This window comes from Helicoverpa zea, chromosome 15 (assembly GCF_022581195.2).
Source record: "Helicoverpa zea isolate HzStark_Cry1AcR chromosome 15, ilHelZeax1.1, whole genome shotgun sequence".
Taxonomy (NCBI): Eukaryota; Metazoa; Arthropoda; class Insecta; order Lepidoptera; family Noctuidae; genus Helicoverpa; species Helicoverpa zea.
In genome coordinates, this window is record NC_061466.1 from 11,865,639 (window position 1) to 11,919,060 (window position 53,422).

The following is a 53,422-nucleotide window of genomic DNA, read 5'->3' on the forward strand; positions in this document are numbered from 1 at the left end:
TGAAACTGCTGGTGGAGCTGATCATTGATATTTTTAGAGGCGCGTTATATTAAGATATAAGTTATACCCGATTGCCCAAAAACCCTAACGTTATTTTATTTATAACGGAGTATAATTCATGTCTTTATTGTTCGCTAATAAAAAGCTCGCAATAAGAAACAATGTGACCGCGCTCTCGTGTGTGATACAGGCACATTCATCTTACACTAGCTCACAGCTCAGCTCATCACCTGCGGATAGATAGCGACATGCTGTCTAACAGTTACAGTAGTTGTAGGTCTGTTACTTATTTCAAAAGTCGTGGTGGCCTAGTGGGTAAAGGACCAATCTCTCAAGTATGAGGGCGCGGGTTCGATCCCAGGTCAGGCAAGTACCAACGCAACTTTTCTAAGTCTGTATGTAGTTTCTAAGTATATCTTAGACACCATTGGCTGTGTTTCGGATGGCACGTTAAACTGTAGGTCCCGGCTGTCATTGAACATCCTTGGCAGTCGTTACGGGTAGTCAGAAGCCAGTAAGTCTGACACCAGTCTAACCAAGGGGTATCGGGTTGCCCGGGTAACTGGGTTGAGGAGGTCAGATAGGCAGTCGCTTCTTGTAAAGCACTGGTACTCAGCTGAATCCGGTTAGACTGGAAGCCGACCCCAACATGATTGGGAAAAAGGCTCGGAGGAGGTCTGTTACTTATTTATTTGTTCATACTTTTATTTTTTCTTAGCCCTTATTGTCCCACTGGTGGGCAAAGGCCTCCCCATTTTGTCTCCACACCTCTTGATAGAGTGCTCCCACCAGTCGTGGTTGTAGGCGTCCAGATCGTCACGCCACCTCTTCCGGGGCCTAACCACGTCTGCGGTGGCCATCCTGTGGTATCCACTGAGCAACAACATTGGCCCACCTGTCTGGATGCATTCGGCTGACGTGCCCAGCCCAGTCCCATTTTAATTTTGCTGTTTTTTGTTCATACTTAACAGTTAGAAAAAAATCTGCAGGTTAATGGAAAGTATAAAGAATGGTAAAGTGTTTTTTTTAATCATCATCAAAATTGTTTATAAAGACAGTTAAGTATATTTCTTTTTACCTATATATCAGCGTTCCCAATATCTATCTATTGTTTTGCTCATTAATAGCCAACTACCCGTGACTAACCTAATGCTAAAGATGTACAAATGACAGCCAATAATTTTACATACCTTCCGAAACATGGAACCCCATCATCATCTTTCTGCGCTTATCCCAACTTCATTCACGGCAGGCACAGCATGTTTCTGCTTTTGTACTTTTTCTATCTGCAGTCATCTCACAAGTAACATTCTTTCTTGCCATATCGAACTTCACATAATCCATCCATTGTTTCTTTGGTAATTCCCTTCCACTATATCCATTCATATGGAAACATGGACTATATAAATAGGTAATATGGTAATTTAACTAATAATTTTCCTCCCATTAAAATTATACATAAGTACTTGTATTTTGAAGGTTGTAAATAAAACGGTGTGACCTCCAAATATTAATTTTATATTTCTTGTATAAAACGCTCTGTTAATTTTTGATACACCATATTGTGTAAATTGAGAACATAATTTATTGCGGGTTCCGTGCCGTAAAATGGATATAATAAAAACTAGTCAAGCGTGAGTTGGACGCCGATAGCTAAAGTTCCGTATACACCGTGACTTTTTAGTCGTCTTACAACGGCAGCCCACTTCATGTATCCAATGACTAATAAACGATCATATAAAAAAAATATATTTATGAGATTTGAATGATTTTAAAATAAAAATTAATTCATTATTATGATGCATGGCGTAGATTATAAGAACACCCTGTTGTGAGCGCTGCCCGAATCTTATATCAATGGAGCGCGGCGCGTTGGGAAGGTACCTACTTTCTACCGTTTGATACGTAAACATTTTTTTTTCAGTATTTTTCTTTGCACCTACTATCTTAATTAAGTCATCATCATCCTCCGAGCCTTTTCCCAGCTATGTTGGGGTCGGCTTCCAGTCTAACCGGATTCAGCTGAGTACCAGTGCTTTACAAGAAGCGACTGCCTATCTGACCTCCTCAACCCAGTTACCCAGGCAACCCGATACCCCTTGGTTAGACTGGTGTCAGACTTACTGGCTTCTGACTACCCGTAACGACTGTCAAGGATGTTCAATGACAGCCGGGACCTACAGTTTAACGTGCCATCCGAAACACAGTCATTGGTGTCTAAGATATACTTAGAAGTACATACAAACTTAGAAAAGTTGCATTGGTACTTGCCTGACCTGGGATCGAACCCGCGCCCTCATACTTGAGAGGTTGGTCTTTTACCCACTAGGCCACCACGACTTTTTTAACTAAGTAAGGACTATCTTAATTAAGTAAGGCTATAAAATTAATAATCGTGTCTAGTGGTATTTTATGTCGAATAGATTGAGTGGACCACCTTTGTAAGACGACTAAAAAGTCACGGTGTATATGTATTGGGAAGATGCTTCGAGGCGTGAGAAAGGCGACGCAACAGCTGGAATACAGGTATTTATTTCATGGTATACTTTTAATAAAATTCCGAACTTAATGTTTAAATTTTCTCTGATACCACTGTTTTCATTTCAGTGTTAGATAACCCATTTATTGAGGGAGGCTTTTTTTTTTTTTTTTTTCCGACGTCAAATCATCAAATGACCCCTCCCGCTGTGGGTTAGCAGCGGTGAGGGAGTGTCAGACTCTTACTGACTAAAAACCGTCGTGTTCCGTCATAGGCCTTTTATGTACCAGGGACGCGGTATCTCTTTCGAACAACCCGCAGTATTGAGGGAGGCTTAAACTCAAACTACTTCTTCTTCATTAACTAAAACTACTTCTGGCAGGTCTGGTAGCAGGATAAAAAGGTCCCTATCTATACATAATTATGTTATTCTGGTGAATCCTACTAATATTATAAACGCGAAAGTTTGTATGTATGGATGTTTGTTACTCTTTCACGCAAAAACTACTGAATGGATTTTAATGAAACTTTACAATAATATAGCTTATACATCAGAATAACACCTAGGCTACAATTTGTAAACATATTGTTCGAAATACGTAACCTGCGCAGACGAAGTCGGGGGCACCAGCTAGTAAGTTATATTACTTCCAAGTTTTATCAAAATTCGTTCGTCAGTTTGCGCGTGAAGAAGTAACAAACACAAACACATTATCATCTTCATAATGTAGAGTGAAAATTATAACAAAAAAACTTGTCTAGGACCTGATTATAACGACATCTGTAATTACAGCCATACAGCGCTGTATAGCTAGCTCAAGCGCACATAATGAGACGCCTTCAAAGAGACGAGTCCGCTTTCAACAGCTTTTTCACAAGCGCTTTTTTAGCTAGATGGTTGTTTTTTTGTTAGAACTTCTTTTAATCTTAGTTGACAGAGTTTTTTTGCACTGTCTTATAATGAGAGGTTAAACTGTAGGTCCCAGCTGTCATTCAACATCTCTGACAGTCCTTACAGGTAATGAGAAGCCGGTAAGTCTGACACCAGTCTAACCAAGGAGCATCGGGTTGCCCGGGTTGCCCGGGTAACTGGGTTGAGGAGGTCAGATAGGCGGTCGCTCCTTGTAAAACACTGGTACTCAGCCACATCCGGTTAGACTGGAAACCGACCGCGACATAGTTGGGAAAAGGCTCGGTAGATGATGATGACTCTCCCCGAGTAACATTGGCTATATTTTATCCCGGTACCGGCAGTAATTCCTACACAACGCGGGTGAACCCGCGGAAAAACGGCTACTACTAAATAGTATTAACCTCTAAAAGTAAAGTAATCGACTAATTATAGGCATTGACCTCTCAGGGTTGTTTATTTGCGGTTGCCTAGCAACGCACCCTTAGCAACCGATTGAATACCTCGATGACAAGTTTATTGAGCTCTTGAATAATAAATTAATTGGCTTGAATATTATCTATTGAAGAATAAAGGAAAATGGCTGGAATCACAAGACCTATGAGTCAGATGAGGAAACTTGAAACCGTAAGTCTTTAACATTGAATTATTTAGTTTTCTATAGGTTATCGGGTCATTGACTGTAGCTACTTTGGTAGAAATACTGTTAATTCAATAGAAATTCTACGCGTGTCGACAAACTCGTGTGCTTAATCTTGAACACCATACTTTTGTACCTTTTTAAATTTAAATAATATTCATTAATTTTGAAACTTTACTGCAGTTGAAGGATTGCTCTTTTCTCAACCTTTATCACAGTAATCGCACCAGACTAAAGGTGTTTTAAACGATAACAGTGAATCGGGGAAGGCTAAATTAAGTTTTCACAGTAGGTAAATACTGATTAGACTGATAATTAATTGGTGAGGACATAGCTTGGAATATGTGCTTTAAATCCCGCCGCCCCATCCAGGTATGGGAAGTAGTTTTCTTCAAGACGAGGGTGAAATCGCAGGCAAGCTAGTAAATTTTTACAAATTAAGCTGGCAACCGATTTATACCGAGGAGAAAAAGTCATATATATTTTAATTGTTTCCTCAAAATGCGAATAATATGCGTCAAGCGTCTAGTTTAATAACAAAATGCATAGTTTTTTAAATGAACTGCCTTATTATTCATACTGCATAATAAACACATTGGAACAAATTTCATTACACAAACATGTACTAGTAAAATAGGCCATGGCACGATCTTCGTCCTGGGTCGGGCATCGAAGCCGTGACCCACAGATAGGAAGACAAATGATGCATCCTGGTGCCAACTGGACCATCCAACTTCTATGTGGGTCAAACTTGTGTTATGGGGACGCCCACCTCTTTCTTATGGTTAGATAGAGACATGACATAAGGATAAAGTTTTGTTAGAGTGAGACTTTTATATATAATCTATACTAATATTATAAAGCTGAAGAGTTTGTTTGTTTGAACGCGCTAATCTCAGGAACTACTGGTCCGATTTGAAAATTTCTTTCAGTGTTAGATAGCCCATTTATCGAGGAAGGCTATAGGCTAGTTTTTATCCCGGTACGGGAAGTAGTTCCCACGGGATGCGGGTGAAACCGCTGGCAGAAGCTAGTTTGTTATATAATTATAGTATGTTTAAGTTGTTTATAGATCTAGTATTGTATATATGTGGTGGCCTTATCGTAGACTTGACCACTTCATGAAATGACTCGACCATTTCATGAAATGGTCCCGTTTCATGAAATGTTTCACTGTTTATTGGCCACATCATGATGTGACTTGGGCAAATCAATGATGAGAAATCGTTTCTCGATATGTGCAACTAAAAGCTCGGCTTCTTCATGAAATTATCAAAATTATATAATTGATCACATCGTAAAATAGTTATGTAAATTGCCCCTAGGGGCGCTGCCAGCGCTTTATTTACGTTTGAAGATGGCGGCCGTTGACTGCATTGAAAATTCTCGCAGCGAAAAATTGAATAATTCGTTTGAGGAAGAAAGTGACAAAAGAGTGTACGACGAAAATAATAATAATATTAAATAATTCTACGTTGGTGAATTATAACAACGTTTTTAATTATAAGGTTATAAAACAAATCAAGAACAGTAGGGTGACCACGCCAAAGACGTCCATGGACTATTACTGGCTGTCAAAATATGACGTTATGGAAACTGCAGATGAGGAATATCTTATATTTAATAAAAAATGCGTCGACGATCCTACTATGCGTATAATTCCGATGGAGAAGTATTTTGAAATATTAAAGGAAGTTCATAAAACTGTTGGATAAGGTGGACGACTAAAAATGATTCAATACATTAAAAATAGGTTTATATCCCAAAGAAACCCATTGAGCTATTTATTGACTATTATTGTGTTATTAATAATAATATATATGACAGGAACATACTTTTCTGTTTAATTTGCTTACTCCAAACCCCATGGAATTATTTACCAGCGATGTAACCCTTATAACTTCTTGCGAGTAGTAGCGAGTGTAACATCCACCAGATACAAGAACCCACCGCTCTCAGAACGCATCCCAAACGAGCCAGCTGAGCGCAGACCTAGGTAAGGTGGGGAAACTCGTCTACCCCTATAGTCTGCAACATAGTATGCAACAATAATGTCCTCTTAGCCAATTATCGGCTACGGCGGCTGTTCTCATGTAAGGAGATTAGCCAACTGCGTGAGACATATTATAGTGCACAAGAATTTGCGAGGTGACACACAGACACAGCTGCACTCACTATTCCTTCACTTCCATAGCCCGATGGGACGGCAATCCAACACGATCGGAGAGAGATCAGGCGCAGGACCGACATTTACGTGCTCTCCGATGCACAAATACCAACTTCCAAGCTGCGGGCTGTTTCGTGAAAGTCTCTAAAACCCACAAAGCGATTTCGGCTCGACCCGGGAATCAAGACCTCGTGCTCGACAGCTGCGCTTGCGACAGCTAGACCAACGAGGCAGTGAACCTACAGGTTACGTCATTTAAGATTAAGTGTGTTCTATTTTAAGATTCCTAAAATGTTACTAAAGTTCCTATTTTATTTAAATTATTATGTATGTCGGACTTAAAGGACAGGAACAAGTTCTTACTCTTTATATTTGCAATCGAAGTTATGAAAAAAACCTAAGTGTTTTTGCCTCCTGACAATTTTGAGCTGTGAAAAATTTCACAACTACCAGATTTTATGAAATTAAACTCCAATGGGTCGAATTACCTATGCTACGCGAGTTTCCCCCTTACCCAAAATATTGTGGATTTATATTAAATATTTTATGGATACCCTATTATACCATACGGCCAGACGTGGATGACAAAATCGAGAAATGTTGACGATTTAACGATCTGGTCAAATTAACATGAACATTTCATGAAACGCAACCATTTCATGAAATGCTCAAGCTTTTCATGAAGTGGTCAATTCTACGATATGGCTACGACATATATATATTGATATGGTGATTTTTTATGTATTAGTTTATAAGTATTGTAATGTATATATGTGTATTTGTATTTTTATGGGCCCTAGTTGCCTGAAATAAAAGAATAAATAAATAAATAAATATAGCTTCCGCTCGTGGCTTCGCCCGCGTGGTGTGTTGATAAAAAGTAGCGTATGTGTTAATTCAGGTTTTCACATATCTGCATACCAATAAATTTCAACCAAATCAGTCCAGCCGTTTGTGCGTGAAAGAATAACAAACATACATCCATACATTCTCACAAACTTTCACATTTATAATATTTATTTAAAATATGTATTTTATAATGTACAATATCAGTAGAATATTAGTAGGACTAAGATTAAGTTATGTTGGTATAGTTTAAACCGTTTCACTAGTTTCGGAGCCTTTTCCCAGATATAATATTTTGCTTGCTTGTCAGCGAAAATATTCAATTTAAAAAATATTATTTCTTTTTTGATAACTATAAAGAGACAAAAGTTCCCTACTGATAAAAATTGAAAACAGTAATATCAGGCAATGATTTTTACTTAATTGTTAGGTAAGTTTTATGTTTTATCATTTGAATTGAATATCTAACAAAATCTCAAAAAAAATATTTTATCAATAATAATTCTTTGGATTATTTAAATAACACTCCAAGTCCTACAAATATTTTCAGTTTTTTAGTCAGCCTGTTTAGGCCGACTTTCCAAAAATTCTACACTAGTTACCTTTGCTCCTAAAGGAGATGGCCAAAAAAAAACCCAGAGTCGACAGAAACTTCGTATGTATGGTTGGATTCAGTATAATGTGTAGATTCCAAAAAGTATTTCATATCATCTAAAAACCATGGGGTTCTCTTTTTACAAGGTTTTTTCGATGACGATTTTAGTACATAAAAAGCTTAACTTTTCTGATTGCTGTTCATTAGAAGTTGTGCATAGGGTAAAAACTTTACACTCAGGTGTGTGTCTGTTAGCATTATACAAGAGTGAAGGTTTAGAGCTGACCTGATGATGGAGAAGAGAGAAGGTTAAGGGAACTCGGCAATGGTAAATATCAACTACCTCGTGTTTGGGCTTATATTATTCGTATTGAGACGAACTTTTCACTAATGCGAATAGTGACTAAAAAGCTAAAAATAAAAAGAAAATGTAATTTTTTTTATTTATTTTTTTATTGACCTTTGCCAGTTCAGAATGTTACCTACATATAATAGGGAAACCTCTTCAAGTAGGTAAGGTCGGTACTTAATCGTATCTGGAGTGGTTCATGTGAATAGTGCAATGGGTGGGGGTCAAACTCAAGACCTTTTAATAACCAGGCAAACTCTGTAACTATGTTGATATTACTATTGGCATGTATAATGTTAATATAGTTTATTTTTATGGTCCTTTATGTAAATAATCTCTAAAATCAACATAAATTCAACATAACCTATGTTTGCGAAAATATGATATAGCTCCTATACCCCATGGATTTCAGGCTAGAATTTTTGGCACCATCAAAGGTCTATCATAATGAACCCATTGGTACCCATTTCGTTGCTGTCGATTCTGGGTTTTTTTACTATGAAAATTTGGCCATCTCCTTACCGTCTGTTCTGACAACTAATAACCAGTAAGTTATCCTTTACTTGTGAACGAAACCATAGCGCGATGCAGTTTTGTTCATATTGGTACAGCGCCATCTATCGAGCTCACGAAAAGACTGAGTTGGATTGCAAAATGTGTAATTTTAAATATTCTCGTTGACTTTTTTGGCATTAGAATTATGTGTTTTTAATACATAGGTTAATCTCTACATAGTTAACATTGTCGCTTTTTCTGTCAATATGTCTCTTTTCCCTTAACGCTTAAATCTTCTAAACTTTGCAACTGATTTAAATGCGGTTTTTTAATAGATAGAGTGATTGAAGAGGAAGGTTTATACGTCTAATAACATCCATCAAATTAGACGCGACGTACGCACCCGTGCGAAGCCGGGGCGGGCTAGTATTGTTAAAATGTTAGGTAAACTATTTTACCTACAAGATAACTTTGAATGATAAATGGTGAACTAGGTTCAACCGGCTTTAACAGCCCTTAAGTATTACTTATTATTTAGTTCACGTTCATAAGTAAGGCTGTATATCTTCTTAAATTTGACTATTAGCTAATTTCATATCAAATACTTAAAGTAACAAAATAACACCCCAAGTCCTACAATTTTTTTTTCAATTTTTAGTCAGCCTTTTACCTAGGCCGACTTTTCAAAAATTCTACCAATGTTCCGGTCGGACTTCTTTCCATACTATCCATGTCATGTCCAAATATGTAAATTACATCCAGTAAGTTATCCTTTGCTTGTGAACGAAACCACAGCGCGATGCAGTTTTGTTTACATTTGGTTCAGCGCCATCTATCGAGTAAGCGAGAAGACTGAGTTGATTTAGAAAATGTGTAATTTTAAATATGCTCGTTGACTTTTTTGGATCCCTGCATAGTTAACAAAGTCGCTTTTTCTGTCCCTATGTCCCGTTGTACCTTTGTACGCTTAAATCTTCTAAACTTTGCAACTGATTGTAATGCGGTTTTTTAATAGGTAGAGTGATTAAAGAGGCAGGTTTATATGTATAATAACATACATTAAATAGTGGGGAAATACTGTTGTCCCGTGCGAAGCCGTAGCGGGTCGGTAGTATTGTATATGGTAAACTATTAGGTATACCATATAACTTTGAATAATGATAAATGGTGAACTAGGTTCAACCGGGGCTTCTTAATTACTATATCTTCTTAATTTTGATTATAAGCTAATTCCATAGCAAATACTTAAAGTAACAAAATAACACCCCAAGTCCTACAAAATATTTTATTTTTTTTAGTCAGCCTTTTACCTAGACTGACTTTTCAAAAATTCTACCAATGTTCCGGTCGGACTTTCTTATCTTATCTTTCCATACTATCCGTGTCCATAATATATAAATAACATCCAGTAAGTTATCCTTTGCTTGTGAACGAAACCACAGCGCGATGCAGTTTTAGTTTATATCGAAACAGCGCCATCTATCGAGTAAGCCAGAAGACTGGGTTGGTTTGGAAAATGTGTAACATTAAATATTCTCGTTGACTTTTTTGGCATTAGAATGATGTGTTTTTAATACTATTAATACACTTTTTTGGCATAACCTTCTAATGTTTAAACCTTTGTACTTACTTTTGTTAGCCTAGTAACATGTAAATAAATATAAATATTTCTTTCTTTTCCATTATAGAAAGAGGCACTATTCCGAGCCAGGAAGCGTATCCTCAAGGTCTTGGTGCTGGGCTACTTGAAGCAGGAGGGCTTCTTCCACACAGCCGACACGTTCGCGTCGGAGGCAGCGCTTACTGGGGAGTATGAAGTCTGCGATAATATTGATCTGGATATTATATTGCAGGTAGTGTAGTTTATTTGATGATGATATTTTTGACGTGACAACGTCTTATAAATCGACGGAGCCGGCTGCACGCACGAAAAAACATGACTCATGCGGCGTTAAATCGCTCTGAGGCGTTCCGTTTAAGGCTAAAAGTGCAAGCGAGAGCACGCAACGAGAGACAAAGAGGCACGATCGGCCTCCGCTTTAGGCAGCGTTCGACATCTGACGATCAATTTCTTACATTTGTTCCCAACGAGTAACACCCTCAAATGTCACACTGTTACTCGATGGGAATGTTTTTAAGAAAAAATTCCCAACCAGTCACACTGTTGCCACATGCATATAGGTACAAACATAAGGCTGATTATATTTAGAAAATTCTTCTTTAAAGGTTCAAATTAATATTAGAAATAAGGACTGTTAATTATTGTAAAATGTGATGATTTACTGTGATACATGCATATAGGTACAAACATAAGGCTGATTATATTTAGAAAATTGTTCTTTAAAGTTGAAATTAACATTAGAATTAATAACTGTTAATTGTTGTAAAATGTGATATGACGTTGTCACGTTCGACTATCGTCAGTAAACCGACTTTACAGACAACCGTTTTTTTTTTTTCGACTTCACTTTACGTCGACTTTTACTTCGCGGTTTCACTCGCGTCCTGTTGAAACTACTACCGGGATAAAATATTGTCTATATTAGGTACTCGGGAAGAGTGTAGCTTTACAACCGTAAATGAATTCTTAAAATCGATTCAGTAGTTTCGGAGCCTTTAGAGTAGAAACAAACAAACAAAATAATATTTCCTTTTTGTTTTATTAGTATAGCTTTCAAGATTGTGCGGTACATAGGGCTGTGAGATACAAAATAGAAGTAGTGGATGATAATGATTAAAATGTCTTCCTATAGGTACTTACCTGCTTTGTGTCAAATTGGGTATCAAATGGCATGTTCATCCTGTGTTCAATTCTCCCGGGTCCTTGACAAACCTAACATAGCTACAATGTATATAAAACACAGTTTACTTAGTTACGAGTACATCTTACTTGATTGTGACATCTCAAGGGACTGTATGCAAGTGTAAACCTACTTAGTCGCTGCAACACAGCAATGTAACATTGTCATCAGCCTGTGCGTTTTCTCAGTCCCTTTACTATCTATACAGAGTGTGTCGCTCACAATCACATTAAATCCTATTGCATATACTTTATGATGTTCTAAGGCGAATTGTAAAAAAAATTACTTAATCCATTCAGAGGTTATACACAGGAGTCATTTTTCGTTTTTATAAATTTACTAGCCGTTTTCCCGCGGTTTCACCCGCGTCCCGTGGTAACTACTGCCGGTACCGGGATAAAATATAGCCTATGTTACTCGTGGATAATGTAGCTTTCGAATGGTGAAAGAATTTTTAAAAACTGTCCAGTAGTTTTTGAGCCTATTCATTACAACCAAACAAACAAACAAAGTTTTCCTCTTTATAATATTAGTATAGACAACATCATGTGTAAAGCAGAGATAAAGTTAGGAGTATCGAATGTTTTGATCAATTGACAGCTGTCAGTTTTCAAGGGAAAATTTCAGTTGTTTGTAATGACTGACTTTTATATGGTGTTCTAATTTTCGCACATTTTTATTCTATTGGCTTTGTTTGAAAAAATGACGTTGTGAAAATTGAATTAAATAAAATTTTACCAATCAAATTAAAAATTACACATATCAGATTAATATCGCGTCAATATCCGATGTCATTTTAAATTTTACACCCCAAAGGAGGTATCTGGATAAGAATTTATCTACCACTACGCAAACTCGAGGGTCGCGTGAAATGGAAAACGTGGCCCAGAGCCAAAGTAGCAAATGTGAAAAATTCAACATAAAGTAATTTTACGTAATGCATTTTTACTATCATTGAGCTATTTCCTTTTTTTCCAAATTGTGGTTTCTTTTAAACGTGTCATTATCAAAACTTACCCACGCGTTTGGTCTCATCATCAGCTTTTTGATCGTCCCACAGCTGAACACAGGGTGACACAAGCCTCCTCTCACGCGGAGAAGGATTGGGCGTTAATCACCACGCTTGCTCAATGCGGGTTGGTGATTTCAGACTTTATTGTCCAGTTTTCCTCAAGATGTTTTCCTTCATCTGTTAATCAGTCATTGGTGTCCATGACAGATCTACTCAAACTCAGAAAAGGTGCATTGATTTTTGGTCATGATAGGTACAAACCTACATTCATTGGGTTATGTACACTTCATCCTTTGGCGCAAAAATAAAGGTTGTTTAACGCATCCAAAACAAGTTGTTTGAATGCCTAATAAACTAGAGATCTCTTGGGATCTGCACTTTGGTAACATTGAGCATAGAGTTACGTCCGCGGAGCCGTGCCAACCTCGTTACTGCGAGGAAGTATGACCGCTTATGCGTCTCCAGGGAGTTAGCTGATCCAAGGAAGGCTGTAATTTGTGGTTATTGGTTTTAAGGGATATTTAATGTATAAGTTATCGTCTTTCAACAGAGTCCTTTTATATTTTCATTCTCCATCATTAATATTTCTTTTGCGGATGATGAGTAGACATAAGATGTTTTTGAGTTACAAATTCTTCATATCGTCTTGATTTTTTATTAAATCTGTTTATTTTAGACAATTACTTCCTTTTTTTGCGAGTTTAAAAATCAAAAATCAGTTTTTCTGAAAACAACTAATGTTATAGCTAAAAAGAGTATCAGTTTTTGTAATTATGTTAGCGATTTATTATTTAAAACTAAGATTCCTGCCTGTAACACACTTACCATTGTTCCATGTTATTGACTTCAGTACTGGCTTGTTAACGCGAGGTGACACGTTTCGTCACCCTCACTCACTCACGTTCGTATGTGATGAGGGTGACGGAGCACCTCTCGTGTTAATGACTAGTGGTTACATGCGGATTTACGTCTATTACCTATAGTTTCCTACATATCTTTAAATTAACATAGGCTTGAAAATCCGCACTATAGTTTGCGCCCATAATTTTGACTCCTTGCACATTTGTTTGGATCTATAGATAATGTCAAGAAACTTTGCTTGTCCGAAGTTATATAGTAGTAGTAAATTAAGTAATAATAATCCAAAAAAATATGTACAAAACGCAGTCCAATAGTTTATTCGTTTCGTTCATAAAGAAAATCCTCTTTATACCTAACTATCGAGATAAAATAAATTGGTTATAAAAAGCACATACCTAGCTATAAGAAAAACCTTTCACACCATGAAGTTTAGGAAGATACCCTAAATATAACTACATACAATATGACAAAAGTCCACCACGTGACACGTTTTTAATTAAAGCCTCGTTGCCACTAAAAAAACTTTTTACAAAAAAATAAAACCGACTCCCAAAAACACTGAAAAGCAAAAAAAAACTATTCTTAGGTGCATCGGCCTAGAAGTCGGTGTCTAATGGATGTAACTAAGTTTATAACGCCACCGACTTCTAGGCCGATGCACCTAAGAATAGTTTTTTTTTGCTTTTCAGTGTTTTTGGGAGTCGGTTTTATTTTTTTGTAAAAAGTTTTTTATTTTTAGCTTTTCAGTGACAAGCATAGTTGTCACTATCCGCATGTCATATCCGCAGTGGAAAGTTCTCATCAATACGAACAATATAAGCCCAAGCACGAGGTAGTTTACATATTCAATTGTCGAGTTCCCTCGACCTTCGCTGGTCTCCATCATCAGGTCAGCTCCAAGCCTTCACCATTGCATAGTGTTATCAGACATGCGCCTTAGTGTCAAGTTTTTACCCTACGTATGCCTACGATTTTCGAAAGTTGCCCTCGATTTCTCAGGGTTTCCATCATCAGATCCTGACCTGGTGACTATGGGACCACCTGGGAGGTAAACCCTATCAAACAAAAAAAAAATTTTGCAAATCGGTCGAGGCGTCTCTGAGTAATCGGTGAACATACATAAAAAATAAAAAAAAAAAAAAAAGATCCCGACGAATTGAGAACCTCCTCCTTTTTGGGAAGTCGGTTAATAAAATGAAATTACCTTCCTTCGACATTATCCTGGGTCCTCCCTGCAAAGCTGTCGACATGCTTGCGTGAGAACACGCAGAACTCCACATACCGACGACTCTCGTTACCAACGGATGGCGGCTTAGACTAGTAAGCCGACTGGAGAGGGAAGTACAAATGTCTGTGTAATCATCATCATCATCTGTGTCTGTCTGAGCTGTCTGTGTAAAAAGTCTGCTAATATACTCGTATTATTCCAAGGCTAGGCAGCTTCAAAAGCAGCTGGACGAATCAAAATTTTCATAATGTCTTAACAACACGAACGCCATTTACTTGACATCCTAAACTTCAAAAAAGCTAGATGAATAGATACTCTGGTAAGTTATTGACGACACGGTGTTAATAGTTTTGAAAATTTACATTTGTTCAGCTACTTTTAGAGCTGACTGATATATGCCTAGCCTTGAGAAACTATTTATTTTACAATAGATTTTCGAACACATCGTTACACACGCACGCACCTGTCTAAATTGACAAACAGAAGCATAAACTGTTAAAGTTTCAATTATTACTACTTGTCGGCCTACTGGCCTATTAACCAATTTGAATTTGGAGTACTTAAAAAGAAGCATATATAAAAAGTGGTTGTCTGTGTTGTGTCATGTCATTGTGCTTTCATGAAAATGTATTTATAATTTTCTCCTAAATAAATATTATTGTGGATTCTATTGTGTGTTACTCTCTGGAGTGTGAAAGAAGCTCCCACCACCACATTTAGGAGAAAATTATAAATACATTTTCATGAAAGCACAATGACATGACACAACACAGACAACCACTTTTTATATATGCTTCTTTTTAAGTACTCCAAATTCAAATTGGTTAATAGGCCAGTAGGCCGACAAGTAGTAATAATTGAAACTTTAACACGCCCCCTCAATTTTACTATACTAGCCCCAAGCCTGAAGTACTGTTACGGAGTGGGTCGGAAAATGGTTTTTAAAAAAAACTATTTAATTGGCTAAAATAAAAAATGTATTGAAAAATAATTAGAATCACAAGAAAATAGAAAGAAAGTTACCCGACGGAAGTCCAATCCAAAACTGAAGAAATATTATTATCGCTAATTAAAATAACATCGGTTTCCTATTGCATTGACGTCAATGCAATGGGAAACTCAGCAATTTAATTTTATATTGGTAACAGGGGTTATTTCGATATAACAACCCCCCCGTTAAGATCGATCATCACATCTCAAAGTGATGAGAGATGTCAGGATTGATGTATGCTAAATCGCGTATGCTTAAGTGGATTTACGTCGGACATTACAATAAACAAAAGAAACATATTTAAAACACCAAAAATAACAACTAATTTCAAAAGACATCAATACAACTGTTAAGGATAGAAAAGTTACTAAAAAATAATAATTATTAACTACATTTATCATTATTTAGGATGCAAGGAAATCCAGATTAGAGTTAACAATAAAAGTATTTAAACAATTAAACATTATTGATTAATAAGAGCAATTATTAAAATCTAGATAAATCAAGATGACAATATGAAAAGAAAGAAAATTATTACTTAATTACAAACCATGTGCATTCATTACAAATTAATTATCATGAGTCTTGCCAAACAGAATATTCCTTTTAATAGGGGTTGGCGTCACTCGTAACTCCTCTATAGACTCTGACTCGTCCTTATTGACGGGTGCTATTGTATCACCATGAAATACAGTTTGAGAGGTTGGAACCGAGTTATTTTTTGTGTTATGACATTGGTTAAATATTTGAATGCAACATGGGGCATTAGTACGACAAAGTAACTTACGACTCTTATATAAAATGTAAAATAAGGTTAACATCGAGATGCATAAACTAAAAGACAAATAGTGAGTGCTATACATTTGAAAATGAGATGGATTTTCTATCTTATTGATCTCTTCTTCAAAAGAGTTCAAGTGAATACTGGCTTGCAGCAGAGAATCAAGATTATCTAAGTTATTTAACTTTGAGTAAGGTAATCGTTCTAGAGTTTTATTTAACTTAGATCGCTCACAACAATCATCTTGTAAGATGTTGAAATTTGATATTTTATTGGTTACATTTCCAATAACTGTTTCGCCAACAGCGGCGAATTGCAACGTCTTGTAAAAAGCCTTACAGTTTCTAGGCAAAGACAAGATACCAGTACCAAACAAAATAACGTCAGAACTTATGTCTTTATCATTACAAGTTACATGACACTTGCCAGGTTCAGATTGTACAAAAATCCAACGATTTAAAGTTAACTTATGAAATAGATCAATTGAACCGTGAATGAGTTTTGTAACACAAATGTCAGGAAGTTTGTTAATCACATCACTTAAGAGAATCGTTTCACACGTAGGGTTAGCGATTGCTGAAAACACATTAGTTAACACACACACGTAACACTTATCACTTATTAACTTGCACTTGTCTATGTCTGCGATAAGTGAATAAAACATGCGATCAGCTGTGATTGCTACATATGAGCTAGTTGGCTCGATAAGAACGTAGGTATCTGGTTTCAACATATCGTAGGGAACAGGTAGGGGAATGATCCTATACAGGTCATACACCTGAGGTAATACGAGAGGGATCTTGACAACAATAATTACCTTATTTAAATGGAAAAAGCACACAAGTTGTGAAATGTCAATAAGATTGTGTATATTTTGTAGCGTTAAAGGAACGGGAAGTTCATAATGGCTAGGAAGATTATTCCTATGCTTATCTAACTCACTGTACAATTGGTGTGGACTGAGTACAGTGGGATGCAACACGTTGAGTTTTGCGAATAGAATGGCATTGTTAATATCTTCGATATCAAAAGACAAAGTCATTATAATAGACTCTAATGAATTTAATAAGGAACTTAATTCAGATTTAATTTCTAGCTTGTTGTTACTATTCACAACAGTTTCTAGTATTTTATGGATTGTTTCCATGTTCCTTAAAATGTGGTTTTCGTTTTCGTTGACCTTAGATATCGTGTTATTGAAATATGATATGGTCGACTTAATTACGTGAATGTTATCTTTCATGAGATGAGCGAGACGTTTCTCATCAGTTTGTACTTCGTCTATGGCTTTCGAAAATCTCACCGCGTCTTCAGAATCCAAAGTGCCAAAAATAGTTTTAAGGAGAGAGCCACCGAAGTCCATGAGACCTCTTTTAAAACGCATATGGGGTTTTTCGTCGACCAATAAATAAGATACGGAAGAAAACTTACTAACGTTAAGAATATGACGATTTTTTAGAGCGGACAACGAATTGATACAGTCGGACTGTATCTTAGAAGAAGCTAACGAGTTGCAGAATACATTGAGCTTTTCAAATAAAAATTCAACCTTATCTAAATTAGGTTGTACATGACCTATATCAACATATGCTATAACATTCCAATCACTATTAGTAAACTTAATGTCTAGAAGCTTATCAAAGTAGACGCCAGGACTGCTGACGATAGAAGAAACGTATTCGCATGTGATCGGCGATGACAGCGTCGATCTGAAATAACAATGAAACGCTCATGTATTACGTTACTACTGTTGCGTCACCGGCCGGCTTGATTTCGTCGTAGTGGTGACGTACGTGTTTACGATTAATAAGCAGCGTAACAGAATGGTTGCCATTTAGTTTTATTATTTTGAAAGGGCCTTTCCACACAGGGGATAAGGCCTTATTTTGCTTGTGATGGCAACGGACATATACCATGTCTCCTGTTTTATAGGACAATGGTTTCGTACGAGAATCATAATAAGTTTTTGATTTCTCTTTTGAGGATTGAATATTTTGGAGAGCCTTCTGACGACTGTAGTATAGTCGGTGATTAAGGGCTCGGATGTAATCCGTATAGGTGTTTGTATCAAGAGTATCGATGCTTGAGGGTAAGTAGGGTTTGAACCCGAAAAGCAATTCCAGGGGTGAGTAACCTGTGGTACTATGTATATTTGAATTATATGCTATCATAGCACTAGGAACATAGAGGTCCCAGGTATGTTGGTTCTCACCGATATATGATCTAAGGTATTCCTTTAGAGTAGAATGACTTCGTTCAAGGCTACCACATGTCTGAGGGTGGTAAGGAGATGCGAACACATGTTTGATGCTGAACAACTTCTCAAGTTGTTTGAAGACATCAGAGCAGAAATTGGTGCCTTGATCGGATATTATTAATTTAGGAATCCCCATATGGGATATGAATAGAACTAAAGATTTCGCTGTTTCTTCAGCGGAACAAGATTGCATAGGATAAGCCTGAGAAAATTTAGTCAAGTCATCTTGTAAGGTAAGTAAGAACTTATATTTGTGTTCATGTGTTTCAGGAAGCGGACCGACTAAATCGAGATAAAGTTTTTCGTTAGGCCGAGATGCTGTAGATGTTATAATCATAGGGGCCTTATTCGTTTGTCTTAGAGGTTTATTTATTTGGCAAGAGCGGCAATTTTTCACATAATCTTCGATGTCTTGCCGCATGTTTTTCCACCAGAATTGGGTTTTGATTCTATCAAACATGCGCGATATACCCGGGTGGCCAGCTAGAGGTGAATCATGATTATCTCTAAGAATGCTTTTGACCTCGTCAGGGGTCGGATAACGTATAGAATTACGATAGATGTTTACTTTAATATTAGTGTTATGAAATAGAAATGATAAAATATTATAAAGTTTTGTGTAAGATAATTTTGTGTAAGGATCTGTAAAGTCTGATATAGCGAATTCTTTTTCTTCCATATACCAATACTTTATCATTTCTCTATAATCACGAAGGAGGTTAAATATGTCCTTGTAACTCATTTCATCATAGTGGTTAAGTTTTAGAAATAAATGTGTAAATAAATGATTATCATTAGATGTGGAATAGTAAGTGTTTAATTCGCGTTCTATGTCGCAAATTTTAGGTTCACTAGTGGAGGCGTCCATGATATCCTTGCAGTATGGCACGGATTCATCTAAGTCAATGGACGTCGGATAAGCAATAAGCTTACACTTTGCTTTCATCAATGACTCGTTATGTTCCTGGATGACGGTGTCGAATGACACATCAGGCTGTTTTATAATTTTAAGAAACTGCTCGTAAGTTTCTGATATGGATGGTGAATTACGTGCGTCTTCCTCGTTGTTAGAAGTCGATGCCGGATTGCAGATAACTGAATCGGAGCTTTCGTTATTTTCTAATACATTTACGGGGAAACGAGATAAAGCGTCGGCGTTTGCATTTAATTTACCCTTTTTATAAACGATTTCATAATCGTACTCTTCGAGTTTAAGACGCCATCTAACGAGTCTAGATCCTGGATCTTTGACATTGAAAAGCCACACTAGAGGCTTGTGGTCTGTAATTATCTTAAATTTACGGCCATACAAATAAGGGCGGAATGTTTTCACGCCAAATAAGATTGCTAGGAGCTCCTTTTCGATAGTCGAATAGTTGCCCTCGGCTTTATTAAGGGTGCGCGAAGCGTACGAGACGGGTTTGTCGGACCCGATTGCGCCCTGAGAGAGTACAGCGCCTATCGCATAATTAGAGGCATCGGTTGTTAAAAGAAAGGGTTGTGTAAAATCAGGATACTGAAGCAGAGGCGCTGAAGTTAATTTATCCTTGAGGGTGGTGAACGCTTGTTCTTGGCTGTTCGACCATTGAAATGTGGCATCTTTTTTCAGAAGGGCAGTCAGGGGTTTAGTGATCTTGGAGAAGTTATTAATAAAACGACGATAGTAGCCGACTAGCCCTAGAAACGATTTTATATCCTTCGGATTCTTAGGAGTGGGGAATTGAGAAACGGCCTTGACCTTTTCGGGATTCGGACATACACCTTTGTCGGTGATTATATGCCCAAGATAAGCGACCTCGCGTCGCAAAAACTCACACTTGTCAGGTTGGAGTTTTAAATTGAACTTTCGGATGCGGTCAAAGACTAACCTGATTTTGTCCATATGAGATGTCAAGTTACTACTATAGATTATGACGTCATCAAGATAAACATATGCATGGAGACCTTGGAGACCAGAAAGGACAGTGTTCATTAATTTCTGGAAGGTCGAAGGGGCGTTTTTAAGCCCAAAAGGCATCCGCAAGAATTCGTAATGCCCTGTACTGCTAGAATTAGTGTTTATTGAGAACCCCGTTTTTTGTGCATCTTGGGAGTTCATTCTGATCTGATGAAAGCCACTGGAGAGATCTAATGTGCTGAAATATTTTGAGTGGCCTAACTGATCTAATATATCAGTAATAAGCGGCAAAGGGTAACTCTCAGAGACAGTGACGTCATTCAGACGGCGATAGTCTATTACTATACGCCATTTCTTTTTACCTGAAGCGTCCATCTTCTTGGGAACTACCCAAACAGGGGCGCTCCAAGGTGACGCTGACGGACGTATAATATTTTGATCGAGCATCTTGCGGATTTGTGAGTCCACTTCTTCCTTGTGGCACTCAGGAAAACGGTACGACTTTACGTGAATAGGGGCTGAATCACCCGAATCTATAGAGTGCTCGATCGCGTTCGTAAATGATAGAGGTTCGCCCTCTAAATGGAAAATATCTGTGTACTCAGAACAACATTCTAGCAGTGCCTCCTTTTCTTCGGAGTTTAGATGAGAACAACGTATTAGATTCAATACCTTTTGAGGTCTGTCAGATTCTGAATAGGATAAAGCATTGACGGATTCGTTTATATCTGTGGCAGTATCATATTCAAGAGGCGTTAACTGGACTTTAAAGTCTCGAACTTGGATATCAGAGTTAGTAGTATTTAAAACGGTTACGTTAATCCTTTTATTAGGCTTTATAGTAACAAGACAATTTGCGATATAAATGCCTTCGCTTATAGAATGATCTAATAATAGGCCCTCATTATTTTTATAATGTTCAGGTGAGTAATTAGATACTGCGCATTCGATGACCGCTTCGGAACGTGCGGGAATGACGTAAGTCGGTTGAATATAGTTTATGTCCAGGCTCTGTCCGCATATATGAACTGATTGTGAGGTATAGTCAATATTGGCTTTGAAATGATTTAAAAAGTCGCTGCCAATGATACCGTCATACTCTAGGTTAATGTTATCGTCAACTACATGGAACTTAAACTCGTGGCGATTATTATTCAATGTAAAATATATCTGACACGTGCCTAAAGTTTCTGAATAGGTGCTAACATTATTAAAACCTTTTATCTTAGCTATTTCACGAGATAGCTCAGGCGCTTTAGTTAAACTTGACAGTTTGACCAAAGTAATACTCGCTCCCGTGTCGATAAGAAGGCGCAACGGATGAATGGAAAGGGAAGTACTCACATATACGTGAGGCAATGACACCTTTTTAGAGTATGAAGATACCTCGTAGACAGGAATTTCGGGATTGATTTTAATTTCCTCTTTAGGATAATGCGGCATAGCGGACTCATTATGAGAAGGAAATTTTGGACTCAACGATACAGGGGCTCTAATAGGAGCTTGTTGAGATGAAATGGTATTTTGACTCGACGAAACAGCGGTTCTCTGTGGAATGTGTCGAGATGAGACATAGTTTTGACTCAGCGAAACAGGGACTCCTTTTGGAGCGTGCTGAGATGAATTTGGTTTTAGACTCAACGATTCAGAGGCTCTTGGAAGAGTGTGTTGAGATGAAACAGTGGAACGACTCAGCGAAACAGGGACTCTCTTTGGAGCATGCTGAGATGAAATAGAATTTGGACTCGACGAAACAGGGACTCTCGGAGGAGCGTGTCGAGATGAAATAGTAGAATGACTCAGCGAAACAGGGACTCTCTTTGGAGCATGCTGAGATGAAATACGTTTTTGACTCAACGATTCAGGGACTCTCGAGAGAGCGTGTTGAGATGAGATATCGTTTTTATGCGATTTATTTATAAAGGTACGAGTGCCTAAATTATCCGGATAACGACGGCACATTTTCGTAATCCGTGGTGTTAGTTTAAAGAGTTTTCAGGGTCGTCACCGTTCTCACAAGGAACATAATAAGGTGTCGGTGACGGCGCCGACGATGTCGGCGGCTCGAATGTAACATGATGCATCGCAGCTGGACGGTCGCGATTCTCGGAATTAAACGTATTACGCCGTTCACTATTATATTTTCTTTTGCGGCATTGAGTAATATCGTGACCTCTGTTTTTGCAATATTTGCAGAAAAGTTGAGACCCCGAGTTATAAAATGATGTTGATGGTTGAGGCCCCGAAGGAGTAAATGGTGGACCTGTGCGCTTTTGTTTCTCCCGGCATTCAGCATCCGAGTGCCCGGGTTTACCACAGATCCTACATTTAGGCTTAATAGATGTTTTATACAGGAGGTTTTGTATCTTTTCCTCCTCGAGAGCCACGTTGATAGCATCATTAAGTGATTTTGGGTTCCTACATCTGACATTATTACTCAGTCGTGGATTTAATCCTAAACTAAAAGTAAATAATGCCAAATCTTCGGTCATAGCGATGCGACCGGATATGTCCTTCTTTAGGGATTCAGAATTATAAATTTCTGATTGAAGATCGGTGAGGCAGCTTTCTACACGCAGGGCAAATTGCGCAACAGTTTCGTTTGTTGTTTGCCTGCACGATTGTAAGTCTAGCAACAAATGATTATAATGCTTCCTCTCACCGAAATTTTGCTTAAGAAAACATTTCAACTGATTAAAATCCGAAAATATTTTATTAGAGCACGCAATCTGAGCTTTACCTTCAAGGCGTGATAGAATATATTTATTTAATAAAACTATTTGACTTGGTGATGCTAAATCTAAGGCATTTTGGCAGTTGGTGAGAAAGGCGGTAAGAGTTTCGCGCTCTCCCTTATAAGGGCTAATAAAATCACAGAGCACCTTGATGGGAAACTGTTCGCTCAACGACATTTTCTTAGAAGAGGAATTTTCGGCTGTTTCCGTAGACATTATGAACTTGAAAGGAAACTATAAAGGTAGACGAGTAGCACGTATAATTATGATAGAATAAGGTTTACGATATGTGATACCCTAGGTAATAAAAATACCTAATAAGAATTAAGAATATTGTAGCGATAACAGCAAAATAATATGTTCTACTCACAGACACAGGAACACGAAGAATTCGATACGCATTTTCTGGCACTGAATTAGCACGATTACTGGAACAGGAGGACTGCGGCGCGATAAGTCGCGGCCAGCAGCAGCAGGAACGTCAGGAACAGCGGGGTGGCGATGTACGGCACACGCGCGTGCACAACGCGTACACGTGGCAGCACCACGCGGCAGCTCCGCGTGGCAGGGCGGCAAGGGCGATCACCGGCTCCTTGCGGCGATATCAAGGTGACAGAGCTCGCGTATATTGAGCTCTGGGAGATGGAATTTGGAAATTCGGGACGATCGGCAGGCTTACGCAGGACACTCGTAAGGCTTACTGTCGCGACTCGTCTTTGGAGATGGCACTGAGTTTGTCGAGGTGTGATTTCACTTAGAGAAAATATAGACACCCCGGAGCTGGATTATCTCGTCGGCAACGTGAAGTTCACACACGATAACTTTTCAGTTTTCAGGACACACACGACCCGTTATGGAATACCAGTGGAACGATTACGGCGATATCAACACTGGTATCCCACTTCTGACACCACTGTTACGGAGTGGGTCGGAAAATGGTTTTTAAAAAAAACTATTTAATTGGCTAAAATAAAAAATGTATTGAAAAATAATTAGAATCACAAGAAAATAGAAAGAAAGTTACCCGACGGAAGTCCAATCCAAAACTGAAGAAATATTATTATCGCTAATTAAAATAACATCGGTTTCCTATTGCATTGACGTCAATGCAATGGGAAACTCAGCAATTTAATTTTATATTGGTAACAGGGGTTATTTCGATATAACAGTACACTTATAGTGTTTAATCGCGGGTAAAGCTTTAGTTAATACATCGGCTAACATCAAATCTGTCGACGGATGTAAAGGGCAAAGGTGACGTAAGGTTGTCAGCATCAGGCAGGAGGCTTATTTTGAAGAATACCCTGTATGTACCAGATCTTCGTAGTAATTTATTATCTGTAGCGAAGATTGCAGACAATGGGTATGAAGTTCAATTTCATAAAGATAGGGCCTGTATTAATTCGTCAAACGGAAATACTGTAATGACAGCCGAACGTGTAGGAAATCTTTACGTTTTTAAGAGATTGGATGAACAAGCATATTTTATTGCTGATCCAATCGACATAGTAGAGTGGCATAGTCGCATAGGTCACTTAAATGGTAAAGATCTCTTAAAGTTGTTGAACCATTGCGGATATAATACTAAGGAGGCAGATTTACGTAAAATATCGAATTGTGATGTTTGTGCTAAGGGAAAAATGAGTTCGTTACCTTTTTCGAGATCGGGTGGTCCATGTAATGAATTATTACGTATTGTTCATTCCGATATAGTAGGTCCTTTAAAAACACAGTCAATTGGCGGAGCGAAATATTTTGTAACTTTTATTGACGACAGTACCCGTTGGTGTGAAGTATATTTACTTGGAAAGAAAAGTGCAGTGTTTAGCGCATTTAAGCTATACAAAAGTCATGCTGAAAGACTCACTGGAAAGAAAATTAAATTCCTTCAATCTGACAACGGCGGTGAATACTGCAGTCGTGAATTTGATGAATTTTTAAATCAAGAAGGCATTCAAAGAAGGCTGAGTATTTCGCGATCACCTCAAATGAACGGAGTCAGTGAACGAATGAACAGAACTTTACTTGAAATGGCTAGATGCATGTTATTATCTTCTGGTTTGTCCGTAGGATTTTGGGCGGATGCTGTTTTGACTGCGTGCTACATACGCAATCGTTGTCCAACGAGTAGTCTAAATGGTGGTATTCCATTTGAAAAATGGACTGGAACTAAAGTCGACTTATCCAACATAAGAAGTTTTGGAGCAAAAGCCTATATTTTAGACAAGACACCAACGAAAGTCAAATTCGATGCTCGTGCTAAGGAGGGAGTTTTTGTCGGGTATCCGAGATGTACGAAAGGATACCGAATTTGGATACCAGGTGAACATAAAGTCGTTGAAGCTCGTGATGTTAAATTTGTTCCCAAAGAGGAACCAAAACAGTTTCATCAGAAGGTTGAACTGGAAGTTGAAGATACACATTCAAATGCGAAAAGTCCAGTTACTACTGAATTCTATACTTATTTATAGTAAGTTCAACTCAGTCGTGCGCGCGGCCCTATGTGTGGGTAACCCTTGTACATATACAGTGACTTTGTGTGCGTGACAAGAGATACAGTCGGGTACAAATACAGTTATTTAGGGGTTGTATACGGCTGTTTAAAGTACAGTTATTACGTAATTTAGTTTATTTATTTATAATGATTCTGTATCGCTACTTGAAAAATCAAATGATGAATTTTCGGATTCGCTACTTTCACCAATGTTAATTATAAATTCTGACTCCATGTCAAAATGTCTATAGTATTCTTCTTTTTTCTTTTGTACATGTCGACAAGTATTACTCAACATCCCTTCATCAATTTGACTTAAACGTTCATTTATGAGTTTCATTATTTCCGTCTTATTTTGGTCGACATTATGCGAAGCAATATAATTTTTTTAAATTCCCCACACATTTTGTTTCCATTATTATACTAAATTATAGGTCTTTTACATTCTTAGTCCACACATTTATTTATTGTCCGCGTACCCCGAGCTAGAAAATATGTAAGGAGTATTTAATTCATCTTAGATATTTCACTTCATTTATTTCTTAGATACTGTCAATGTCAATTTGAAAAGCCGTATGAGAAAATAATGATAAACTGTAAAATGTAATAATAAAAAGCTTTGAATGTTGTTTCATTTTTTTGAAACGCTACCTGACTCCTTAAAACATTTTCTCCGTGAAGAACTAGACATTTTCGTAAACGACTGTACCCATAACAAAAAGCGATAAGAACACGTCATGCTCGGACGACGTCACTGTCACACGAATGAAAGTTGTATATTTACAAGCCGACGCACACATAGGGCCGCGCGCAAATCTGAGTTGAACTATCTATACCTGCCACGCATGAGACATTGACAGGCGCTGGTGATCAATCCAATGAAAGAATTCATACGGATGTTGTACGTTGTGCCCCTGAGATTAATTGTCACGGCAATGGAGATAGTTGTCCTGGTGATGTACATTCAGAGGTCGAGCCAGCTAATGAGGGAAATAATACGCAACAAGTTATCCTGAAAAGAGCCGCTGGAAGACCGAAACTTGTAAAGGGAGAACGTGGTCGCCCAAGAAAAGTATATAATATGGTAGAAGTTCAAGAACAAGAAACTGAACAGCATGAAGAAATGCACCCGGACTCAATGGAACCTGAAGAAGGTATACAGGGTGATATTAATCAAAATGTAGATGATGAAGAGTTTTTCTCAGCGATGGCTGAAATATCACTTGAACAGGCTTTATCAAGCAATGAGAGTGAAAAATGGCAAGAAGCAATTTTATCTGAGATCAAAAGTTTAGTGAAGAACGAAACCTGGGATATTGTTAAGAAACCAAAAGATCGAGAGATTGTGGGCTGTCGCTATATCTTGACAACTAAACTGAATGTCGATATGACAACAAAGAAGAAAGCTCGTCTAGTAGCAAGGGGTTATAGTCAACGTTATGGTGTAGATTATCACCAAACTTATGCCCCAGTAGCGAGACTTGAAACTATCAGACTTTTAATGGCACTAGCGATAGAATTGAATTTAGAAGTCCATCAACTAGATATCAATACTGCTTATTTAAACGGCAAAATCGACGAAAAGGTATATATGCAGATACCGAAGATGTTAGAAGAAAACCTTCATACGCTGATTCAGAGAGAGGGAGAGGGCTCAGAAATTGGAAAGCCTGCTAATAAAATGTTAGTGGATCTTCAAGCTGGAGGAGATGCCTGTCTCTTAAAGCGTTCATTGTATGGTTTAAAGCAAGCGGGACGACAGTGGTATATTAGATTAGATGAAACACTTCGTCGAATGAATCTGAAACCAAGCAAAAATGAACCGTGTCTATATTATCAGCGGAGGAAGGATGGAACAGTTTTGATAGTTGTTATATATGTTGATGACATTTTAGTTGCTTGTGATGATCTTACTTTGATACAAGAATTTAAGAAGAAATTAGCTGATGATTTTGAGTTAAAGGATTTTGGACCAGCCAAATATTGTTTGGGTATAGAGATAGTGAAGGAAGACGGTGTAATAAGTCTATCACAGCGTAAATATATCCAAGACACATTAAAGAAGTTTGGAATGACGGACTGCAAAACCGTATCGACACCTTTTGAGGTGGGACTAAATTTTGCAGCTCCAAAGCGTCACGAAGAATACAAGGAAAAGGAACCGTGGCCATATCGCGAACTTTTAGGAACATTGATGTATTTGAGTGTTGCCACAAGGCCTGACATTGCTAATACGGTTTCAAAGTTAGCTCAATTTGCAACTTGTCCAAATCATACTCATTGGATTTCCGCTAAACGAGTTCTTCGATATCTAAAGAAGACTACTGACTACCGATTAACATTTAGAAAAACAGGAAAGTCGTTAACGGGTTACTCAGACGCTGATTGGGGTAACTCATTAATTGATCGGAAATCATACTCTGGTTACGCTTTTATATTAGGAGGAGCTACAATTTCATGGCGATCGCAAAAGCAAAGATCAGTGGCTACATCCTCAACCGAGGCTGAGTATATAAGTCTTAGTGAAGCTATGAAAGAGGCTCTTTACCTCAGTAGTTTGTTGAAAGAAATAGGTCTGTTAAACTTATCAAAAACTACGATGTATGCTGACAACCAGGGGGCGATATATATTGCAAACGATACCGGCTACCATGCCCGTAGCAAACATATAGATATAAGGTATCATTTTATTAGGGATGTATTGAAGGGTGATGTTGTAGAGTTGAAGCATCTGCCGACAGATTTGATGTTAGCCGATGTATTAACTAAAGCTTTACCCGCGATTAAACACTATAAGTGTACTTCAGGCTTGGGGCTAGTATAGTAAAATTGAGGGGGCGTGTTAAAGTTTCAATTATTACTACTTGTCGGCCTACTGGCCTATTAACCAATTTGAATTTGGAGTACTTAAAAAGAAGCATATATAAAAAGTGGTTGTCTGTGTTGTGTCATGTCATTGTGCTTTCATGAAAATGTATTTATAATTTTCTCCTAAATAAATATTATTGTGGATTCTATTGTGTGTTACTCTCTGGAGTGTGAAAGAAGCTCCCACCAATATAAACACAAGTATGAGCGGTGCCCCCTTACTTCTAGCAGAGAGGAAGGCAGTGGCGTCTCCATTTGGTAACATTCTCTAAGTATGGCAGCTAAAAACTTTTAATTTGGACAGAATGTTTCAACCTCGCATAGTTTGCTCGTTGAATACCAAATTCATTTTATGCAGGAACAACTTTTGGCGTGTCACTAGGAAAATATTTAGGAAAAATAAATAAGAGATTTTGGTAACACGTCGAAATTGACTGCAGAATTCTGGAAAGTTAATAGATAACTGCAGTGCTTGCTCTCCAGCAATAAAAAAAGACAGTAATGGGGTCTTAGGACTACCAGACTCCACTGGACTACCAGACAAAATGGAGCGGAGTGGAGAAGTTTTTAACAGCTAACTTTAAATTACTTTATGGAGGTTGATTGGTTTAGGTACCTACTTATATTTTTTTGCTTCATCGAGTAGCTAGGTAGACACAATTTCATTCAATCAGCCTCTAATCGAATTACCATAACGCATATTCATCGTGTGATAGAAAAAGAGGTAGTGCAAGTTCACGAAATCACGACCTTATTTATGTGAGGTCGGAAATTACGGTTGGGTAAATTGTCTTTAAACGACCTTGCTGTTCTGCGTTATTTAAAAGGAACCAAGTGTCTACTTTTGCTACTCCGTTGTAAGAACTCCTAATCTAGCTGTTTATGTAGAATCGAAAATCATTGACACCCTCATCATCACATAACCTTAGAAACTAAAAGCTAGAAGTCTCAAGTTTTTCACGGGTTTTCCTTTTGTAACGAAGGGTAGCTAACTTAATCTCAAAATATATAGTAGAAAATGTAAATTTAAAATCATTTGAGTTGCTAGTAGCTAGTAGTTTCACGATAGTGAGTAGATACAATTAATTTTTTAGCACGCTCTTACTCAGGTAAGGACTAGAAACTTCGCTGTGTTTAAATGCTACTGTGGACAGCCTAAAACGCACGCGGCGCGAACTAGTTATAATATAAAAGAAGTTGTCACGACTCGAGAGTGGCTATTGGCAGCTGCAGCACGCGAATTGACCGGACGTTTCATTTCCAGTCGTGTCGGACAAATCACGTCGTTCCAATTGAAGAGTGTGACAACCCTAGAGAGGTCGACCACGAAATATTTTTCTGTATAATAAAATTTAAGTGAGTTTTGGTAAGGACTTATATGAGAAAATGAAGTCTATAGCCTCCTTCAAAAAATAAATTGAACACTAAGAATTCTTTAAATCAGACCGGTACTTCCTGATTTCAGCTGAGCTTGTGTCAAGCCAACAAGCAAAACAAACTGTAGAGCGTTATAATACCTATATACATATATTTATAGTAGGTACCTATCCATAGATGTACGGACAATATGTATTGTTCTTCGTAGTTATGTGCTGCATTTCTAAGTCTCACACTCTGTCTCCATTTTGTTCAGCTTTCCTTACAGAAACTGTAACAGTAACTTGCGATGTAATTTTAACTTTTTTGAGGACTTCATTGAAATGTTGTGACAACCCTACGAAAGTGAATTCATTCATACGTGTATATGAGTGTGTGCCACTAAGTAAATTGAACACTCTTTCTAGTGTAAGATTGGTTTTCTAACACATTGTCGGAGTAGATAATATTTTCCGCAACTTTTTGGACGTGAAGCAGAAAATTTTAGTTTTCGCCTGGGAAAATTATGTGATGCGCGTTTCAGAGATTACTTACATACATTTTCTCTTCAAGATGAAATACAGCTAGATTATAATTTATTCATGAAATATTAAAAAGGAACAATCTATGCTACGGCTTTTTCTTCATCTTGTCAAAACCTTAGGCTTTATTAAACGACTATTTCGACACCACATAGGAATCAAACCTGCGATAATAATATAATATAAAATGCAGTACCTAACGCTAACGACCACTAGGTTCACTTCAGGTCACCTAAAATTCTCTCTACACACAAGTCTTTTTAAAGCTTACAAAAATCTAGAACAGGTCATTAGCTCGCTTGAATAAGAATGTATGTGTAGTGTCAGCAGTGTCTGACACAAGTGCGATGTCACTTTACTGACGAAATGACCTCTCGTTGCTGGGTCAAATATGAAGTTTTGTTCCAGAACTTTCTTTATTACTCGGCTAAAATGTGTTCTATTATCCTACATTCGATAGGTATTTATTTGCCCTTAGGTAGGTACAGTTTAAAAAGTGAGTTTGAGCAAATATACATCTTACTATGATTGTAGAAACTGGTAGGTCCTATGGTACTGCCACTTTCTCATTAAAGTAGTTTTCAAAAGTCAAAGTGCCGTTTTGACTTTTGAAAACGTGTTGAAAACTATTTACTAAGTGGGTACCTATATATGCCGCTAAATTAAAGTCGGTTCCGTTGGTCACTGCGAAAATACGGACTAAATTACGAGGAACGGAAATAAGGCATTTTGTAAAAAACAAAGTTCAGGCGTGAAAAATAAAACACACACTGGAGACAGCTGATTTTACTCTGAAAATATGACAACGGAAATCATTTCAGAGTTACACGGCAAAATAATAATGTCATATATTTCTATTAGCGTTGCAAATAAAATTGAATGTCACGGCTAATAGATAATTTGGCCGCGAATCCACCGTGATATTATCTCAAGCTCGTCTGTTATATATTCGTGTGGTTTGAGAGTCGTAAATTATTTTAATTTGACGAAAATATCGGAATAGATGCCAAAGATCGCTGTAGGCAACTAATAGTTTCGATGTTAGGTATATTTTGAGAGGAAAATGTAAGAATCCAAGTTGTTATGCTAAACAACTGAAAGAGACCCACTCTTTCAGTTGTTTTTTTTTGTGTAAAAGTACAGTAATTTGATTTCAATACCGAGGGCCCAACATCAAATACTTACAGGTATGAATATGGAAACAAAGTTTCAGAAATAAAAAAAAAACTGAAAAAAAAAAACAACTTCAGGTTTGATTTAGAATATGAATACTTATATAATTATGAAAATGTGTCTCTGTTTCAATCACGTAACACGAAATTTTCATAACCGCCTGACATTATAAAACCGATGCACATTTGTATCATGAAGTCATAATATTTAACAGCTGAAACCTTGTTTACGAACTTTCCCTTGGACGGCTGCCTGCGAGGCGAGACGCGCAGACGCCGGTGACGTCACGGCCGCCATATTGCGTAACTGTGATGTTCACTTGCATTTCCCGGTTTCGATGTAGCTACTTAAATGTGTAGTCAGATGCGGTCATGGAAAAGGTTGCAAAGTTTTGTGTTTTTTTTAGTGTTGGGAATTGTGTGGGTTTTATTAACCAGTTTAACTACATCACTTAAGTAATTGTTCTTACTACATTACACAAGTCAACAAAAAAAAATATTTTTCTTTGAGTCTGTTATTTAGTGATTATTTTCTGATTGTAAACATCGAAAAAAAAGCAGTAACTCTAATTATAATAAATAAAGTTTGCTTTTGTACCTTTAAACAATGTAAAACGAATATTAAGCATGAGTAATCAAAATCAGAGATACAGAACGCAGACTCAAAATTCGTGTTGACCTGTGTTATTTATGACAGGGTCAACGTTGGAACTAATCTATACTAATATTATAAAGCTGAAGAGTTTGTTTGTTTGTTTGAACGCGCTAATCTCAGGAACTACTGGTCCGATTTGAAAATTTCTTTCAGTGTTAGATAGCCCATTTATCGAGGAAGGCTATAGGCTACTTTATCCCGGTACGGGATACTTCCCGTACCGGGATAAAAAGTTCACCCGTGAAACCGCTGGCAGAAGCTAGTTAGGGATAATTATGGATTATTGAAATACGTTTCAGTTTCAATAGGCTAGATAGGTACACAAATATGACCAGTGTTAACAAAAGTTTCAAATCAACAATATATTTTTGATAAATTTTCATTCTTCATAATTAATGTTTTTTTTTTTAAGTAGGTAATGATATGACGCGTATAAGGTTACCAATGAAACCGCTTTTAAAGGGGAGCCGGGGATAGTAAAAATACAGATTGCACCTTAGATTATTTACCATGTGTGCTGTCTATTTACAGTTTATTCACTGAATAACAAAATTGACTTGCAGCGCAAATAAAGACATGAACATACACAGAACCACAGCCCCCACCCACAGATAAAAGACAAACAAATGACAGTATCCCTGGCCACATATCACGGTATTACGGTATTACCAGAGGGTCTCGTTCGGAGCCTGACAAATATCGGACATGAGCACAAATGATCCGGGTATTTCCTTATCGTTGGAACTAACACTCTTGTTAATTCCCTAAATTACTTATAACAAATTATGAAACTGTTTATCTACCACCAAAGATTTTCTTAAATTTGAATTCAAGGAAATCAATCGTTTTCAGAACGCCTTAATATAAGTTCCGTATAAGGGAGTAGATAAGGGTGTATATAAGGGAGTATATGAGGAAGTACATAAGGGAGTACATAAGGGGAGTACCTACATAAAGAAGTATATAAGGGAGTAAATAAGGAGGTACATAAGGGGAGAACATATGTAAGTTCATAAGAGGAGTATATAAGGAAGTATATAAGGGCGTATATAAGTCAGCGTCTATGCATATTACGCATACATAACGAATCGTCGGTTTGATTTAACGAAAAGTGAATATGTATGGAAATACTTACAATAAACTGCGTAACGTTCGCTCACATTCGGCAGCTCACAGTCAGTTGGGTTTGAACATAGCCTAGAACAATAATATACCTCCCAAAGTAATTTTGGATGTTTTTTTTAACTCCAAAAACTACCTACACAAGCTTAAATTATTTATACCTGTCTCCATTTCCAGGATTACTGCAGCTACTACCTGATCCGTTTCAACAAACAACCCCAGTTCTGCCGCAAGGTGGAGGAACGAGCCCCCCGCCGCCCTCAGACCAGGAAGACGAGGGAACGTACTGAACCTGTGGTCAGCGAGGAGTTCGTTAAAGATGAAGTGGATCTGCCATCTAGTTTCACTGTTACTAAGTTATTGAAGGTAAGTGATGAAAAGTGGTGGAAAACTGGATTTAACTTTGTTAGTGGTCAAATTGTTGACCTGACGGGGTTTCTTTATAAATAATACTTTTTTTATAAATATTCAAACAGGCGTTAGAATAAAGATTGAAATGTGTGTTAAAGTATGAACTAACCACAATTAGGTAGATACATGCAAGATCTTCGAAAATAAGTGGTACGAAATGCAACTTAGTAAAACGACAAAGGATAGCGAACGTCATTTTAAATGAATTTAGGTACTAGGAAATGCAAACCAAGCTTAATAACTATGACATCCATTTCAAATTTAATTCATCCAGGTAAAGGGAATAGTTTTATGACGTGACTCTGGCTTGCAGCCAACAATTTGTCACTGTATGACTATCTTCAGGTTCATCGCAATGCTGATGGCTTTATTGGGTAATACAGTTGGCGAATAAATACGACTTTACAGTATTTATTTAGCCATATATCTAGCGTTGGACGGAACGGGCGACAAATGAAAATAGGTCGCACGATTTAGTGGTTTCTGTTCGCAATACTTCTCAATTTTAGTGTAGCCCAGTAGCCGTTTTACGGCGGTTTTTAATCGCATTCTGAGATAACTTCACAGATTAGAGTAGATTCAATCTAAAACTGCTCAGCCTTTTACGATTCAGGATTTTTTACATTGATAGTTCATGCAGATTCATCCGCGTCCTAGGGACACTAACTTTCGCAACAGAATGGTATCTAATAAACTATTCCACGCCAATCTGCCCCAAAAGCTTTTACCCCGTAAAGAGAGGAGGATGATAGCAGATGTTACATTTCTTGTTAAATTGGCTCAATCACATATTGACTCTCCTACCCTTCTCTCGAAAATTGGATTACGCGTTCCTAAAAGGTTGCCTAGAATACCGGCTCTCTACCTTAATGTCCCACATTGTAGTACTAATTACCGACAAAGTTCATACTTTGTCAGAGCAGCGAAGACCTTTAATACACTCGCAGACTTTTCGGAACTTGACCTATTTACCGCTAAGCCACGGGTATTCGCAGGAATACTTGCTAAGAGCTGGTTTGATGTGGTTCGATAATTGTATGTTTTTGTTTGTATTTTGTATTGATGTCGTGTTACGTTTTTATTGTTTGGATTAAGCAGACAAGCTAGGTATTGATATGCGAAAACATGTAATTGGTTTCAAGTTATCATAAATTGTAGTTTAAGTGTTTTTTTGTAAAACTGTTTGTTTTCCGAATAAAAAAAAAAAAAAGCGACTTTCCACCGATGTGCGGCAGTGTCGAACACAACATATTTGTTCTGGTCTACTCACTCCAGCAAACTGTACAGCAAACGAATTGAGTGCGAACGCTTACCTATTTCCTCGAAATTGCAACATTTGTGCGCTAATACATGCTAGCCGATGTCGCTGACGAGTACCAACACCTTTTTGGAGAAATTTCTCCATAACAATCAACCATTCCTATTCATACAATTAGCTTGCTTCATTTGTTTTCCAGGACGAACAAACCATCCACACCATACCACCAATAGACAGAAAGCCTCTAGCTGGTTTCCTGAGCCACGCGAGTCATGACAAGAAGCAGCTAGTTGAGTTATTGTACCAGGACATCATCAGACCTACGGGGGTGACGTGGGACGATGTGAAGGGGCTGGCTTCGGCTAAGAGCTTGCTTATGGAGTCTGTTGTTTATCCTGTGAGGTAAGTAGTCTATACTCATCTGTCTATACTTCTCTGTATGATAAAGAGGATTTTTTGTTGTTTTGTACCCAAAGGCTCCGAAACTAATGAAGCGATTTGATAAGTTCTTTGTCGGTTGGGAAGCTGCATTGTCCTTGAGTAACATAAGCTATAATTTATAAGGGTAGGTATGTACGGCCATTATTTTCCACGGGACGCGGGTGAAAATGCGGGAATAGCTAATAGGTAGGTAATTAATATGAGTGTTCGAATTTTATGGGAAGTTGAAGTCCCGTTTTAAGAGGTTAAAAAATATAGGCCGTGTGTGCCAAATTTTTCAAGCAGTTGGCAAGTAAGCGGAATTTTTGATAGTTCGGTTCCCGCAACGCATACATTTTCTTTGGGATCGATAGTACTATGGATATATTCCAAAATGGTCCTCAGACAGTACACGCTCTGCCTACTTAAATTTACTCGCTGTAGCAGGGAGAATATTAACCCATGTGGCTGGCATGATCTATCCAACAAGTTATTCTTCTCAGCTTTCGAGGTAGCCGATATCACCGGCGTCACGTAGGCTCCACGCAAATGGATAAAAACCGGCCAAGTGCGAGTCGGACTCGTGCACGAAGGGTTCCGTAAATTACAGTTAAATCAACCTATCTCAAAAACTATAAGAGATACTTTGATCAAACCAAAAATCGTTGAAAGAGTTAATTAGCATGCATCACCTCTATTTTTTTTAGAATTTTATACCCCGTAGTTATAAAAATAGAGGGGGGGGGGACATACTTTTTACGACTTTGAGAGCTGATATCTCAAAAACCGTTCACTTTAAGAAAAATGTTTTTTAGAAAAATTTATATCATTTTAAAAGACCTTTCCATTGATACCCCACACGGGTATGTACATCGAAAAAAAAAATTTCATCCCTCAGTTACATGTATGGGGGGCCCCACCCCCAATTCTTTTTTTTACTATTTAGTGTCATATTTTTGTAGCGGTTCATACAACACATATTCCCATCAAATTTCATCACTGTAGTACTTATAGTTTCCGAGTAAATCGGCTGTGACAGACGGACAGACGGACAGACGGACAGACGGACAGACGGACATGACGAAACTATAAGGGTTCCGTTTTTGCCATTTTGGCTACGGAACCCTAAAAAGTACCCTTTACCTAGCCATCCTCAATAAATGGGTTATAAAATATTTTTTCAAATTGGCTCAAAAGCTACATTCCACCCATACCAGAACACCCAACGCTTCTAAAAATACGATACGCCATCACTTCCCCAGATATCCAGAAGTGTTCACGGGTCTCCTAGAACCCTGGCGAGGCGTGCTGTTACACGGGCCACCTGGCACCGGCAAGACGATGCTGGCCCGAGCTGTGGCTGGTGAGAGCTGCTGCACTTTCTTCAACGTATCCTGCAGCACTATTGTCAATAAGTGGAGAGGGGAGACTGAGAAGATTATTAAGGTATTTTCTTTTTCTATACCAAAACGAACGACAGTAAACAAATGCACTAAACTTTGACTCGGATCTTATGCAATTCTTCGTTGTAATGGCCGTAAAAATAATAAATGAAACTAATATAGTATATGAAATACTGTGAATAAATTATGCTCCTGCTGGCTGTGTCCGCCCAGGTCCCGAGAGGGAACTTCTATCCTTTCTCGAACTATCTGCCTACCTGCCTCTATAAAATCGGTTCAATAGTTTTGGGAAGAATGGCGTTAAGTATTTTATATTATTTACAAATATGAAATTAACGGTTAGAGGGTCACTAGGGTTATAATAATCCTAAGTTCATGTGGAACAAAACGATGTACGTTCTCATCTGCAGGTCCTCTTCGAAATGGCGTCCTACTACGCTCCTTCCATAATCTTCATGGACGAGATAGAGACCCTAGCATCAGACCGCTCTTCCCCCGGCGAACACGAAGCGTCACGCCGTCTGAAGGCGCAACTCCTTACTGAGATTGACGGCATCGGGGGACGGGACGGGATTATATTTCTTCTGGCCAACTCTAATTTGCCTTGGTAAGCTATCTTTTTGTTTATACTATAGCTGGACTAGCTTCCACCAGCGGTTTAACCCACGCCCCTTGGAAACTAAAAAGTTGCTTTGAGCCTTCCTCCATAAGTGGGCTATGTACCTAACACTGAAATTATTTTTCACAACGGACTATTTCTTCTTGACATAAGCTCCTTCAAACAAATAACCATACAAAAACAGGTCTTCTTGAGAAAACCCTACTTTTCCAGGGAAATAGACCCAGCAATGTTACGAAGACTCGAAAAGAGGATCTACATTCCTCTCCCCGAATTCAAAACCCGTGAGGAGTTGTTCCAAACGTACCTGAACGCGAAGAACATAGAACTGTTCCCTAAAGTGGACTTCAAGGAGCTGGCCAGCAAGACTGAGGGGTACTCCTGCAGCGACATTAAGTTGGTCTGCAAGGAGGCCCTCATGTCCACTGTGAGGAAATTGCTGCCGAACTTGAGTGTGAAAGGTAGGTGACATGAAAATTGGGGTGTTCAGACTTTATGTCTATATCCTGTTTAGCTAGTCCAGATTCAACATCATCATCATCTAGGGCCCGATTCTCCTAATTTTACTTAAGCAACATACGATTCACATTCGACTGCGATCCAATCACGACTCGATTACGATTGAAGCATATGTGGCATTCCGCTATTTTTTCTTTGAAATAAACGTTTTTATCCTTTTCTGTCATTCAATAATGAATCATTTTGTCTGCAAATGATTTACGATTGCGATATGATTATAGAGCAAACTACCGTATAGACCAAAATCACCAAAATAGCAGACCAATCGCAAACCAATCGAAAATGTCGTTGGAATACGATTGGTCTTATATTAGTAGCAGAATGCCCGATATGGCTAAAACTGCTATTGCGATCATATTGCGATTCGATTTCTATTCAATTTTGACATTATTAACTTAGGAGAATCGGGCCCTTGGCGTTCCAGAAGCGATATTGTTAAAAGTAGTATTAGGCAAACAAGTAAAAACCGCTTGTCTCTGACAACCTACCATCTTTTTCAAACTACCTATTTCAAAAAAGGAAGTGTTTCGCAATTCTACTGCTTTTCCACGGTCCATTGGAAATTCCACATATCTGTGCCACTCAAAGTTTGCATCCTACGGAGGTAATCACTATACTCTATCCATGGAAGCAAGAGCTAAAAGGTAAACAAAGAATGATACTTTTTCAAGATGGCGGTATAACCCGACCGATGACAAAACGTCACATTTTTGTGTAAAATGTTCGCAGTATCTGTGATTTTGTCATCGGTCGGGTTATACCGCCATCTTGAAAAAGTGTCATTCTTTGTTTACCTTTTAGCTCTTGCTTCCGTGGATAGAGTATAGTATACTAGGTACTATATTTGAGTAGGTACCTACGGAAGGGACTATGGTAGTAATCAGTTCATTACAATTTTTGTAACCAGCTCTAAAACAGTCTTTATGGTCTTCTGTTTTGATTTCAGGTCACGCAGCCAATCGAAAGGATAGACTAGATCTAGCAGAAATTCTCACAGCCATAGAGAAGACCAAGCCAGTTTCAAAGAATCTTACTAAGCGTCACGTGGAATGGCAGAATGAAATGGGCTGTTGTTAGTCTGAAATAACGTCATAATTAAGGGTCCCTATTTATTTATTTATCTAGATTTTAAATCATGAATTTGTTGAGTCGCATGTAACTTTTTAACAGCTTTTTTGGCTCTCAAGACAGAATTATTTTATAACAGGAGGTAAGTAATGACATAGCTCTTCACTTTGAACTAATATGTGCTAAATACAAACTTTTAGGTATTAATATTGATAGTTGCTATTGTAAGATGTTTGTTTGTGTGTCGGTTTTGACAAATAAAGATTTCTTGTTCATTTGTTTTATTCTTGTCAGACCTTTTAATTATCATTCCTTTGTCAGAGTAAAAATAAGGCTCAAAGTCTATTTAAACGATCCAGTCATAGCCAAACCATTGCCAACCATATACCTACTTGCCGCCCATTGGTCAAATAGTCCATTTGAAAATGATTCGGTTATCGATAAAGTTAAAAGGTGCAACTCACCGAATAAAACCGAAATAAAACTCCAATAATACACTGTTATTATTTATTGACGACATCTAAACCAACATCAGTTCCTCTATACAAAATATTGTTTCATTTAGATACACTTCTTACGCCTAGCTACAAACACAGCTCAATTCCTGCATTCACTTCCCACACATTCTAAAACAAACTTTATACAAACACAATAAGGTTTAAAATTAGATAAACTTTGACAAGTCGCTTGTAACAGAATACTAAAATAAGTGTATAGTTATCGGCACGAATCTTGAGCTCTGACCTACATCCGCGCAGAAGTGATTTATTAGCAAAGAACCAATCCCGAGTGACGGCTATGACGCGATGCACTGCGGGCCAATCACCGCTTTAGCCCGCCCCCGCGCCTCACTTCATACCACAAAAGGGACCCAATAAATTACTTCTGCGCAGGTGAAGGTCAGAGCTCAAGATTCGTGCCGATAACTATAATAATTTTGCAAGAATCATAAAAGTTTAGAGACAGAATTATATACAAAGTTAATATAGGTACTTTCAGACAGTAATTTGGCTACTAAACAAAATTATAGGTAGATTGGCACTACTGGGATGCATAAAATTTTGTATTTTTCATGAGATGAGATCAATGACCTTAATTTTTTTAGTGTCACGTGTTAAATTTTGTTCAAAACACAGTTTACTTTGTTGCCAGTTAACAATAAAGAGAAGAGACATAAAAGATTTAATTCTTTTCTTTAAGAATATTTTTTGGGCCTGATTTTTCATAGTGCTTACCTATATACCATATCTTCAAAAGTTTTCAATTTGACTAGAATTTACCAATTCAAAAAAAACTACTACGATTTACAAAATGATCAACATAAAACAATACGACTTCATTTGTGACTTTTTGAAAAAATAAAAATATTCTTTGTAACATTAAGTTGATACCATTTTTCCCTACAAAAGATCTCACCAGTCTAGAACCTTCTATTTATACTCTCTCCATACAAACCCCGAACAAATCATAAAGCTAAATAATATTTTTGAAAACATATTTTGAAGATTTTGATCAGTTTTATAAATTAAAAATATAGTTAGTATACATTTATAATCTGTTGAAAAAAAGCTTTCCGTTTTGAAAAACGAACTTTTAGTTATATATAATAAATATTTGAATTGAACATCGGCATTTATCAACAGACTAATTTTTGCGAACAAAGTCATGACAATAAATAAAGCAACTTAACTAAAGCTAATAAGATTCATTTTTAAAAGAACAACCATCTCACTCGCGATTTATAGTAAAGACCACATTGATGTTTTGGTGATTATCAGAATCAGTGTCACTCCTCATATATTCTAGAGTTGCTACCTAATTGCTACCACCTGCCATTAGTCGTTACCAACTGTTGAAATCGATTTAAAAGTAGCACACTGGTAAGAAAATCTTCAATTCTTTTGCGCAGTTTCTTCACACTGGAGAAGCGGTGACATCAATATTGATATTAGAATCGCTTTCACCGACGGCTAAAAATCTTCAATCCCACGTATGTATCAATTAGTTGCAACTAATGTTAGCTGGTAGCAACTAGGTGGCAACTTCATGTGTATTGTGAGAGAATATATGAGGAGTGACAGCAATTCTGATGCTTCCATTGATGGCCCCACAAATATTAGCTACCGTACATACATAAAACAAATAATCCAATAATTATTCACTTTCCATCCTTTCCCAAGCCTATCACAGATTTATCTATAAAAAGGGAGATTTTTAAGGCCTACTCACAACAATAAAAAAATGGTCAAAGACAATATGGTAATGGAACTCTTTTGGTTTGTCTATGGCTAGTGAAGTTTCAAATGGGCTGATTCATAGGTGAGATCGTGGGTAAAATTCTTAGTTAGGAATATTTATATGGTTCTGATGGTCAATAAAAAATACTGTATGTGAATAGGCCTTCAAGTAAGACTTGAAAGTTTCAAAATGATTTATTTCAGTATTAAAATAGTAATAAATACCGCTTAATTCGGTCAAAGCTTCAATACATTGGCAGTTATTTACTAAACCCATTCAAGTCTCACTAAACTTATACAATAATATTTTTTGCGGTGAAAAGAGAGGTTTGTATATATGTGTGATAGCTTTACATACACAAGGACAGAGGCAAGCAGGTCAACCGACCCGAATATGTCAAACTACCAATCGAACATTATCCTCCACTATCGTGATAAGGTTGAAAATCATTTGAGGAAATGTCACAGATTGAAGGAGTCTGTACAAACTTCACTTTTCACAACAAAGGTTTACCTAATACTACTACAAAATTTCGTTCATAATGATTTGTTGATCCCCTTTTAAAACTTTTTAAATTCTCACATTAAGAATTCAAAAATATTGTTTCAAAAGGGGCGTTATTTAAATAAGCGATTACGCGTTTTACACAAGGCGAGTTGAAAAGTTAATGTTGCCGTATAAAATTATCTTTTTCCTATTTAATCCAGATGAATACTGTATTCGACTTTAAGGCAACTTTTAAGTGAAGGGAAGAAAAAGGTCTAATGTAAATATTGAAATTATTCTATTTTCAGTACCAAAGTGATTTTTTCCCCTTTTTTAGAAACTTTTTGTAATATACAGTAGAAATATCAGAAGAATTAACACATTTTTTATTGGCAACACTGTGACTAACTAAAATCTACGGTAGTTTAATTTTAATTCCTTTTTTTACTATTTTTAAAAGGTGTTTTACACTGGCGATTTGGTAAAAATTACAAATATAAAATTTGTTATCAAGTTTCTTGCCGGCTCTTCTCCATGAGACCAACTTTTTGGAACCGTGCAACTAGTGTGTCGTTTCATAGGAGCCTGCAAAGGCTTATTTGAAATAAAAATATTTAACGTTGACTTTTGGTGTGTAATGTGTAGATAAATTATAAACTTAATTCTGACGCATAATTTGATATGTTTTGATAAAATCACTGTTTGGGTTTTGCAATGTATCTAGGTACTATTATTAAGTTAGAAATGTATCGTAATATTACGTACGTCTAATCTATTTTCATAAAGGTGTTTTAATTACAAGAGAGACACTTCATTTTCTATCAGTTAATGGACTTATAAATGTCACCGTGAAAATGTCTATAAATAATTTTAAATGTAAGATTCACTTATCTCACCAAAATTGAGAAGTAGAAAGTGTAGCATCCATTATAGGTAGTTTGTAAAGCTGCGTCTACTCTAGGAGAAACGAGCACGAGCGGAGCACGAGCCGAACACAATTCGTCTAGTGTGGACCAACTTACAAGCCTCTAACGAGCGCGCAAGAGCATTTCGTTCGTGCTCGGCTGCGTTCCGCCTGTTGTCGGTTTTTGACGAACACAAAGGGGTTTGCTAACAGTGATCGTTGTAGGTTCGTTGTACGTCCACACTTGACGCCGGGAACGACAAGCCGAGAACGGCTCCGCTTGTGCTTCGCTCGTGCTCGGTTCGTCTAGCGTAGCCGTCCCGCTTTAAAATATTGGCGAACGAACGGATTCCATCCGTCGTGAAACTCTATTTATAAGTCATACGGTGACATCTATAAATGATAAAATAATGTCAATCAGTAAAGTTGTAACTAAACAAACACGAATTCAGCTTCAGACTACAAATCTCGATGTTAAAATATAACATTAGAAACTCATTTCATTAGAGCCTTTTTGACATCGAATATCATTCATAAATAGAACACCGCAACTTTTTTAAACACCTCCGACAACCAAAAAGGCTTTGATAAAACCTCCAGTTGCCAGCCTCAAATACATGTTACTAGCACAAAAATTGTAACCACTGGTCTGTATAAATGTTGCCAGCGTTTAGGTGGGATTATATGTAGAAAATAATGGCCGGTATCTGGCCATCTTCGACGGATGTGCCATTATTATTACCGGCCGCATAAGAAAATTGAAATACTACTTTTTCACCGTTGTTGCAATCCACTGTTACGCGGCGAAGACCCTTCGTGCCATAATAGGAATCCGTGCCCTGGAAAAAAAATAAAGGAATTAAGTAAAATTGTATAATTTGTTGTCGAATTGTTTAGGTTAACGGCAGGATTGAGCGTGCATCCAAACATACTTTTCATAGAGACAAGTAAACATAACGTCAAAGAAATATCATGATAAAATGATGATATTATGAGAATAAATTATTTTCACAGAAATAAGTCGCAAAAACGCAACAACATCTCGGTAACCTGAGAAAGTGATGGCACTTTGTAATTAAAATGTCACTAAGTGCATTTTGTAACAAAATAAAATGATGAAGTAAAAACATCGTGAAGAAACCAACGTAACCTAGAATGACGCAACTAAATCAAGTTGTTGGTTAACCTCAAATAAATAAATAAATCAACCTCCTTTAGTAATTATGATCAATAACGGCTGAAACGTTACTCAAATTTAAGAATTGCTCAAAAATCATCGAGAGGAAGACTTTTGAGTAACTTCTACACTATTTAACTATAACGATAACCTAACCATTTTCAGTTGTCAAATCGCCGATTTGACTAATGGGCGGCAAATACGCCATATAGGTAAATAGTGCAACTTACCCTAAAAGTAACATTTCAGTATTTCAGGTACACATTCATGCAATAATAGAAAAAAAAGAACGAAAAAAGCGTGACGAAAAATGAAGATTTCTACTAGGAAACCCTCACCTCGTATAATAATTTACTTAAAAATTATCGCTTTCGACCCAAAGACAACATATTGGCCCTTTTTTATCACGGACGCTTCGCGACGCCGCCCCGAACTGACTTTTATGAACAAGCAACCTTTTTCGTCGGGACTTTTTTTATTTTGACTGTAAATGGTAACTGTAAGCGATTTGCTTTTGCCGGCCTGAAGCGATTTCTTCACAATCTGGGAATTAAAGAAAAACATTGTGTATCAGTCTTTTTCTAAATTAATAATTAGACAACATTTCTTGACCTTAATGAGAATTTTTAGATTTAAAATATGTTTATATCTGATAAACGAGCACTTACTGTTTTTTTTTAGGTCTGGCACACAGTTTTTCTTTTATTCCCAAATAATTACCATAGTTATTTATAAATTTTAGGAGCAAGCTAGATATTATGCAGAATGCTAAAAGTGTATATATGCAGCATAGTAAAAAAAATTGGTAAAAATACAAGTTAAGGCAAATAATATGTTTTCTCTCTTTCGCTATTCGTGCTAAAGCAGCAAGGCAATGTAGATAAGTTGGTCATCGTTCATTTTGTTTAAGGATTTGATAATTTAATTGTCTAAATCGCTAGATTACAATTGGGAGCAAATCAAGGAAGCCTTGATTGAACCTTGAACCGGGTGATTCGCTGAACTAGTCTATGCAAGGATCTAAAATTATTAGGATTTAGTCCGTCATTTTTTTATTTAAGATTTTAGATTAGACTGGAAGCCAACCCATCATAATTGGGAAAAGGCTCGGTAGATAATGATTCTAACTAGAATTTTAACTTCCCGAATGCTATTGACTTTTATTAAGTACCGAATATATTATTGGAAAAAAGTCTTCAGCTTATATCGGGTGTGTCGTTCACAATCACATTAAATCATATCACATACACTTTATGATATTCTATGGCGAATTGTAAAAAAAATAACCATTCAGTGGTTTAACCACAGGAGTCATTTTTCGTTATTATAGGGTCCGTTCAGATAGACCGGGTCGGAGAGCAGAGCAAATTCTTAACACGTTGAAAATTGAGTACTTAGTATTTGAGGTAAGGTTTATTTTTGCATGCGCACTGCTTTTGTCATTGAGAATGCTCGAATGCGTTCGGTGTGAAATAATAGGAGGAGCCGACCGGCTCCGATCGTGTATTTTTTGTGGCTCTGTTTGCATGCTCTTTAATGCTCGTGCAGCCGATCCACTCCGGTCTGTGTGAAAAGAAAAATGCGCGCCGATGCTCTCCGACTCGGTCTATCTGAATGGACCCATAATTTACAACATCATGTGTAAAGCAGAGATATCGTATGTTTTGATCAGTTGATAGCTGTCAGTTTTCAAGGGAGAATTTCAGTTGTTTGTAATGACTGACTTTTATATGGTGTTCTAATTTTTGCACATTTTTATTCCATTTACTTTGTTTGAAAAAAACATTTTTTTTATTTTTACGTATTTTTCTTTTTATCTTTATGTTAATCGACATACATTAACCAGTATATTAACGCATTTCATTTAATGTGATTATGAACGACACACCCGATATATGATCGCATTCTCTTACCTTTAGCTTAGCACTAGCTATGTAAGACGTGTTGGGCAGTATCTCGACTGGCTCCTTGAACATGGCGCGAAACGTGTCGTCCGTGCCGTCGCAGCAGAACGTGGTTGTGTTAGAACCGCATACCTTCTTGTTTGTTAGGTGGATTATCTGGAAAATAACGTTGTAGGGTTATGTTGAAAGTAAATAATACAATAAATAAATAGATCAACAATATTTTTTTTGTAAGCCTGGGCTCTTTGACGGTTTTAGAAAATGTCTTTAAGAGCACGCCCTGTCGCATTTAAATACTCATACGATGCTAACGTGCGTGAGTATCGATACAAAAACTAGTAAACGCCACGTTTAGAAACGATACATTTTGACGAATTTTGAAAATGAAATGAATGATGATGAGTTAACAAACAAGAAATAGTGTCGCTTTTTCTCAAGAAATACATAGGAAAGTTAGTAAATTTCTTCTATTATAATCAAATTCAAATAATTCCTTTATTTCTCCATTATGGTATAGGTAAGCCCCATCTATGACGAAACCTAACTATGATAATCTTTTGTATTTGAAACTAAAAGATAGTGTCATAAACTATATTTTCGTTCACCCCAACGATTTCTATTCCTAGGTCCCACTTAGCGGAAAGGTCGTACACTGCATTTGATGGAATAGTTCTAAATATAGTCTAACCTTTTAGTTTTCGTAAGACGTTACCTAAACACACAATATTTCATCAAAATAAAGACAATCTTAATGGAAATAAAATATTGGCAATTGACCAAAATTAGGATAAAGTGTATGTTTACCTACTTATTTCGTAATATTTCTTAGATTTGGCAGTAAATGTAAGCTTTGTGTTCAACAATAGATTAAAGAGAAGTCTTTAACAACAAATACTGAAAACTATATAGAATATGTTAAAATAAATATTTTAGGGGTTTCCAAACAACAATCGTTTTTTTGACAGTTTCTTAGCATTTTTTTCTCTTCATGGGCGATTGCGAATCTCACTTGCCAGTTGCCTGGATTACTTTGATATTAACCTTATCGCTCCATGTAATTTTTTCCAACCATTTAAAAGAGGCTCAAAAGTTCTACTAACCTGTAAGTGCACCTCATACTCCGTGGGCCCAAAGTACGAACCATACAGCCCAAATCCGACCACAAAGATCCTCTGATCAACCGTAAAACGGATCCGGTCCGTAGTCCCACTGTAGCCCCATCTCGACTCCGTCTGGGGAAACCGGTTCACCGTCAACTCCTTCCCAGTCATACAACATCTGGGAGTGTCGAGAAACCCCACATTTGGCTTAGGGTTAACAGTAAAATACAGGAATAATTGCACCATTTCTCTGTCGTCTAGTAGGCCACTTTGGGCAGGCCCCATGGCGAATTCTTCTACGGACATTAAGGGGAATCTTATGGCGTTGAAGGCTCGGCCTAGGACCATTCTTTGGTTGGTTGGTGTGACGGGTAGCTGTCGTCGTATGCACTCGGCTTCTGACCAGCGCAGGACAGCTGAGAATATTTTCGCTTCTCTGATGCGGAGTGTGTCTCTGGGAAGATGGAGATAGAAACTTTAATATTTCGTTTTAGTGTGTTCATACAATACAGATTACTTAAAGTAATTTTGAGGAGGTATGGACGTAATCGGGAAGACATTTTAATCTTATGTAATAAAGTAACCACCAATGATAGTCTATTCGTAACGGAATCTCTGCTAATTAATAACAGGTACGCGGAAAAACTAAAACAATCAATCACTTTGGAGCCATTAAGAATTGAAGTATTCAAGTCAAAACAAGGAAAACAAATAATGCACATAAACAACCTCTTCAGAAATTCTCAGACATGTTTCGATCGATTCCGTGAACTCGTTACTACTTTTGTATCCAAACAAGTCTGGTTTCCAATCCAAGTCAGTAAACAGTAGAATTTCGTTTATTTAAATCTTTTCTATTAAGTATAGGTAGATGCAAATGAGAGTTTGTTTGTTACGCATTTGCGGTAAAACAGTTGAACTGATGGAGATAAAGCCTTTCATTGAAGGGAGATAGTTGCCTAACGAAGACGCGAGAAACTTTTAGGCCTCTGCCTCGAATTTTGCGGGCAGCGGGGCGGCAGCGGCGGCGGCGCGGGAGCGGGGCGGGCAATGCATACCTGTTCTCGAAACTAGCGGGCAGATCGCGCGGCGCTATAGCAGTGTAGTGTTGTTTTCTGTTGTGTTTGCTGTTCCATATGGGTGTCCTCTCAAAGATGGCCGAAATAATTAGCTCTTGCACGTCCGAAGACATTTTGATACGTCACAAAAAAATGTATAACATTATGCCTACAATGCAGACGCCCAACGCGGGCGGTCACCGCTTGACTGGAGCGCACCGCTCGTTGCCCGCCGCCGCGCCGCTCCCGCGCCGCTGTATTCGAGGGCCGTTCCATTTGATTATACGCGTAAGATCCTGCCGCTCCCGCGCCGCCGCCGCCGCCGCCCCGCTGCCCGCAAAATTCGAGGCAGAGGCCTTAATAGAAGCTAAGACAAAGCTTTCAATATTCCAGCCCTATCTTACTTAAATAATTAATCTTTTATGATTCATATAGGAAATACATCCACGTGTGTTCACTTTTGTCATTCTGTTTCGGAACCAAGAAGACGATAGGAATAGAAATAAAATTAACACAAAATGTACCAGGAAAGCGTTAACCATAGTGCTAATAGATCTAATGCCTTGTGCACACAGGGAGAGAAAGCTTTGTTTAATGTTTGAATTAGACGAAGATTTTAAATAAAGAATAACATCTTTAAGATTTCGTTGCAAAATCATGACACAGCAAACTTTGATATAAGTGAAACTAAGTGCTGTGTCTAACAAAAGAACATCATATAGAAAAACGAAGAAAGAAAATATTGTTGCATTTATCAATAAGTTTATAGACAGCATGTGTCAGTGTTATCTAATTTGGCTGTAGAATATCGTCTACCTAAATAATACGGCAGTTTTTGCTTTATCCCTAAAAATAAAACTTGATGTAGCTACTAGACTTTCACCCTTTTCATTCCTTCCACCTTCCCCTTTAGTTGAAGTCATTATTCATAATAAGCTGCATAACTCCACAATATCAGACAAAAAAATATTTTTAAATAAAGCTAAGAAGAACCTATAACTTACATGGTCTCCCTAGCCACGTAAACAAGCAGCATGATAAACATAAGTGTATACAAACAGTTCAACATACATAATTTCTGGCATCAACGTTCAGCTAAGAATTGGCACGTTGACAACAACCTTCTTACATTATCAGTATTTACTAGTAATGATTACAAATATGTACTCAAAATACGCTCTTATCTTTCAATGATAATAATCTATAACATTGGAGGAATCTTATCAGATTTTTGAAAGTCGGTCAGGTGGGTTATTTTTATTTTTTATTGATACACTTGATATTTTTATTGTGATTTTTATGCTATCTTTGGGACTTGCAATGTCATACTAGAATCAGCTGGTAACTACAATCATCTTTTGTGTTGCTTAGTTGTGCTAGAAAAATTTAACTTTAATTTAATGTGATTTGAATTTGAGAAAGGCAAAGCATTTCTTATTGGATAAGATATCACACATGTTTCAACACATAAATGAAAACTGGATTGTTTTGATCATTTCACAGATACTTTACATAACTATTGACTATTTAGAATTTTAGATGCACATGAAGTCATATAATTTCTGATAGATAAAAGCTACCATCTACAATTTTATTTAAAACTGAGAAACATAAGATTGACAATTTTTTTTATCAAACTTCTTTATTATCTGCCCTGTTTGAAATATGCCATCCAGAAGTGTGTATTTTTAAAATGGAATATGGTTGATCAAGTGACCCAATTTCCTGAATATTTTATGATAATTGTCACCACAAAACAATACATTGTTGTCATCACAATTTAAAATTAAATGGCCTGATGAATAATTATTGTATTTTTTTCCATAAATAACATGACAGTTCTGATTTCATACTTTGTTTTAGTAAATATTAATGTGATTGAGCAAATATGATAAGAGGTGATTGACAGGAAATAAACAAAGAGAAAAACATTTGGATTCTACTTCTATCAATAACAATAAGATTACATTACGTATAATATAAATAAAAGTGAACATACCTCTCCAACACAGCGTTAAGTGTATCCTGATCTATATCCGTAAACCCTTCAGCATTTAATGCATCAGCAGTATTCTTATCTATCATCTCCAAACACAACGCAGCCAGCTGTGGCTCATCAAACAAGCGCGCCTGCGTTAACAGCAAGAACGCATTGTCCGTACCCAAGTTACTCTTCAAGAAATCTACACAGTGCTCCTCTAACGCAGCCACAGCATACTTCTTAGCTGTGTACAGCGTTGTCATCACACTCTCTGGACCAATCCGCACCTCGTCTGAGTATAGGAACTTTAGTAAATGTAAGAACGCAGCTGGCTCCACATCCGGTAACTCAACTTCATCAGACTTTGTTGCTAGGACTCCGTTGAACATGGCGTCGAACACCGCGCTCCCCACAGACAACACAAACTTGTGCGCCGGTATCACCTGCTGATTTGCGTCTTTGCCAACGATAAAATGCACGTCGCATAAAATCTCATTGTTGAAGAGGAACGATAATCTTTCTTTTACGGTAGTTTTTGTCGCCTGCCAGTTGTGTAAGCGGCCGCCAGTGTTGTTTATTGGCTGAAGGTTCTCTATCGCGGAGGATGAGGCGTGAGGTTCGATCACCTGCCCGTTCTCCTCCTCCTGTATCTGTACGAGCTGCCGCGCCTGCTGGTTCGACGGCAGCATGTTCTGCGGCGGCAGCTCATCTCCTCCACCCCCGTCGTCCAGTCTCACGTTAAGCAATCTATTAACTATATCATTTTTAGAACCAGATGCCATAACGCGTGGATTTTCAACTATTGCACATCACACGAGAAGCCGGTCGTGCTAGAAACACGTTGTTTATGTTTGCAAACGACCGTCTGTATCTATGGCGTGGGTGTGAGACACAATTTGAACTGATTTGTTGTAGTAATTAGCCTCAATTGTTGTTTATCACAGGCACTGAGATGTTCCGAAGATTTTTTGACGCGTGACAGGAAAATTGTCGTATTGCCACTTTGAGAGTACTTTGATTCTACTAAAATTTGTTCTTTGGGTTGCTAGTTTAGTATGTTCAGTAGTAACTTTCGGTTATAAAAAAAGTAAATAATAAAATTGTATAGATAGTTCAACTCAGATTTGCGCGCGGCCCTATGTGTGCGTCGGCTTGTAAATATACAACTTTCATTCGTGTGACAGTGACGTCGTCCGAGCATGACGTGTTCTTATCGCTTTTTGTTATGGGTACAGTCGTTTACGAAAATGTCTAGTTCTTCACGGAGAAAATGTTTAAGGAGTCAGGTAGCGTTTCAAAAAATGAAACAACATTCAAAGCTTTTTATTATTACATTTTACAGTTTTTCATTATTTTCTCATAAGTTTTTTCAAATTGACGTTGACAGTATCTAAGAAATAAATGAGGTGAAATATCTAAGATGAATTAAATACTCCTTACATATTTTCTAGATCTCGGGGTACGCGGACAATAAATAAAAGTGTGGACTAAGAATGTAAAAAGACGTATAATCTAGTATAATAATGTAAACAAAATGTGTGGGGAATTTTAAAAAATAATATTGCTTCGCATAATGTCGTCCAAAATAAGACGGAAATAATGAAACTCATAAATGAACGTTTAAGTCATATTGATGAAGGGATGTTGGGTAATACTTGTCGACATGTACAAAAGAAAAAAGAAAAATACTATAGACATTTTGACATGGAGTCAAAATTTATAATTTACCTCGGTGAGAGTAGCGAATCCGAAAATTCATTATTTGATTTTTCAAGTAGCGATTCAGAATCATTATAAATAAATAAACATTAAATTACGTAATAACTGTTTTTCTTTAAACAGCCGTAACCCCTAAATAACTGTATTTGTACCCGACTGTACCTCTTGTCACGCACACAAAGTCACTGTGTATGTACAAGGGTTACCCACACATAAGGCCGCGCGCAAGACTGAGTTGAACTTACTATACATATTTTAAATCATTTCACCACATTAATATACCTTGCTCTGTAGCCTGATGCTGTCATTGATAATTTTATTTGTAGGAGTTCTGAGAGGGAGAAAAGTTATTTACTTGTTGCATTGGAATCGAATGATGGCGGGGGTCGCTCTAACATTCTTCAGTATTAACGGGTATTACTCTGATAGATAGCATGACTTACGGTAATAAGCTAACAGCTTATTGTATGAGAGAATTATGAATATGAAGTGCTTAATACTTAGCATCAAACATTAACCGTTTTCTATTGTTTAGTTCGTACCCACCTATGGCTTGAGTATCATTACAATCAGAAAGCATAATACGATATCCCTACCTACATACCCTATACCTAGACCTCCTATTTATACAACATCCATCTCTCTACCTACTTATGCAATGTAAATACTGCACTACCACATAAACTCAGATTTACATATTGCGGTTCAAACCTCTCAAACACCCTATGCTTGGCTTAACAGCCAATTAACCGTGTCTTGGGTCATTCCCATAAGTGCTGTGATGGTAATGCTATAGGGATAAGTACACAATATACAGAGTGTGTCGTTCACAATCACATTAAATCCTATCGCATATACTTTATGATATTCTATGGCGAATTGTAAAAAAATAACCTAATCCATTCAGTGGTTTAGCCACAGGAGTCATTTTTCGTTTTTATAATTTACAACATCTTGTATATCGTCATCATCATGGAGTATCGAATGTTTTGATCAGTTGACAGCTGTCAGTTTTCAAGGGAGAATTTCCGTTGTTTGTAATGACTGACTTTTATATGGTGTTCTAATTTTCGCACATTTTTATTCTATTTACTTTGTTTGAAAAAATATTTTTTTTTATTTTTACGTATTTTTCTTTTTTCTTTGTTATAATCGACATATATTAACCAGTATATTAACGCATTTCATTTAATGTGATTATGAACGACACACCCGATATAATGTTTATAATACATATTTATGCGTACCTACATCATAATCATATTTTATATGCACAGAGGTGGGCTTCAAGCCTATGGGGGAAAGTGTTAACGTTTACGAAAGGCTTTAAGTAATCATAATTAGCTAAGGTTATAGGTATAGGTGCGTTAGGTATATGTCAGGTGCCTACTAATTTACGAGAGCGAAATTTTTCGCTTGCCAAGGGAACTACGTCCCGCACCCGGATAAACTACCCTAATGCTAAATTTCATTCAAATCGGTTCAGTCGTTTTGGCGTGAAAGCGTAACAAAACAATCAATTTCGCACTCATTATAAAACTTCTTCCTACAAAGTCAGCACATTTATCTATTGCTATGTTGCTAACTTTCATATTCACGGCTGATGATGGTGATTTAAAAAAGAATGGTAATGTTTTTAATTTTCTGATTATATTTGACTAAGTATTATAATTTAATAAATTTAAAAAATATAACAAAAAGGATACACCTACATAGGTGGCCACTTATTTCAGGAACATTGTCCAAGGTACCGGTGGTTTAGAGCCCCGGAGACAATACCTTCTTATTGTTATTATTATAGGAATTCAAGGTATATCTTACAGTAGATAGGTACAGCCTAGGGCTATAATCCTAAAGGTATACTTTTCTCTAAATCTTCTATTAGTACCTAGATTAACTAACTA

The 53,422-nt window shown here is 37.3% G+C and overlaps 2 protein-coding genes across 2 annotated transcripts; one reads left to right on the top strand and one right to left on the bottom strand.

Annotated features, from left to right (window-relative positions):
• The first annotated feature begins 3,968 nt into the window (after nt 1–3,968).
• LOC124636750 (katanin p60 ATPase-containing subunit A-like 2) lies at nt 3,969–39,226 on the top strand. The gene is made up of 8 exons (XM_047172878.1): nt 3,969–4,016; nt 10,170–10,334; nt 33,431–33,619; nt 35,122–35,324; nt 36,605–36,788; nt 37,156–37,352; nt 37,578–37,825; nt 38,830–39,226. The coding sequence occupies exons 1-8, from the start codon at nt 3,969–3,971 to the stop codon at nt 38,958–38,960; spliced, it is 1,365 nt and encodes a 454-aa protein (XP_047028834.1). The 3' UTR covers nt 38,961–39,226.
• Nucleotides 39,227–42,769: 3,543 nt separating this feature from the next.
• On the bottom strand, nt 42,770–50,791 carry LOC124636955 (BTB/POZ domain-containing protein 2-like). The gene is made up of 4 exons (XM_047173253.1): nt 49,818–50,791; nt 46,761–47,214; nt 45,670–45,816; nt 42,770–43,418 (listed from the first exon to the last, which is right to left on the bottom strand). Exons 1-4 carry the CDS (start codon nt 50,579–50,581, stop codon nt 43,260–43,262), a joined length of 1,524 nt encoding a protein of 507 aa, XP_047029209.1. The 5' UTR covers nt 50,582–50,791; the 3' UTR covers nt 42,770–43,259.
• Nucleotides 50,792–53,422: the final 2,631 nt, after the last annotated feature.

What these genes read in the sequence shown, in the direction of transcription:
- LOC124636955 (XM_047173253.1), bottom strand. Translation starts at nt 50,581, where the DNA reads ATGGCATCTGGTTCTAAAAATGATATAGTTAATAGATTGCTTAACGTG. An exon ending in AGTATGAGGTGCACTTACAG is followed by an intron (nt 45,817 to 46,760) that starts GTTAGTAGAACT and finishes GTTATTTTCCAG; the next exon opens with ATAATCCACCTAACAAACAA. An exon ending in TAGCTAGTGCTAAGCTAAAG is followed by an intron (nt 43,419 to 45,669) that starts GTAAGAGAATGC and finishes TTTTTTTTCCAG; the next exon opens with GGCACGGATTCCTATTATGG.
- LOC124636750 (XM_047172878.1), top strand. Translation starts at nt 3,969, where the DNA reads ATGGCTGGAATCACAAGACCTATGAGTCAGATGAGGAAACTTGAAACC. An exon ending in CTGTTACTAAGTTATTGAAG is followed by an intron (nt 33,620 to 35,121) that starts GTAAGTGATGAA and finishes TTTGTTTTCCAG; the next exon opens with GACGAACAAACCATCCACAC. An exon ending in GCCGAACTTGAGTGTGAAAG is followed by an intron (nt 37,826 to 38,829) that starts GTAGGTGACATG and finishes TTTTGATTTCAG; the next exon opens with GTCACGCAGCCAATCGAAAG.